The sequence below is a fragment of the Panthera leo genome, chromosome B3, assembly GCF_018350215.1.
Source record: "Panthera leo isolate Ple1 chromosome B3, P.leo_Ple1_pat1.1, whole genome shotgun sequence".
In the NCBI taxonomy this organism is placed as follows: domain Eukaryota; kingdom Metazoa; phylum Chordata; class Mammalia; order Carnivora; family Felidae; genus Panthera; species Panthera leo.
In genome coordinates, this window is record NC_056684.1 from 62,558,036 (window position 1) to 62,630,124 (window position 72,089).

At 40.1% G+C, this 72,089-nt stretch overlaps 1 protein-coding gene across 1 annotated transcript; it reads right to left on the reverse strand.

Moving 5' to 3' along the window:
* Positions 1-1,669: 1,669 nt before the first annotated feature.
* BUB1B (BUB1 mitotic checkpoint serine/threonine kinase B) lies at positions 1,670-52,418 on the reverse strand. Its single transcript, XM_042942437.1, has 23 exons — positions 52,182-52,418; positions 49,470-49,616; positions 42,204-42,263; positions 41,633-41,777; positions 36,257-36,453; positions 27,994-28,163; positions 26,680-26,894; positions 26,416-26,507; positions 22,700-22,929; positions 21,038-21,150; positions 20,396-20,511; positions 19,796-19,845; positions 17,888-17,948; positions 17,655-17,760; positions 12,742-13,016; positions 11,411-11,544; positions 10,962-11,102; positions 10,376-10,476; positions 8,117-8,266; positions 6,415-6,557; positions 4,522-4,693; positions 3,624-3,730; positions 1,670-2,226 (listed from the first exon to the last, which is right to left on the reverse strand). Exons 1-23 carry the CDS (start codon positions 52,214-52,216, stop codon positions 1,995-1,997), a joined length of 3,192 nt encoding a protein of 1,063 aa, XP_042798371.1. The 5' UTR covers positions 52,217-52,418; the 3' UTR covers positions 1,670-1,994.
* Positions 52,419-72,089: the final 19,671 nt, after the last annotated feature.

Below are 72,089 nucleotides of genomic sequence, written 5' to 3' on the forward strand. Positions count from 1 at the left end.
ATAAAACACAAGGGAAATGGAAATATGCCCACTTGGTGGTTGTATGCTCAGGCAAAGAAAAAACTAAGACATCACAGGTCCTAGGGCGCCTGGGTGGCTCTGTCAGTTAACCGTCCGACTTCAGCTCAGGTCATGATCTCACAGTCCGTGAGTTCAAGCCCCAAGTCAGGCTCTGCGCTAATAGCTCAGAGCCTGGAGCCTGCTTCAGATTCTTTGTCTCCCTCTCTCCCTGCCCCTGCTCCACTCATGCTCTGTCTCTCTCTTTCTCAAAAATAAATAAGCATTTAAAAAAAAAAAAAAAAGGGACATCACAGGTCCTAACTGTCTTCTTCCTTCTACAACGAAGGGTTGGGGTTGGAGGGGCTGGGGAAAGGAGGGAGAGCTGGCAAAACAGTTGCAGGTTCTCTAACAATGGAACTTCCTCAGATTCTCCTCTTTCTTCTCAGAGTGGAATTTGAAAGACAAAGCTTTATCTATAGACCAGTGGTTTTTCAGGCTTTCTGTTAAAGTTCTTAAAGAATTCACTAGATGGTAGTTATGCCTATGTTAAGAAAGAATCTAAATTTACTGTCCAGCCTCAGACTAATGATTTTAATGTGTCAAAGGTGTGGATTGAGAAATGAGGAGAGCAGAGGCGTAGAAGGGTCCAATTACACAAAAGATAAAGATACATAATTTTACATCATCAGTTGTACAAAAAGCGACCATAAAAATGTTTGAAAAGTTGTATTTTGGTTAAAAGCAAAAATTTCTAAGTTGATTATCTTTCAGATTCAAGTCATATTTCAGCGCTTTAACTATATACGCTTAAATATTTTTAGTTGAGATATACTTAGAATTTTCTGCTTTCCAGCAATCTTAGAGAAGTAACAGTGACAACTAGAGTCAAAACACACACACACACACACACACACACACACACACACACACACACACACACAGAAATAATCAGGCACCATCATGGAGGGAGGCACATATGAGAATTTTGATATTCAGAAATGAAGCAGATCATTTTCATTGCCCCATTCTTCCAATTTTCCTCCCTATGCCTAAGGCCAGGTATAATTCGTGCTTCTGTTTGGGGGTCCAATACTTCATCTAGAGCTACTCTCTCCCCAATTAGTGCATGCTTCAAAGTTATCTTTTCATTCTGCCCTTCTATCTCTTCAAATCTTCCAAACGACAAAACTTGCTTCCATTCTTTCATTGAGCCCCAAGTCATTCTGCATGTCACAGAATGATTATTCCATTTCTAAAAGGCTGCTACACCCTGTTCAAAACCTTCTCTCTTCCTTTCTAACAGCCATAATCCTAATCAAGAGACCCAAGAGCTGCAGCACCACTGGATTATATAAAACACACAAAAGGGTCTTGTGGATAAAAAATGAAAACATTAAAATAGAATCAAAACGAACAATTTTGCTGCTTGAAATTTAAGAAATTTGGCCTTACAGAAATAATTTTATCTACTTTTAAATCTAGGCCACTTAGTGGAAGGTGAGGAGCACCCGAAGGAATGGTTGGCTATTCTGTTTTATTATGATTCTATCATAGCAGTTCCATGTCTAGGATATATATAAATTCCCACGGTAAAACAGCTCCTGTCTGCAAAATCAAGCCATTTGTTATCTTAGTTGGCAAAAAGTAGATGAGATGTTAGAAGCACAAATTCAACAAATACTATTTTATTACTTAAAAATACATAGCGACCATTAGGGTACATGTCACAAATTACACAAGAAAAATGTACAGGGAAAAGTAGAGACAGATGTGTTAAATGACAATAAGGTACCCATTCCTATGGAGCCCATTAAGAATAAAACAGTTCTTTGTTAGTTAGACAAGGCCAAGAATAGTGGCCTTGTAAAAAATGCGAGTTACCTAGAAATATACCTCTACTAAAAAGTAGAAATGTGTTGGTAGTGTACCTAAATGTGTTCTAAATTAAATTATAGCATACCCAGGCCCAGTGTTCCATAATACAACCATTGGTTTTAGGCAGGAATCTGTGAGAGACTTGACTGCCTATCTTGCTGAAAGAGCAAAGCCCCAGGACTGATTAACTTCCCTACCTTCCATAAAGCTTTGTTCAGGTGATTTTGGAATGCGGTGTCAAACACCCCATTCATTGCTGCTGCAAGTTCCCTCAGAACAGACACTGTGGACTCATCACTGGCATTCAGAATCCGCACAAAGAATTTATTCCACAATTCACCATCTTTTAGCCTAAAAATATATAAAACCATTTCCATCAAGATTAGGCACATAAAAGAACTCTGGATTTAAATCAGTGGTACATTTATGCACTAAATAATTTAAGGTAGTAGCTACAACTCTAGGATTAGAGCGCATTCAAGTAGTCCTGTCAAAGCACAAGGTGGAAAAAAAAAAAAAAAGACTACTCTGGTGGGGAAAGCCAATAACACAATGCATGTAAAGAGAAAGTCTCTGATCTGAATGTATAAATTTCCTCTGTGCACTAAGATGCAGCACTGTTCTTCAATAGAAGAAATATGAGTTTTGCTTCTCTTCTCTAACTTTCCTAAAGTCTAGGTAGGTCTTACAGAGACAGCAGTTCTCCCTCTCCTCCAGCCCAGTGTTTTATTATCTTCACAATCTTCTGAGAATACTAAGCTTGACTGAAGTAACTATTGCTTAAGTCTGTGATGTTTGTAACTTTTTTAAATCAGAGAAGCTTCTATTATTGTGTAAGGCAGGGTTATTAGGAAACCCCAACTGATGCCACCTGTTTGTATTAGACCCACCTAGGACCATAACCAACTAGAGATACCTGAATTTATCCTACAGGTCTTACATTATATTTAAAGCCTGTTTTTAAAGCATGTTTAAGACACAAGTAAGACTGGCCAAATTCTGAATTAAATAAGAAAAAAATACATAATTCAATTTGTTGGGAGCAGGGAGAATGGAGAAGGGGTGTTAAATTCTCAACATTGTCTTTTTTTTTTTTTTTTTTTTTAAGCCAAAGAACATACCAATAAGTGATAGATTGGGAAGCTTATTCTGGGAAGTTATTAGCTATGATAAGCTAAAGTGGAACATGGGATATTTAATAAGTTTTATGAGTAGGCTTAAGGGAATACTAAGGTTCTAAGACCAAGCAGCTCTTATTAAGGGAGCATTTACTTCTCTAAGGAGATTCAGTTCTCTGCTTTGGTTCTGACCATTCATTAAATAAATAGCCTAAAATTAGTATATAATTTAGAAATTTAATTCTCTTCAAGAAATGCTTATTAACTTTGATAACAATAGCTACTGAAAAGGAGTATAAGACTAACATCAATTGGTTAGAAAATTATTCTCATGAAATGTTTCTATTAACACTTTTAGATTGAGAGGCTTCCTTATCATAGTCACAGTCTCTATGATACATCTAGGTACAGAATGATGTCCTGAAGTCTGAATAGTTTGATTCTTATTTTTAATTAGCAATTCCTTTGTCCTGCACTAGATCCTCCACTGATATTCTAATGGAAACCGGTTGAAATTAATGGAATTATGGCATTTGGAATAAGAAAACTAAGGCTGCCCAAGCAGAGGGCATCCAAGAGCAAGAGAAAATTATGTGGACAGGCAAAGACCCTGAAATCACCAATACTTACTCAGAAATATTTTGGCTAAGTTTCCAGAGGGACCCATCCCAGAAGACCTGTAGGTGTTCCTTGAACAATAGTAAATGTGCTAAATCTGCTATACCAAACAGATCTACCTGAAATCACAAAAAGCACCATCAGCTAAAATAATTCTCTGCTACGATCATGGCAACTTATTTATGTAGAAAGTTGAAAGTTATTATAATGCTTATCTTATGACATACATTTTAGTAGACTGTTCCCTACCCTTACCATAAAGGGAGAAGCTCCCCCAAAGAAGTGATCAACAGAGCTAACTCTAGGATTTAGCCTTAAGAATAAAAGATGAGAACAAAATTGTCCTGAAGAACAAAAATATCTGACTGTCCAATTCAAATTTGTAGACCTACTGAATTTGCATGGCCTCTGTGATCTAAACGTGGTTCGAATGATAGTTCAAGTTCATGCTACATATTCAATCAGCGAATGCCAAATGTTCAGAGACAAGTCAGAGGAATTTTTGTATACAATGCTAGCATATAAAACACTTTACACTTTAATACTCTTTTTATACACACTATTCCATTTAATCCTCACAACAATTTTGACATACACAGAGCAGACTGTTCTCCTTATTTCACAAAGATTACAGAAAATGTCTAATAAAAGACCACACAACAGATAAGCTATAGAAATGGCCCTGCCATTTAGGTTACTGAGTTAGTCATGTGTCTGCACGTGTATGTGTACAGTCTTCAATGTTATGATAGAAAAATGGTACATTTTGCTTGACTTGGTGCTATTTGAAAACTAGGTCATCTATTCCAGGCGAGACAATATCAGTAAACACTAGCTTTCATGGCTTATGTAGATAAGAAAGAGATTAAGAAACCCTTTCCATATTTGCTCAGGCTTCTTTTACACTTACCTGGTAGGGAGAAGAGCAGTTAGCCAGGATCTTTTGTCCTTCCAGGATTTGTACAGTCCGAAAGCCGCTGAGGACAAAAACATCTAGCTGCGCCCTAAGGTCGACACTGTAGGAAAAGTCCACTATCTTCAAAGCTTGATTGTTCTTATTACAATCATAAGGATCGTGGATTCTAAGCCCAGATTTAAGAGAAAGAGATAATAAAAATAGGCCATGAAAGAAGCTGCAGAGCCGGTCTTAAAAAAAAAAAAAAAAAAAGGAAAAGAAAAAAAATAGGTACTGCAGGTGACTCTTAGCTATGCCAACAGCTCCCTCCAGTGGTTAGCTATGAAAATGCACCTGTAAGAGCAGCAGATGTGTCCACCTTAAGTGGGGAATGTTGAGATTAGTCCAGTGACAAAAGTACATCTAAACCATAATGTATACCCACCACAGAACATTTATCATACTATGTTTATTACATAACATAAATACTGAAAGTAGAGTGCAATCCTCTGTCTTACTAGACACAGTAATACATACAAGAGCAATGTTTTACACACTGATAAGAATTATGATGGAAGAAATAAGCTTTTATAGATGTCATAGGCCTTCTTGTTCATTATATAGATTAGGTTTTCCAAGTGTTATTCAGATTCCTCTTTCTCAGAATTTAACTGAAACAACAATATAAGGCAGTTTTTTTTTGTAAAATGCCACCTCTACTGTAAACTATCCTGTTTTTATTAAACGAACACCATATTCTCTCTTACTCTTATCTGTAATTCCAACTGTTATTTACTTTTTAAAAAAAACAAAAAAGAAATAAAAAAAGACAATTTTAAACACTAAGTTCACTATTAATTATGTTTTCTTTGTTAGCCATTCCATGCAATAAAGCTACTCTCCAAATAAACAGAAGAACTACACATGTGACAGAGAAGAATGAATTATTTTCATGTGTTCCTTTGGTCTCTGCTTTTCTCAGTTCCTTCAAATCCCTGATTACTATCAGTGATAGGTGCTATATTCTTAAATATAGGCTTTGACTAATCCCATCACAGAATGATAGATTTTACTTTAAAATTTACATTCGCTCCCAATTTTCCTTGGTTCAAGATACAACATTTTTTGGCCATCATAAAACTATACATTTCTTGCTCTGTGCTCACTCCTTGAACGTGATGTCTAAACTTGGTTTTAATTTGAACACCAAGCCCTTTTTCTTGGCATAGTTTGCATTTGCACTCTGGTTTTACCCACTTCTCTTGACAATTACCTCAGTCTGGCTTGACTTAATTAAGCTTTGGTTTTGAAACCAAGAAGTGCCTCAGTTTTGCTAAAATCTTCACTAGATCTGCACTGGCCCCACTCAAAGAAAGACTATACAATCTACTTCACGTTCCTCCAAATATTCATATTTTATATCTCTTCTAGACAGTAATCATCACAATACTGAGAGGTTAATTCTTTTTTATGAATTAATATGTTTCCTCAATGTATTTTTTCTTTGAATTCTTTTAAAGTATTCCAAATGATTATTGACTTTTAGATAGCAAATAACTCTCTTAACATACTGTGTTCCTCCGTATGGCATTTATCAAAAGGCAAAAGGAATTGGAAACTAGTCATATATTTTTTTTAAACATTTATTTATGAGAGAGAGACAGAGAAAATGCGCGGATGTACATGGGGATGGGGCTAGGGAGGGGCAGAGAGGGGGGGGGACGGAGGATTTGAAGTGGGCTCTGCACTGACAGCAGAGAGCCTGATGCTGGGCTGGAACTCACAAATCATGAGATCATGACTCTAGCCAAAGCTGGCCGCTTAATCAACTGAGCCACCCAGGCGCCCCAGAAACTATCATATTTAAGAGAAAGTTGACAGAATTATAAGGGAATGAAAAGGACCAACCTGTTTCTAAGAATCAGACTCCTTGGACTCAAGTCACCATGGACTATTTCTGCTCTGTGTAGTTTCTCCACTATTGTCAAAAGGTTATAAATAACCAACACTATTATTTCATGGGTAATAAGTTCACTGTGTTGAAGAAGATCCTGGAAACAAAAGGACAGAAAATTCACATACTTCTTAGGTTGGGATGACTGTACTTAAACTTAATACCTTGCTACCTGCTGCTTTGTACTCTTCCTTGTCGTTCTCTACTAGAATTTGGACTCCTTTGTAGTTGGGTCTTTGTCCCAGTGTTAACAACATTGCTCTCCTGTGAGGCTGTAAGGGTTTGATGAAATAATGGATGAAGAACATCAAGGATTAGCCGGGCCCATAATAGGTGCTCTATAAATGGTAGTTTCATTCCAACCATTTTAGAAAATTCATATTACCATCAAAATATGCAACAAAACCTTCTTAAGAACATTCCAAAGAATAGAATGATATATTGTATTTGGGTTCTAAATATAATCTAGTGGGGGGTAGCATAGACAAAACAAGAGTAGCAAAAATAGACCATTCCTTATGTAAGGAGTTTGGAAGTTGCCACTCTGTCCTAACAAGTAAAAAGCTTAACAGACTGAAAAACCAACTCTTCTAGGATCTATAAGCATGGGAGGGGGTGGGGAAGGTCCCTCACACTTCTGTGAGTTTTATGTCTAGGAACTAGATCCGGTTCTCACACTAAACATTGGAGAAAAATTCTCTGTGCTTCTAGAGGGGGAGTGGAAAAGGAACCATTTTGAAACAGGCCAGAGCACTCTGTTCTTAAAAAGCACTGTCTCAGGAGAAACTAGTTGACCAGAGCCTAACCTGCTAGAGTATTCTCAGAGCCTACTTGACCTGTGGAAGGGAAATACCCAACTGCAGCCCACTCTAGCCATCCTGTCCCACCTAAGGGAGGAGAAATACTTGTGAAGTACACAGTCCAGAGGGAAAGGCTCACTATAAAAGAACATAAATCATAGAACTATACAATGCTTTCCTTCCCCTCACACCTTATCACCACATTATTAAAGGCCTATTTATAGCAGTTCTTTTTACCCAGTACATCATGTCTGGCTATCAAGAAAAATTATAAGACATACTAAAAGGCAAAAAAACACAATTTAAAGAGACAAAGCAAGCATCAAAACCAGACATGGAAAGAATATTGAATTATCACACCAGGAATTTAAAATAAGAGTGGTCATGAGCTGATGATGATCATAGTTAGATGACTAGGTCGTTGCACAATGCTATTTTTGTCTATGTTTGAAAATTGACATAATAAAAAGTTAAAAAAATACCAAAGAAGTTCTTGGTCAAGAGAACTTGGGAAAGGAAAATGATCAATGCTTTTAATTTATAATTTTGTTGTTGTTGTTGTTGTTCTGAGAGAGAGTCAGAGCACACACAAGCAGGGGTGGGGCAGAGAGAGAGGGGGGCAGAGAGAATCCTAAGCAGGCTTCACAGCCAGCATGAGCCTGACACAGGGCTCAATCTCAGGACTGTGGGCCCTTGACCTGAGCTGAAATTAAAGAGTCCAAAGCTTAACCAACCGAGTCACCCAGGCACTCTTTAATTTATAATTTAACTGATCTATTTCTAGAAGATTAACAGGAATCTTGCACTAAATTCATTTGCTAAATGGAACACAAATATGTTTATATATTACTCAAACCTGAAGAGTGAAGCAGTTTATATATTGGTGCCAAACAATACAACCATCTTGGTATTGGTAACAGCTGCACAAATGATCATACTCCTCATTCAAACGTTCCTTTAACTTGAGGTTGATATAAAAGTCCCATGGGACAGGTTGAGAGGACACCTGTAAGAAATTTTAAAAATAAGAGCTATCAGAATCTATGGTTATGGTTGGCAGATTGAAAACATTCCCTCCAGCCCTTATGATACTACAACAGAAATAACAATAAAAGAATGTTTTAAAAGTCATAAATCTATAATAAAAAAACACAGCAGCAACAAATTCTGGAAGCTGGAAGGAAAACAGTATGAGGCAATCCACTTAGCAGACCCAAGGAGAGCTGATTCTAGCAGTGGAGAAAGCTGAGAGCAACCAAATTTATGCTACAAGACCATCTCCCCACAGTGTAAAACTGATGGCACCAATCACCTACAGAAGTAAGGGTGGAGGTGGAGCCAATACAGGAGTGGATGAACTCCAGTAACGTGGAAGTTAGGAGTAACTTCACGTGGAGGTTAGAAGTACAGGAGTAACTCCTGTAGCCCAGACTAACTGCCTCTCCTCCATTCTAGAAGACCAAAAGTTAACCCCTAAAGAGTATAAAACAGAAGGGCTCTGGACTAGAGGACACCAGGCATTGTTAAGAGTTGGGGGGAAGAGGAAAAAGTTTATATATCAAATGTTAAGATGCACCTTTCCACCCCTCCACTCTCCAGACTAATTTTCCCACTTAGTTTTCAGGAAGCCAGCAGCCAGGATTATATGATCAAGGCAGGATATTAGAAGTTTTCTCTGAAGGGTCTGATCAGCTTAAAAGAAAAGACCTCCAGGATTGAGGCATTTATTGAATGGCCATGTGAACTCTTCTTACAGTGAGGCCCAACAGTGTCAAGGTTCTATATCAAAGAGCTTTAAATGAGCTTTTAGAGTCCCATGCTTATATATGAATAGAAAGTCAAAGACTTGAAGAAAGCCTCTAATATGAAAGACTGAATTCAAAACAGACAAAAGGAAACAGATGATGCAGGGAGAAAAAAAATTTAAAGCATCATAAATATACTCAGAGAGAAAAGGAATGTTCCACCTTTGAAATGAAGAATGTTACAAAGAAGAAAAACTCGAGAATAAAAAAGAGCTCTTACAAATCAAATGCATGACAAAAGAAAAATCCAATAAAAGTTCTGAAAATAAAGTTGACAAAACATTCCAGAAAGAAAAAAAAAAAGAGAAAAAGAGAAAAAAGATAAGATTTTTAAAGGATCTCTAAGAGACTCCATGTCCTAATAAAAAGAATTCTAGAATGAGAGAACAGAGAAGACTTAAAAGAAGAAATAATTTATTCTTTGAAGAAAAATTTCTCAAAACTGAAGGAGTTTCGGGATTAAAATGGCCATCCAGTGTCTAGTGTACGGGAGATAATAGGTTTTTAACAAAACATAATATACTTGTGGAATTTCAGGACACTGGGGACAAACATAAGATCCTACAAGGATTCCCAGAGAGGGAAAAACAGTCTCACACAAAGAATGGCAAAAGACTTTAGAAAGCAAGGCCCCAAGCCAAAAGATAATAAAGCTTATCTTCAAAATTCTAAGGAAAAAAAGTTTTGAACCTAGAATTGTAATATCCAGTCAAACTACCAATCAAGTAAAGATGTGGATTAAAGAATTTTCTGACATGAAAGATTTCAAAAAAATGTATATCACATGCATCCTTTCTCAGGAAGCTACTAAAATATGAGGCCTTAAACCAAGAAAGAAAGAAAAATGGGAGCCAGTATTACTGGGCATCCAATGTAAGAAAGAGGTAACATGAATCCCTAGGATAATAGTGAATGGAAATGTCAAGGTAATACTGTGTGAGTGTGAGCGAGTGAGTGAGTGTGTGTGTGTGTGTGTGTGTGTGTGTGCGTGTCAAACACAGAATGTAACTTATCCAGATTGGAGCAGGCCAGAAAATTTCAGGATATTTCCTAAAAAAGATAACATTGATAGAATACTTAGTATGTTTAGACATATTAAGAGATTTACACAATAGCCTCTCATTTTTGATATCTCATCCTGACATATAATGGTGAGTGATTTCTTGGTGTCTCACTGACTTTTCTATCAGGAAGCTGATAGACTATTCAAAGGATTTGATGGTACCATGGGGCCACAATCACTGCCTCAACCCACATTGTTTTGTTTTTTTTTTTACAAGATAATTGAAATGACAAAGAACCAGTCCCACCTTTATTATGGTTAACTCTGCAGAGTTTCTTGGTGTCACCCAGAATAATTTATAATCTTCACATATTAGGTATTCTTGTTTAATGCAATAATCCTCATGACCTGTTGAGAAGGTATGATTCCATTTAAAAATCATTGTGAATGTATATAGCTCCTTAACTTTTACTTCCTGGTTTAAGGGCTAAAGGCACTTTGTATTTGCCAGTTAGCAGCATCGAGAATACTTTTCAAAATCATTTGTTAAAAGTTGAAAGAGGGGAAAACAGAATCTCTATTGTTACTGGGACATGAACTTATCAGTGTGTCAACTCTATAATGCTGTTTCATTTTGCTACAATGCTGTTTGTTTTTTTAAAGGATGAGTAATTTTTTTTAATTAAGTAAACTCTACCCCCAGTGTGGGGCTTGAACTCATTACCTGAGATCAAGAGTCACACGCTCTACTGACTGAGCAGGCCAGGAGCCCCTATAATGCTGTTTCTTATAATCCAAAAATATTTATTGTGCTCAAACATCAAGCTCAAGTACAAATAATCACTTACTTGTATACTGTCATACAAAAAAACCCACTTACCAATGATACTTACCTAATTCAATTTCCTTTCCTATTTCCAACCTGGGCATTGGTCTATCTTCTACAAAAAATTCTGCTGAGGCCCTCAGCTCTGATAGAGATTTTAGTAGTTGTCTGCGATACCGTGGACACCAGGGTGACTGAGTAGGGTTGTCTGGGAGAAAAAAAAGTTGACAAAGGGATCACCCCAAAACCTCAATGTGTATTATAAACAGAGGTGGAAGGGGGGGGGCGGGGAGGACCCAAAACCAAGATTGCACAGTCAACACTGCTAACCTAACAGCACTCATATTTCAGTTCTTTATGCTGTTCAGGTGGTACTGATTCATTCTAGAAGTTTCATAATTTATGGTAACTTTTCTAGAGAACAAAACATAAAGATCAGTTTGCTGAGATAAATAAGTATTCACTAGACATGAATGCAGATGTATGTTTGTTTACAAGTGGTACATATGAAGCTACCTGCAGTCTCATTAGTAAGCTCCAGTTTCTCAGGAATTTGAAGACATTTGATGGAGGAGGAACTTGTAACTGAGGCAGAAGACCCAGAGTACCCAGAGGAGTGTGTTGCTTCTCGGCTGTCTTCGATAATTGGGCTGAAAGAACCACAAATGAGTCAGTCCTCACAGGGATAATATATATTAACTCATCTTTGTTATTTTATTTAATATTCATTTTAATTCAATTTAATTTTCAAAGTCCATTATTTTCCTGAAACAGATATAGATTCATAATCAGAATCTAGGTGACTTTATCTACCTTGGCTGACAAGCAACACTCAGCATTAGATTTTCTAAATTTATGCTTTATTCACCTAATCCATACTAAATGCCTACTCTACATCTATTCTAAACTACTGGGAAACATTGACTAAGATACCAACTTTCTTCTTGGTTATCCTATCTGTGGACTTTTTACTCTTCAATAAGAAAAGGTCAAGAAAGAGAAAGTGAAACCCAAATCACTCAAGATAATGCTAGCAAATGTGATAAAAAGTTTGTTAGGAAAAAAAATCTGAAAATGCAGTTTTAAAAGCATAAATTGGCAAATTAAAGAATATTCCTAAAACTAAAATTTGTTTACATTTGCCAACTTTTAAATATAGTTAGCCCACGGCTCTTTATGCCATTCCCTCAATACCATTCTTTATTCATTGCCACCTCTCCATTAAAAGATACTTTAAAAAAGTACATTTCTACTTGCTTATCTGAAGTCAGTGTATCCAGCTATTCCACTACTATTTTTTTTAAATTTTTAAATGTTTATTAATTTTTTTGAGAGAGAGACAGAGCATGAGTGGGGGAGGGGCAGAGAGAGAGGGAGACACAGAATCTGAAGCAGGCTCCAGGCTCTGAGCTGTCAGCACAGAGCCTGGCATGGGGCTTGAACTCGTGAAACAGGAGAGATCATGACCTGAGCCAAAGACGGCTGCTTAACCGACTGAGCCACCCAGGTGTACCATATTCTACCATTATTTAAAACTCGATTTTAAAGGCAAAACAAAATCTCTCCCCAACAGGTACACTTTGCCAAGTTCCCCCAAAGACACCCTAATCCTCCTGGGCCTCTCAGTCGCATAACCATCACAATTTACTTCTTCTGACCCTCATATTCAAATCAGTTATTAAATCCCATGGACACTTTCTCATGGGGAGTCCTACTGTTGTGTAAAGCAAGCACTCAGCACAGTACCTGGCAGGTAGTAAGAGCTTGATAAATGATCACTATCACTGACAAACACACACAGAATAAAAGATCACTCAAACAATCTGGTTTGTGCAACCTACAATCACCTGAGCTTCTTGATGCTGAGACTTGGATTATAGGTGATGCCGCAAGCGGTCTGCTGGTCCTCAGAGATCTTCACATCTAGATCCTCCTCCTGCAGCAGTCTCTCAGGATCAGAAGGGAGATCTTTCAAGGACATTATCTCATGAAAAGGAGTAGACACAAATCGAGCTGCTCTGGCAAAGTCGCAAGTGTCTTCTGGGTTAGGGCATATAGTTACATTCCTGAAACCCGTGATAATAGCATCCTCACTCAAGGGCTCAATTCCTGTAAATTCATCCTGAAATAAAAACCACATAAAGTTTAGCTGAAATATTTCAATCAGCATATGGAGCACTCATCGTTTTTACTTAGCGAGACACACGTTAGATAAGTGATTTTCAACATAGGGTACAGAAGTAGCATATCACAATCTCTAGGAAAGACGATTTTAAAAACCACATCATAACATCCGAGGAAAAAGGTTTTGTATCATGAAAACAGCAAACTATGTATTACCAAAAAAATACACTGAGGATTCTCCACACAAAGCAAAAATATTGGACAATGTTTTTTCCCCAACCAATTTCACCTAAGAACTAGAGGAATAATACTTTTCTCCTGACTTTGGCCTAGAAAATGTTCTGATAATCCACTATCCTCCTACCTTTTAAGTCTTCTATGCCAAATGTTGAATTTTAATTTATTTCCTCAGGATAGTTCACAGTCATAGTAGAAAATATGGAAAACAAAGCATAAGGTATAAAAAATGGAAAATATTTAAAATATTCCTTTGCCTTTAAAAGTAATACATGTAGGGGCGCCTGGGTGGCTCAGTCGGTTAAGCGGCCGACTTCGGCTCAGGTCATGATCTCGCGGTCCGTGAGTTTGAGCCCCGCGTCGGGCTCTGTGCTGACAGCTCAGAGCCTGGAGCCTGTTTCGGATTCTGTGTCTCCCTCTCTCTGACCCTCCCCCGTTCATGCTTTGTCTCTCTGTGTCTCAAAAATAAAAATGTTTAAAAAAAAAAAAAAAGTAATACATGTAGTGGCACCTGGATGACTCAGTCAGTTAAGCCTCCGACTCTTGATTTGGGTTCAGGTCATGATCTCACAGTTCGTGAGGTTCGTGGGGTCAAGCCCCGAGTCAGGCTTTGCGCTGTTAGTGCAGAGCCTACTTGGGATTCTCTCTCTCTCTCCCTCTGCCCCTCCCGCACTTGCTAGCTCTCAAAATAAATAAACTTTATGAATAAAAGTAATACATGTATATGGTTTAAAAAATCAACTAGTTTAAAAGGATGTATAGTGAAAAGGTCACCCTCCCTCACTTGACCCCCACACCTCCACTCCAATTACTACTCCCCAGATGCAACTGTTGTTACCATATACATCTGGTAGGTTACGTACATAAGCATATTCTATACATTTAAAAAAGGAGTTTTACATAAGAGACTCTCAAATACAGAGAACAAACTGAGGGCTGATGGGGACAGGGGTGTGGGGGGGGCAGGGAAAATGGGTGATGGGGATCGAGGAGGGCACTTGTTGGGATGAGCACCGGGTGTTGTATGTAAGTGATGTTTAACGGGACTCTATTCCCAAAGCCAAAAGCACACTGTATACACTGTATGTTAGCTAACTTGACAATAAATTACATAAAACAAACAAACAAACAAACAAACAAACATAAATAAATAAATAAATAAATAAATAAGGGGTTTTAGGGGCACCTGGCTGGCTCAGTTCATGGAGCATGAAACTCCTGGTCTCAGGGTCATGAGTTTGAACCCCACATTGGGCATGGAGCCTACTTAAATAAATTAAAAAGGGGTTCCATAGCAAGTGAAATTACAGCATCTATGCTAGTATATACTATTATTTCTCATTATACTTTTAGCCTATTTTCTTGCTATTAAAAAGTCTTTAAGGGGTGCCTGGGTGGCTCAGTCGGTTGAGCGTCCGACTTCGGCTCAGGTCATGATCTCGCGGTCCGTGAGTTCGAGCCCCGCGTAGGGCTCTGTGCTGACAGCTCAGAGCCTGGAGCCTGCTTCGGATTCTGTGTCTCCCTCTCTCTCTGACCCTCCCCTGTTCATGCTCTGTCTCTGTCTCAAAAATAAATAAACATTAAAAAAAAAAGTCTTTAAAAACATGAGAGTCACACTGTGGGTCTATCAGAAGTTAACTAACTTTTTTAGATTATTCCCATTTTTTACTATTATAAAAAAACTACTTTAAATATCCCTATACATTTAAATCTTTAGGAACATCTTAGTTTTCTGAGGAGTAATTCCTAAAAGTAGAATTATCAGGTCAAAAAGGCTGTAAGTAGTAAGATTCTTCACACATATTGCCAAGCTGCCTTCAGGGACACTGTATCACTTTATATAACATTTACCTGCAGTATATAAGAGTGCCTATTTCATTTAACTATGAATACTAGATATTAATTTTCTAGATCGTTATGAATTTGACATATACTTTGAATTTCTGACTCAATGTTAGTAAACAGAGGTGAGAGGTACATCTAGACGAAACAATAAATGTAGCTAAAAAATCTTAAGATCAAAGCAAGATGGAGGTCTATGGTCTAGGAATGTATTTTATGCAAATACTACTTATATGCCCTATTAGTTTAGATATTTTAAATAGAAGTGTTTTCTTAGGGGAGAAATTCTGGTAGGCATCTATTTTTTTTCTTTAATTTAAATTTAAGTTAGTGAACATACAGTGTAGTCTAGTCTTGTTTTCAGCAGTAGAACCCAATGATTCATCTCTTACACACGACACCCAGTGCTCATCCCCAAAAGCGCCCTCCTTAACGCCCATTTCCCCTTTAGCCCATCCCCCCCCCACCTCCCGTTGGTAGGCACCTATTAACAAAATTCTTAGGAAAAGGCTTAAGACAAAAAAATATTAAAATTGACTCCTTTAATAATTCAGTCCATCCCTGAGCACCTGAACCTAGAACCACCGTCTCCAAATCCAGCCGACCTATTCACTGTGTTGTCTGGTGTGTTTCCAGGACACAGTACGTGATGCATCGATCTCCTACATCATTTTCTTTTCATAGCAGTCAGTGGACTAACAGAACTGTTCGGGAAAGTATTTAAAATAAACAAAAATCCCTGCTTGGGCTTTATCCCCGGAAACTCCAATTCAGTACAGATGGAAAGGGGTCTCACCACCTTTAGCCATAAGCAACTGCCTAGGCTTTTCTGGGTTGCTGGACATGTTCTGTATCTTAATCCGGGTAGAGACTGCATGGATATTCACACATGTAAAAATTCATCTAGCTGTATAATTAATATTTGTGCAGTTTATTGGATATAAAATGTACCTCAATAAGTAAGTAAATAAAAAGAAAAACATGTTTAAAAAAGAAAAACATGTTTACCCTGAGGGATTCATTCTTTAGGATATAGAGAACAATTGCTTTAAATCAGAGCTACTGAACACATCTCCCCTTAAAAGTCTTCAGAGAAAACAATCAGTTCTCTTCAACCTCAAGTTTCCAGTTGCTGATTTGAAGAGAGGGATGATTTGCTTCCCTAGAACTTTAATGAAAATGTCAATGACAAAGGTTCTTTGACTTGAATTCTAAGCAGGGTCTTTGTACCCTAAGGATTATCATGTCACTAGTCCATAGTACTTAAAATAAAACATTACTAAAGAAAAATGGTCCACATAACTTCAAATGTCACAAAAAGCATCTTATATAAAAAGAACAAAGATCCTTTGCTATGTTGGTTTAAAAAAATGCTAAAGGCTTTTCAAAGACAGTGATTTTTCTCCCCACTTGAAAAAACTGAGATATAATTTACATACCCAAAAATTCATACCCTTTCAAGTATGTATTCCATGGTATTTAATGTGTTCGCAAGGTTGTGCAACCATCACCACTATCTAACTCCAGAACATTTTCAGCACCCCAAAGAGAAGCCCCATACCCACTGGCAGTCACTCTCCAGCCCCCTCTTTCTAACTCTCTGGAAATTCCTAACCTATTTTCTGTCTTTATGGATTTGCCCATTCTGGACATTTCATACAAATGGAATCATACAATATGTGGTCTCTGTGTTTGACTTCATTCACTGAGCAAAGTGCTTTCTTTCCTTTTTTTTTTTTTTTTTTTTTTAAGTTTATTTATTTTGAGAGAGAGTGTGTGTGTGCAGGCACAGATGTGAGCAGGGAAGGGGCAGAGAGGGAAGGAGAGACAGAGAATCCCAAGCAGATTGCACACTGTCAGCCCAACTTGGGGCTTATTCCTATGAACTGTGAGATCATGACCCACAAACCATGAAGTCAAGAGTCAGACGCTTAACCAACTGAGCCATCCAGGTGACCCACAAAGTGTTTTCAAGGTTCATCTATATCATAAGATTTATCCGTATGGCATTTCTTTTTATGGTTGAATAGTACTCCATTGTATGGATGTACATTTTGTTTATGCATTAGTTGATGGACACTGCACTGTTTGTACTTTTTGGCTACTATAAATAATGTTGCTATGAACATTCATGTACAAGTTTTTTTAATGTAAATATGTTTTTAATTCTCTTAGATATATACCTAGGAGAGAATTGCTGGGTCATACATATGGTAACTGTTTAACATTTTGAGGAACTGCCAAGCTGTTTTCCAAAGTGGCTGTACCATTTTATACTCCTACCAGCATTGTATGAGGGTTCTCGTTCCTCCGCGTCCTCACCAACACTTATTATTTTCTGTCTTTGATTATAGCCTGCATTGCTACAGATCACAGCATGTGATATAGTATCTCACTGTGGTTTTGATTTGCATTCTCCAATGACTAATGATGTTAAGTGTCTGTTCATATGCTTACATTTTAAGCCAGTGATTTTAATTTTAACCCTAGCTTTGTGAGAATTGAATGAAACAATTCACTAGTTGGTTTATATTAACTTAGGAATATTGCTCCTTACACAAACATCTGGAGGCACATCTTCATTCGAGTTGATGCTTTCTGAAGTTTTGAGAATTGCAAGGGGCCTTCGTTGGGCTAAAACCCGTGGGGGATCTGCAGGAGGACTAGAAAAAGACATTTAACAATTTAATTTACCCCATTTAACAATTAATTTTTCTGTTAAAATAGGTAAGAATAACCCTCATTTGTAATAACAGAAGACTTTTAAGTGTCAAACAAAAAGCTTCAAACCTGTTATTTTTTTTTTCTGAAAGAAGAAACTCATCAAAAATGGAGAAAGGTAGACTGGGACCTAAAGAGAAAGAGAATAGATTTATACTCTTAAGAGTAAACACCTATTCTTCAAGACAACTAGGTCAATTAATATTTCGTGCTATTTGGAAGCAGAAAGGTAATCTTTTATAATGAACAATTTCAAACATATAAAAGTTGAGATCATTTAAAAACAATTATCTAAACATGGCTGATTGTGTTTCATCTTTATTCACTACCACTACCTCCTACTACTACCTCCTAAACCCAACCTCACTCTGGATTATTTTATTTTATTTAAAAAAAAAATTTTTTTTTAAATTTTTGTTCATTTTTGAGAGAGAGAGAGAGAGAACAAGCATAAGCAGGGGAGGGGCAGAGAGAGAGAGGGAGACAAAGAGAATCTGAAGCAGCTCCAGGCTCCAAGATGTCAGCACAGAGCCCAACGTGGAGCTTGAACCCATGGACCGTGAGATCATGACCTGAGTCGAAGCCGGCCGCTCAACCGACTGAGTCACCCAGGTGCCCCTGCTCTGGATTATTTTATTTTATTATTTATTATTATTTTTTTAAACACTAGGGCTAATTAATTTATTTTTTAAAATTTTCTTAATGTTTATTTTTGAGAGAGAGTATGAGTGTCGGGGTGGGGGGGCAGAGAGCAAGGGAGACAGAGGATCCGAAGTGGGATTTGCGCTGACAGCAGAAAGCCCGATGTGGGGCTTGAACCCACGAACTGTGAGATCATGACCTGAGCTGAAGTCGGACACTTAACCGACTGAGCCACCAAGGCGCCCCTGCTCTGTATTATTTTAAAGCAAATCCAAGATATCACATCATTTCATCTGTAAATATTTCAATATATATTTCTAAAAGAGAGAGGATCTTTCAAAAGGGAATAATCTCAAAACATACCTATAGGATTAAATATTTCTGAGTGTCATATATCCAGTCAGAAGATTCACATTTTACCAAAATTGTTTAGAAAGTTGGGACTGGGAATGCAAAGTGAGATTTATATACTATGGATGAAATGCCTGTTTTAAAATTTTTTATTTTATTTTAGAGAGAGAGGGAGAGTACTCATGAGTGGGGAGAGGGGCAAAGGGGGAGAGAGAGAATCCCAAGCAAGCAGGCTCTGCACTGTCAGTGTGGAACCCAAGGCGGGGCTCGAACTCATCAACTTTGAGATCATGACCTGAGCTGAAATCGAGTTGGATGCTCAATGAACCGAGCCACCCAGGTGCCCCTTAAATGCCTCTTAAAACACTTTGATTCTATAGGGTTTGTTGGTTGTTTTAGTAATTTTTTGTTCAACTACAATGTTTGCTCTATAATGCTCTATATATTTCGTCAATTACATCCCCTTAAGTTGTTTAACATGTTCCTCCAGGTTTTGTATTTCCTACAAACTGGTGGTTAAAATTAGGGGTTCAATCTGATTCTTTTTTTTTTTAAACTACTTATAGGTGGATATTTATCTTTTACAACTTTTAAACTATTTTTAAGTGAAAAGAGAACAAATGTGAATATAAAATAGCTTTAGTTTTAAACTTTTTTTTCCTTTCTTCCAAAAAACTACTTTCTTGGCTGCTGGATCCTACTGATAGCTCAGTATACACTAGCTAAGGTGGAATATTATTTGGTAGTTAATACAAATTTAAATTTACATTTAAGCATTTCAAAGCATTGAGGAATCTTACCAAAACAAAAAACACTCTCTTAAATGTCTATCCTATCCTAAATCATATGCTTATAACTGAATTCCATGGTTCCCTCTGTTTTATTACAATTCCCTTTACCATAATTAAGAAAAATATATACTACATATTACATAATGTGTTTGTTATCACCAAGTTTTTCATGAGATTATCAAATACAACTCACCTTTAGAATGAGGTTGCTCTTGCCAAATGTTTTCTGCAAGTGAAGTCTCCCTGGAAAGAAACTTGTCTTAAAACATGTGCTAAGTACCCACAGAAAGAATTATCTTAAAAGTCCAAGAGGGGTTTTCATCAAATATAATCCTCACTCTACGATAGAGAAAATATTCTGATACTGTCTATCCAAATTCTTTAAGAAGATAGAACCTTCAGTCATTAAAAATGTTATACAAGTATATTTGATAATGGATATCATAACATTAACAGTGTAAATCGATTACAAAATAGTAAACTCTCATTTTCATCAAACAAAACAAAAACAGAACACAGAAGGATATACTTATGTTAATAGTAATCTCTTGGTGGTAGAAATGGGTGGTTTTATCTTTTAAAAATTATATTTGATTGTTTAAGAAACATACTATTTTTTTAATGGAAAAAAGTCTGTACCCTGTCTTCCTTCATCAGCATCAGAGCTTATGTTGTGACAAAGACTTGCAAAAGTTACGTCTTGATAGTATGAAAGACTTCAAGTCACTAGAGTCAAAGATTGGTTCTAAATGGCCTCCTATAAGCATTATCCCATCCGCCAATGCGGTCCTACCTGGCACAAGAGTTTACTGGACAAACAGAATTGGATAGAGTCATTCCTGGTATTTCCTGAGACTCTGATGCAATTTGCAGTTCAGCTGTTTCCTTCGTAGGCATCTTCTCTTCTTGCTATTTGCATTAAACACACAAAATCAATGTGTCTCTCCTACCTACAAAATTCTACCTATTTTCAAGCGTTAGCTCCGAAATTAGGTTTACCATACTCTTCCCCTAGATATCCACTAACCATTTACAATATCTATACTATAAAACTTCTTTCCAATAATTTACGTTCCTAGTATAAACTGGTTCTGTTTTACTCAACTGGGCAGCGCCAAGATTTACTAAATTTCTTTGGGTAACCCCATTCAGGGGAACATGACTAGAACAAAAAGCTAAAGGTCAGAAACTACAAAATAATAGTTTAGAGTGTAACTAAGAAGTCAATAAATTGTCACTTCTAGTGACACAATTTCCATTTGCAGTCTTCATCTGTTATATTACTTTCCTGATGGACTTAATTGCTACTAATAGCTATGAAACTACCAGAAACTGAATGGATTTGGGAGGACTTTTACCTTCTGTGCTTTTATATTGTTTAAATTTGTTTCAATAAGCATAGTTTTCTATATTAAAAAAAAAAGAGAGAAATGACCTGATCACCCGTTCTTTCTTGCTGAGTAGTTTGAATTTCTTTTAGCTTCTTTTCCATCTCTTCAATCTGTTTCTGCATTTCTGCTCTCTTCTCTGCACTGGTCAGTAGCTCAGCTAGAAAGGGTAAGGTTGGCTGATGCATTATTCCTCATAGCAATTTATTGTCAAAAACTGTCTTCGGAGCTCATGGCCTCAACAAACATACTAATATTACAGATAATAATATAGATGGAACAAAGTCCTCTAATTGAGGTCTAGGTCTCTGTTCATTCATTTACTTAGTCAATAAAAACCAGAATATTTGTGATGTGCCAAGCACAACTCTGAGCATTTATATTTCAGTGGTGCATAATACAAAGTCCTTGGTCATGTGACACTAACATCCAACCTAAGGGGACACACACACACACACACACACACACAAATTAACAAGAAAATCAGTGTTAAAAATAAAATGAAATAGGTGATGTGAGAATGTGTGACTGAGTAGGGGGATGGAGGTCAGGAGCTACTTAAGACCGGTAAGCAGGGAAGGGACAGCTGGGTGGCTCAGTCGGTTAAGCATCAGACTTTGGCTCAGGTCCTGATCTCGCAGTTCACGAGTTCAAGCTCCATGTAGGGCTCTGTGCGGACAGCTCAGAGCCTAGAGCCTGCTTCGGATTTTGTGTCTCCCCCTCTCTCTGCTCCTTCCCGGCTTGTGCTCTCTTTCTCTCTCTCAAAAATAAATAAACATTAGAAAAAAAAAAAAAACAGTAAGCAGGGAAGATCATTTTAATATTATAAAATGCTCATCTGCTGTGAGCAAAATGGACTATGGTAAGGCCAGAATAAGCGCAGAAAGTCTAGTTGCAGTAGTCTACCCAAAAGATGGTGGTTTGGATTAATAATGAGAATGGTAAAAAAAAATAAAAAAAAAAAAAATGAGAATGGTGATAAAGATGTGGGAATATTTTGGTGGTAAAGTTGATAGGCTTACCCATTAGATGTCGGGGAATGGTACGGAAAGAGGGATCAGAGATGACTTCTGGTTTTTTTTGGCTTCAACCATCTGGGTGCATGGTGTTGCCTTTTACTGAAATGGGGATGCCTATGGTATGTGTACACACATACTGTGTGTACACATGCTGGGGTGTAGTTTGTGGCAGAAATCAATAATTCTGTTCTGGCTATGTTGAGATTAAAATGTCTATTAGAATAGCCAATAGATACAAGCAACTAAATAGGAGTCTGGAGTTCAGGTGAAATGTCAGGGATGGAGATATAAATTTGAGAGTCCATGGCTTGTAAATAGTATTTAATACATTACTTACTGATACCTGTAGAAAGAAAGGATAACTGGAATATTCCAAGACTCTATCCTGGGCCTCAAGAAGAGGTCTCTGATGAGAAGAATAGCAGTAAAGGAAACTGAGAGGGAATACACACCAAGGAAAAAGCCAAGAGAAGCATTTCATAAAGAAGTAGTTCATCAACTGTGTCAAATGAAGGCAAAAGGTCAATAAATAAAGATCAAGACTGAGAAATGGCCACTGGACTTAGCAAAAAAAAAAAAAGGTTTCTGGTTACCATGATCAGAGCTGCTTCACTCGAATAGAGGGAATGCTTGAGAAAATAATGGGCAGTTAAGAAGAAATTCTTCTGTGAACTAGATTAATACACATACCTTCCCTTCGCTCTTTTAATTTCTTCCGGAAAACTTCAGCCCGGATCTCTTCAAAGGAGAACTCCCCTACTCCTGCATAGATCTTCTCCTTACAATACATCATCTTCTCTTTCTTCTCCTGAGACTCTTGCTGATGGCTCTGAACTCTTTGCAGAAGATCTCCTTCTTCCTTTCCAGGTTTTCTTGTGCTTAGAATGTGGTTTATACTGGGTTCAATTTTACATGGTGTCCTAAGGAAGCAAAATAATTATTATTCACCATACAGATCAAATGAATTATTTCTTTTATGTCTTGACAGAACACAGAAACGATGTCAGTGGCACGACTATGTATAATTGATTTCAAAAAATAAAAACAAAGAAGATTGAGGAAAAAGGCTAAAAAATAATTCACACAGGTCATCAACAATTATGTTCTGAGTACTACAATGTTATGATGAGGCAGGAAATTAACCATAAGGGTAATCAAATAGGTTATATACCTTATAGGTGAAAATAAATGTGAATATCATATCTTAATCAAACCCAATGAATGAGGGATATCTGGGTAACTCAGTCAGTTGAGCGTCTAACTCTTGATTTCAGTTCAGGTCATGATCTCATGGTTCATGGGGCTGAGCCCCGCATCTGGCTCTGTGCACTGTGAGTGCAGAGTCTGCTTGGGATTCTCTCTCCCCCTCTCTCTCTGCCCCTTTGCTGCTAGCAGGCATGCACTCTCTCTCTCACAAAATAACTTAAAAAAAAAAACACAAAACTTAAAATAAAATAAACTTAAAAAAAAACCCAAATGAAAGAAAGTTAACCTCTACATTACAGCCCATTTTCTACTGTTTCACACCAAAAACAGTTAGTTAGGAATACAGCATTTAGGGAATTAATAATGTGAAGTTCAAGGTTCTCAGCTGAGGGGGAGAAAATGAGAGTACTAATATAGGTTTGAAAAGAATGAAGCATAAAGTACTTCACACAAAATGGGGCAGACGTTCTCAATTCTGGCTATGGATCAGAATCACTTATATACCTTTTATTTCCTTATATGCCTTTTTACAACTAAAGATATCTGATCCCTACACCAGATCCACTAAATCAGAACCTTTAATGCTAGGGTCCAAGCATCTACATACTTAAAAGGCTTCCTCAACTTGTTCAATCTGATAAAGGACATCTACAAAAACCCCACACAAACATCATACTTAATAATGAAAGACTGAATGCTTCTCCCCTAAGATCAGGAACAAGATAAGAAGGTCCATTCTTGCCACTTCTATTCAAAACTGTACTGGAAGTTCTAGCCAGGACAATTAGGTTAAAAAAAAAAAAAAAAAGAAAGAAAGAAAGCAGAGAGAAAGAAAGAGAGAAAGAGAGAAAGAAAGAAAAAAGAAAGAAAGAAGGCATCCAAATGGGATAAGAAGTAAAATGGTCTCTACTTGCAGATAACATGATCTTACATATAGAAAATCCTAAGAATCTATCATAAAAATTATTAGAGCTAATAATGAGTTCACCAAAGAAGCAGAATATAAAATTAATATATAAAAATCAATTGTATTTTATACAATGAACAATCTGAAAATGAAACTAAGAGAACATTTGTATTTACAATAGCACCAAAAGAATGAAGTATTTCAGAATAATTTTTAAAAAAGAAATGTGACTAGACACCAAAAAAATATACAGATGGCAAGCAAGCACATAAAAGATGCTCAATCATATATTATCAGGGAATTACAAATTAAAACAATAACGAGATACCACAACATATCTATTAGAATGGTTAAAATCTAAAATACTGACAACACCAAATGCTGACAAGGATGTGGAGGATTAGGAACTATCATACCACTGCTGGTATGAATGAATGCAAAATGGTACAGCCACTTTGGAAGATAGTTTGGCACTTTCTTACAAAGATAAACTTAGTCTTAAAATCGAATCCAGCTATATGAGTTGAAAATTTATGTCTATATAAAACTCTGCACTCAAGTATTTATAGTAACTTTATTCATAATTGCCAAAATTGGAAGCAAGCAAGATGTCTTCCCACAAATGGATAAATATCCATACAATGGAATATCATTCAGCACTAAAAATAAATGAGCTATTATGCCACAAAAAGACATGAAGAAACCTTAAATTCTTATTACTGAGAAAAGCCAGTCTGGAAAGCTTACATACTGTTTTTTTTTTCCAACTATAGGACTTCTGGGAAAAGGCGGAACTATAAAGACAATTTATTTTTTTAATTTTTTTTTTAATTTTATTTTTTTAACGTTTATTTATTTTTGAGACAGAGAGAGACAGAGCATGAACGGGGGAGGGGCAGAGAGAGAGGGAGACACAGAATCTGAAGCAGGCTCCAGGCTCTGAGCCGTCAGCCCAGAGCCTGACTCGGAGCTCGAACTCAACGGACCGTGAGATCGTGACCTGAGTTGAAGTCGGATGCTTAACCTACTGAGCCACCCAGGCGCCCCTATAAAGACAATTTAAAGATCAGTGGTTGCCAGGGAGTTGAGGGAGGGATAAATGAACTACTGGAATGCAGGGAAGTTTTAGGGCAGTGAAACTACTCATGTGACACTGTAATGATGGACACATGAAAAACCCATAGAACTGTAGAACACACTGGAGTGAGTACTAATAAACTATAAACTTTAGTTAATAATGTATCAATATTGGTGCGTCAATTACAACAAATGAATCACACTGATGCAAGATGTTAATAGGTAGAATTGTGTGCAGGGTTGAGGAGGAAGTACATGGGAATGCTGTACAATTTTTCTATAAATCTAAGACAGCTCAAAAAATAACACCTACTTATTTTTTTAAAAAGTGTAAAACTTTGGGGCACGTGGGTGGCTCAGTCAGTTTAGAGTCCAATTTCAGCTCAGGTCATGATCTCGCAGTTTGTGAGTTCAAGCCCCACAATTGGGCTTGCTGCTGTCAGCACAGAGCCTACTTTGGATCCTCTGTCCCTTCTCTCTGCCCCTCTCCCACGTGTGCTGTCTCAAAAATAAATAAACATTTAAAAAATAAAAAAAAATAATAAATAAAAAGTGTAAAATTTTATTCTGAAAACTATGAAACACTGTTGAAAGAAATGAAAGAAGATATAAATAAGAGATATACCATGTCCATGGGTCTGAAGATTTAATATTATTAAGATGGCAATATTCATTAAATTGATCTACAGATTCAGAGCACAATCTGTATCACAATCCCAGCTGGCTATTTTGCAGAAATTACCAAGATGATCCTAAAATTCAAATGGAATTGCAAGGGGACCAGAATGGTCAAAACAATCTTTAAAAAAAAAAAAAGAATAAGGGGGAGCCTGGGTGGCTCACTCAGTCGGTTAAGTGCTGGACTTCGGCTCAGGTCATGATCTCACAGTTCGTGGGTTTTGAGCCCCACGTCGGGCTCTGGGATGCCAGCTCAGAGCCTGGAGCCTGTTTTGGATTCTGTATCTCCCTCTCTCTCTGTCCCTCCCCCACTTGCTCTCTTATCTCCTCTCTCTCTCTCTCTCTCTCTCTCTCTCTCTCTCTCTCTCTCAAAAATAAATAAATAAACATTAAAAAAAAAAAAAAAAGAAGAAAGAAAACAAAATGTGTCTGGTTACTTTCATCTCCACAAAGAAGGAAATGCTCTTGGGAACCAAGATAGGTGTCCCTGCTCACTGTTAATAATTTCCACCTCAAAATGTCTGGAAATCAAACTCACATAACTGGCTGTTGTGCAGTTTCTTCAACATATGGAGTAAAACTGGGAAGCAGAGAAGGTACTGCTGTCACAGAAGCCGTACTGCCACGAGTCTGGCGATGCAGAAGAAAATGAAAATTACCATAGTGTTCCATTCTAACACAATATATACAGACCATGCCTAATTATTCAAGAGGAATTAAAAGAGATGCTGAAACTACTTCTCTACTCAAAATGTGAAGTCTGTGTTATGTGTGCAAATACACTGGATCCAAAAGTCCTTACCCTGTATTCCAAAGGCCTGCCTGTGTTCCATGGGCCTGCTTGCAGCTCGTTCTCCTTGGCCCTGGACACAGGGCGTGCTATCCACGGCTGAGCTGTAGGCTTAGACAACTCTGCTCTAGAGGCTTCATCAGCATTTTCATCAAAAATAGTAACTCTGGAATTACTTTGCATCTGTTGAGGAACTGGATTTTGGAGTCCTCTGTTCTGGTTTGCAGCTAGGAGAAAAACATTAAAACTTTAAGTAAAATCTTTAATTATCAATCTAGATGCCAGATAAAGTATACCCAATCATTCCTCAAATCAAGGCGATTACTTCTACTACCATAGAAACAAAGAGATTTTTTAAAATAATATTTTAAAACCTTAAATGAATCGAATTACTGACTTTTGAATCCATTCTGTTTGTTACTTATACTGTCCCTCCTTTCCCTCACTTCCAATCTTTTATTTATAGATATTTTAAAAAGTTCTACCTCTTCCTTCAGTCACCATCCTAACATTGTCTAGTTTTCTCAGAGATTAACCTAACCTAAATTGTCATTTTTCAATTTAAAATTTTTCTCTCAATGCAAATAAGCTGCAATGTGCTGAATCTAGAGAAGATAAATTAGCCCATTTATTAGTGGTGCTGTCTGTTATGGGGTTCTTTATTACAACCAAGCTTCAGTATGATCTGGATGAAATATTCTTTAGGTCTATATACTCCCTATACACTAATTCTAGGATACATTTTGAATAATGGTAAGTTAATACCAGGAAAGGAGTTAGAGATTTTTCAAAATTCTGGTCTATAGGTCTAACTGCTATAAATGTAGTAAAAGCTTATTGCTCTCTATACTTTCTGCCCAATTTTGCTGTAAATCTAAAACTTCCCTAAACGTAGTGAATTTAAAAAAAAAAAAAAAAGCCCATGGTTAATCATCTTTACGTGCACAAAGGAGAGTCTAATTTCTGGCCCCCAAAAAGCTTGAAGACCATATTAACACATTCTCTGAGGCTTTGGTTTTATGTAAGTTTAATTTGACAATACTAGCTATATTATTGAATATCTTCTTTCAACTAACAACTCAAGTTCAGAAACTCTTGATGCTTCCTATATATTAGGTTTTTCTTAATTAAGACACAAAATTGCTGACATGTTTTGGTTTTACTGCATACTGTAATCTCAGCTCTCTGAAGACTTCCTTCTTTTTGCTACCTAGTATTCAGAAAACTAGGACAGTATCCACATATATATTTATACGTTATCTCTTTACATAATTTGCCCACCACCCAAGACTAAGAGCTTCCCATAATAACACTTAACAAACTTACCCTTGAGAGCACCTCCTACACGGCTGATTGGAGCTCTAGCTGTCTTTTTCCCTTTGCTTTTTAGTTCAGCCAGTGTGCTTCGTTGTGGTACAGAAGATCCAAATACTTCCTCTTCCTCTTCTTTCTCAAGTGCCAACACAGTTTGCCGAGACACTCGAGCTTGAAATTGTCTAAAGTAAGAGAATGGACAATTAACCCTTGGGGAGATGAACACTACTCACAGAATCAAATATCTAACTTGTTAAAACAAGGGAGAAGAAATATAGAGGAATAGCCCACAGAAAATGTTTATTATGTCAGAAATAAAGAAAGCTACCTTGAAATCAGAGAGAAGGTTTGGAATAGAATGGTTTAGCCTCCCCTTTAAATGTCCAAGTTTGACCAATTAGCATACTCTGAAGCGCACCATTAGGTTGATCTGAGGATCAGAGCAGGGTGACTAAGATTAAAGAATTTATTAAAATCAGAGTTCCCCATCAACATTTTATTACAAAGCTTACACTTACAAATTATTGCAAGTGTAAATGAACACCCATATACTCCTCACCTAGATTCACCAACTGTTAACATCTTGCCACATCTATTTTGTCACTGTCTATGTCTCTTTCTCTCTCTATGCACACTCTCCCCTCTATACCATTTTTTCCTAAACCATATCAAATGAAGATGTATCCCACATGACATTTTACTTTAGCAAAGCTGGCAGAAGTTTGAAGATTAAACTTCCTGTCCTGCTGCCAAAGCCTTAAGTATTATCAAAAGAGTTTAAAAAGAAAAAATAAAAAAACAAAAAATATAGAATAAACTGAGAGTACTGGCCAAAATGGAGTAAGGCCATGGTAGCCTCTCTCTCACTGGGTAGAATTTAAAACTCTAAACAAACTACAAAAAAAGCAACTGAGGCTTCTGCAAAGTAAACAAAAGCAAGTGGACTGTAGAGAGGAGTCAAACTTGAAGAAACAACCCACACAGGGTTGTTTCCTGTTTTTTTTTTTTTCTTCTTCTTTTTTCTCTTGTGGTTTAAAATTGTTGCCATGATGGTGTGGGAAGCTAAAACCTCATCTTTCTGGCCAGAATACTTGGAAAAGGGGACTCTGCGGGCCAATGAATGTGGGAGAGATATCAGAGAGGATGAACTTAAGAAGGGGATCTCCTAATTCTCTACATGAATTGGCACAAGCCCTGGACTCAGTTCTGAGCTATGTATGCACAGGGCAGGCCCCAAGCAGCACAGAAAAGGCTTTGAGGACTGAACTCTGATATAAACCATGACCCAAGACCTAGACTAACTCCTGAGCAGCCTACATATGGGATAGACCCAAAGGTCTTGAAAACTGAACTAACAATGGAACCACTATCTACATAAGAAAGAACTTAGGATATCTGAAGGTTGGTTGCCTTCTAAGACAAAAGTATCAACGTTCTCCAGAGAATATCAATCAACAGAACTCAGAGTCTAATAACATAGTATCGGGATCAATGTCCAGGATATAATCCAAAATTACCTGACAGACCAAGAACCAGTAAAATGTGATCAATTCTCAAAGGAAAAGGCAAGCAACACATATCAATATCAAGATAACCTAGGTGCTGGGAATTTTCACATAGAGATTTAAAAGCAGTTATTATAACAATGCTCCATGAGATAAAGGTAAAAATATTTGAAAGGAATAAAAAAACAGAAGTTCTCAGCAGAGACACAGAAACTATAAAAAAGAATCAAAAGGAGAATTTAGACCTGAAAAACACATTATGTGAAATAAAAAAATTACTGGATGGACTCAATATCAGACTGGAGATGGCTGAGGAAAGAGTAAATGAACCTGAAGACAAATCAATAAAAACTAGCCACTCTGAAGAACAGAAAGAAAAAAGGTTAAAAAATTAAAAACTAAAACAACAAAAAAGACAGCTTCAGGGACCTATGGAACAATATCAAAAGGTCTAATATATGTGTAATTGAAGTCCCAGAAAAAGAGATATAGTAAGTACAGAAAAAACATTTTTAAAGAAGGGCTAAAAATTTTTTAAATTTTGTAAAAGGCATACATTTATAAATTCAAAAAGCTCAGTAAACCCCAAATGGATTAAATGCAAGGGTAATCACACCTAGACACACCATAATCAAATTTCTGAATAATAATGTTAAAAGCAAAAATCTTAAATGCACCCAGAGAAAATCAACACAATACATATAGAGAAGGAACCAATCAAATGACCACAGATTTCTCATCAGAAATCATGCAGTCCAGAAGACAGTGCAACAACATCTTTAAAATACCAAAAGAAAAGAACTGTTGACCCAGAATTCTACATCCATTGAAAATATCCTTTAAGGGGCGCCTGGGTGGCTTGGTCGGTTAAGCGTCCGACTTCGGTTCAGGTCATGATCTCACAGCCTGTGAGTTTGAGCCCCGCGTCGGGCTCTGTGCTGACAGCTCAGAGCCTGCAGCCTGTTTCGGATTCCGTGTCTCCCTCTCTCTCCGCCCCTCTCCTGTTCATGCTCTGTCTCCTCTGTCTCAAAAATAAATAAACGTTGAAAAAAAATTTAAAAAAAAAAAAAAAAAAAAGGAAAATATCCTTTAGGAATTAAAACGAAATGAAGACATTCTTAGATGAAGAAAAACTAAGGGAATTTATTGGCCATAGGCTCACTCTAAATGAATGGCCAAACATCTTTAGGCTAAAGAGAAATTATACTAGAGGAGAACTTGGGACTTCAGGAATGAAGAAAGAGAAATGATACATACAAAAGACCATTTTCCTCCAAAGTTCTTTAAAATATGTAAGGCTATTGAAAGCAAAAATTATAACATTGTCTAGTGGGGTTTTCAGTGTATTTAGATGTAATAATACACATGACGAGTGTATCAAAAAAGTAGGGAAGATAAAGGGACCTATATGGTTATAAAGCTTCTATATTTTACTTGAAGTGGTAATATATTACCTCTGAGTAGACTATTAGAGGTTACGCATATTTATAATATACCCTGGAGCAACCACTAAAAAAATAGTAACAGACAAAAAAGCCAATAAAATAAATTAAAATGAAATATTAAAAAATATTCAGACAGGGGCGCCTGGGTGGCTCAGTCGGTTGAGTGTCCGACTTCGGCTCAGGTCACGATCTAGTGGTCCATGAGTTCGAGCCCCGCGTCAGGCTCTGGGCTGATGGCTCGGAGCCTGGAGCCTGCTTCCGATTCTGTGTCTCCCTCTCTCTCTGCCCCTCCCCCGTTCATGCTCTGTCTCTCTCTGTCCCAAAAATAAATAAACGTTAAAAAAAAAAAAATTAAAAAAAAAAATATTCAGACAATCCAAAAGAAGGCAGGAAATGGGCAATAGAGGAAGGAATAAAAGAGAACAAATTGGAAACAAATAATAAAATAATAGATCTAAATCCAAAAAAATTAATAATTAAAGTAAATGTTCTAAACACACCATTTAAAAACAGACACTGTGAGAGCTGAGAAGCAAGACTCAACTATTTGCTGTGTGTAAGAAACCCACTTTAAATAAAAAGACATAGATAAGATAAAAATTAAAGAAAATCCATACAAAAGCCTGTATCATGAATGTTTGCAGGAGTATTTCACAAAAGCCAAAAAATGGAAACTATCTAAATGCTCATTAATGAATGAATGGATAAACAAAATCTGGTCTATCCACAGAATGACATATTACTGAGCAATAAAAAGGAATAAAATATTAATATATAATACAACTATGTTCATCAATGATGAATATACTGGGATGAACCTTCAAAAGATTAGGCTAAGTGAAAGAAGCCAGTCACAAAAGACTACATAATGCAGGATTCCATTTATGTGCAATGCCTACAATAGGCAAACCTAGAGACAGAAAGCAGGTAAGTGGTTGCCTGGAAGTGGGTGAGAGGGAATAGGGAGTGACTACAAATGAGTATGGGGTTCATGCTGGGGTGTTAAAAATGTTCTAAAATTAGATTGTGGTGATGGTCACACAACTCTAAAACTGTTAAAAAAAAAAAAAAGAAAAGAAAGAGAAATGATATATCATATAAACAAAAGAAAGCCAGAGTAGCTATATTAATATCAGACCAAGAAGACTTCAAAGTGTATATAACCAAGGATAAAGATACTGTAGTTATTATATCATGATAAAGGGATCAATTCTAAATATGTATCCTTCAGAACTTCGAAATATATAAAGCAAAAAAATGGGACTTAAAGAAGAGACAAATTCACAATAAAAGGGAATTCAAAATTCTTCTCTGAGTAACAGATAGAATAAGTAGAAAATCAGCAAGGACACAGAAGACCACAACAGACCTAAATAACATTTAAAAAACATTACATTGCCAAACAGCACAAAACACATATTTTTCAAGTGTCCATGGAATATTCACCAATGACAGACCATATTCTGGGCCATACGACAAAACTTAATAAATTTTAAAAAACTGAAAACATACAAATTATGTTCTCTAACCATAATGGAATTAAACTAGAAATCAATAACAGAGAGACATCTGAAAAATCTCTGAATATTTCTTAATTAAATTTATATACTTTTAAATAACCCACAGGTCAAAGGGACAACATAAGGGAAATCAGAAATTTTTGAGCTGAGTGAAAATAAAAATATAGTATTGTATCAAAATTTGTAGGGGATAGCTAAAGCAGTGCTTGAAAAGAAATTTTTTATATTAGAAAAGAAAGATCTATATCAGTTGATCTAACTTGTCACCTTATACTAGAAAAAGAGCAAGTTAAACTCAAAGAAAGCACAAAGAAGGAAATAATAAAGAGGAGAAATTAATAAAAATAAGAAGAGAAAGCTAATTGAGAAAAAGCAATAAAACCAAAGCTGGTTCTCTAAAAAGATCAATAAAATCGATAAACTTCTAGCCAGACTAGGAGAAAAAGGAGAAGACACAATTACCAATATCAGGAATGAAAGAGGGGAGGTCACTACATAACCTACAGGCATTAAAAGGAAAATAAAGGAATACTATAAACAACTCTATGCTCATAAACTCATAGATGAAACGAATCAATTCCTCAAACACAAATACTACCATGGGGTGCCTGGGTGGCTCAGTCGGTTAAGCATGCCACTTCGGCTCAGGTCACAATCTCACCATTTGAGAGTTTGAGCCCCCCACATCAGGCTCTGCACTGCTCTCTGCCCCTCCCCCCCCCCAAAACACTTTCAAAGCTTACTCAAAGAAATCAAAGATCTAAATAAAAGGAGAACTATACCAAATTCATGCTCAATACTAATCAAAATCCCAGAAAGCGGATTCTAAAATTTGTACAGAAAGTCAAAGGAACTCTAGTTATTTATTTATTTAAAAAAAAATTTTTTTTAATGTTTGTTTATTTTTGAGAGAGAGAGAGACAGAGCATAAGCAGGGGAGGGGCAGAGAGAGAGGGAGACACAGAATCCAAAGCAGGCTCCAGGCCCTGAGCTGTCTGCACAGAGCCCGACACAGGGCTCGAATTCACAAACCATGAGATCATGACCTGAGCCAAAGTCCTATGCTCAACCGACTGCGCCACCCAGGCGCCCCTAGGAACTCCAGCTAAAAAGAAGCTAAAAGAAGAACAAAGTTGGAGGTCTCCTGTTTTTTGATTTCTAGACTTACAAATAAAGCTACAGCAATCTAGATACTGTGATATACACTAATGAATACATAGATCAAAAGAACAAAATAGAGAAACGGAAATAACTGCACAAACATAATTTTTTAATGTCAAATATAAGTTTTTTAAATGTTTACTTATTTGAGAGAGAGCGTGCACATGCATGCACACTGGAGCACAAGCAGGGAAGGGGCAGAGGGAAAGAGAGAATCGCAAGCAGGCTCTGCACTGCCAGCGCAGAGTGCTATGTAGGGCTCCATCCCACAAACAGTGAAATCATGACCCTACCCAAAGTGGAACATTTAACCGGCTGAGCCACCCTGGCACCCCTCAAATATGATTACGACACAGGTGCAAAGTCAATTCAATGGAGAAAGTCTTTTCAACAAGGGGCACAAGAACAAATGGAGGTTCATATGCAAAAAAAGAATCTTGATCAATACCTTATACAAAAATTAACTCAAAATGGATCAGAGATCTGTATGTAAAAAGTAAAACTATAAGAATTTCAAGATGAAAATAAACTATGGGACTACATCAAAATAAAAAGCTTTTGCACAGCAAAGGAAACCATCAAAAAACAAAAAGGCAACCTATTGAATGGGAGAAGATATTTGCAAATGACATCTCCAATAAAGGGTTAATATCCAAAATATATACAAAAATTTATAGAACTCAATACCAAAAAAACAAACATTCTGATTTTAAAATGGGCATAGGACCTGAATAGACATTTTTCCAAAGATATATAGATGGCCAACAGACACATGGAAAGACGGTCAACATCACTCAGCATCAGAAAAAATGCAAATCAGGGGCGCCTGGGTGGTTCAGTTGGTTAAGCGTCTGACTTCGGCTGAGGGCATGATCTCACGGTTCGTGAGTTCGAGCCACGAGCCTGCTCTGTGCTGACAGCTCAGAGCCTGAAGCCTGCTTCAGACTCTGTCTATGTCTCTGTCTCTCTCTCTGCCCTTCCTCCGCTCACGCTGTCTCTCAAAAATAAATAGACAAAAAAAAAAAAAAAAAGAAAAATGCAAATCAAAACCACAATGAGATATCACCTGACACTTGTCAGAATGGCTAAATTCAAAAAGACAAGAAATAAAAGTGTTGATGACAATGTGGAGAAAAAGGAACCCTCCCACACTGTTGGTGGGAATGTAAATAAGTATAGCCACTGTGGAAAACAGTATGGAAGTTCCTCAAAAAATTAACCACAAAAATGCCATACAGTCCAATAATTTCACTTCTGGGTGTTTATTTACCCAAAGGAAATGAAAATATTAATTCGAAAGGATATATGCACACCTATGTTTATTGCAGCATTATTTACAATAGCCAAGATATAGAAGGCAACCTAAATGTCTATTGATAGACAAATAGATAAGGAAGATAAGGTGTATATATATATATATATATATATATATATATATATGCATAATGGATTGCACAGCCATAAAAAAGCATGATGGTGCCACTGATACAACATGGATGGACCTACAGCCTATTATGCTAAGTGATCTAAGTCAGACTGAGAAAGAGAAATACTGTATGATTCCACTCATGTGGAATCTAAAAGAAAAAAAAAAGAACAATTAAACAAATAGAATCAGGCCTATAAATACAGAGAACAAACTGAGGACTGCCAGAGGAGGGAGTTGGGGGAAAGGGGGAAATGGGCAAATGGGTGAGAGGGAGACACAGGCTTCCAGTTATGTAATGAATAAGTCATGGGAATAAAAGGTACAGCATAAGAAATACAGTCAATACTATTATAATGGCTTTGTATGGAGAGCTACGGTAACTACTTGCAGTGAGCACAGCATAAGGTATAAATCTGTCCTATGTTATACACCTGAAACTAATGTAACATTGTGTATCAACTATATTCAAATAAAAAAAAATTTTTTTTAAACTTCAAGATGAAAACTTAGGAGAAAATCTTTGCAACTTTTTGCTAAACAGAGCTCTCAGACATACCAAGAGCATGATCCATACAAAAAAAAATTTTATTTTATTTTATTTTATTTTAAATAATTGATTTTAGAATTCTCCGAAATTAAAAACTTTTGTTCTATAAAACACCGTTAAGAAAAAACATAGTCAACAGTTAATCTGGGAGAAAAGATTTACAAGTCACATATCTAACAAAAGACTGGTATTCAGACTATACATATAAAATCCATCTTTAAAGTAGAACCAATTTAATAACTGAAATGCATTATATGCTAAATGAAAGCAGACACACTCAAAAGGCCACACATACTATATGATGCAATGTATATGATATCATGGAAAAGGCAAAACTACTGGGCTGGAAAACACATCAGTGGTTACCAGGGATTGGGAGTGAGCCTAAGTGTTGAACTACAAAGGGAGAGCATAAAGAAATTCTATGGAGCAATGGAACTATCGGATATTTTGGTCACAGTAATGGTTACATGTCCCTATTCGATTGTGAAAACTATACACCAAACAAATTTTACTATATGTTAAATAAAAAATATTTAAATAGATCTTTTAAAAAATTAAATAGTAACTAAGTAAACTTGCCATGGGGAGCATTTTATTCAGATGCAAAAACAACTATTTATATTTATTAGTTTTAAAGAGTAAAGACAAGCTCCAGAGAAGTTTACCGGTGCTGTGACTGCAGTCGTTCCAGTGGCTCAGCCTTCTGTTGAATCCCTTCCTGAAATATCTTATCTGCTTTCTTAAAGTTTTCTCTAGCTTCATATTCTTCAGCCCATGAGATATAGAACTGAGCAAGTGAAACACCAATCCCTTGGTTGTGTAAGTAACTGTACATATCCAGAGGCTCATTGCATAAATGCCCCTGTAACAAATTAAAAGCATTAAGAGTTAACCAATTTCTATTCATTTACTGTCTATTATGTGCTAAAAAAATCACTGGCATTACTATATGTAGTTTCTGCATTGAAAAAATATGTATTTATTATAATATAACGTTATAAGGGCCATACTGGTAAGACCTAAAAAGTAGACAGAAGAGGGGCGCCTGGGTGGCGCAGTCGGTTAAGCGTCCGACTTCAGCCAGGTCACGATCTCACGGTCCGTGAGTTCGAGCCCCGCGTCGGGCTCTGGGCTCGGAGCCTGGAGCCTGTTTCCGATTCTGTGTCTCCCTCTCTCTCTGTCCCTCCCCCGTTCATGCTCTGTCTCTCTCTGTCCCAAAAATAAAATAAAAAAACGTTGAAAAAAAAAAAAAAAGTAGACAGAAGAGATTAAGTTGTAAGAAAAAGGGATGAGAAGACTTCAAGAAGGTATGAAAAAACGTTGAAAAAAAAAAGTAGACAGAAGAGATTAAGTTGTAAGAAAAAGGGATGAGAAGACTTCAAGAAGGTATGACATTTGAGTGTGGCCCTCAAGGATCTGGTAGAAAATGGCAATGGAAAGGCATTCCAGACAGAGAAAATAGTATAAGCAAAGACAGAGAAGACTAAAAGTTTGTGGGGATCAGACAAGACAGGAGTTTGGGAAAAAAAGGTGTGACAGGTCTTAAATGTCAAGCTAATCGATTTTAAATTTACCTGATACCCAATGCATGTGTGTTCCCGTGGGAGAACTCTAAGCAAAGGAATGATATGGTCAAATCTGCATTTTACAAGCGATCTTTTAAGACCAGCTATAATGCAGACAATTCTAGTAGTAAGAAGGTGGGGGAACATGTCAATAAAAATCCTGTACCATTAACAGTTTGACATATTTTCTTCAGTCTTTTTTTCCCTTAAGGAAAAAAAAGGAACATATATCATTTTAAATAGCATAAAAGGATTTTTATCATTTATAAAATTTTAATCATAAGGAAATTTTAATTCCACTTAGCAGTTCAGGGTTCATTTTTCCATGCTTCTGCTTACTCTTTATCACTTTCAGATGGATGAATAATGTTCTATCTAGTAATCTTCCATCATTTAACCATTCCCCTATTTTTTGGATATACAGCTTCTACTTTACCCAGATAGAAAATAATTCTATGACAAATATCTTTTTTTTAAATATTTTCTTTTAAGTCTATTTGAGAGACAGAGAGAGTGAGAGAGAGAGTGAGAGAGAGAGTGAGAGAGAGAGAGAGAGAGAGAGAGCATATGCAATTGGGAGACGGGCAGAGAGAGAGAGGGAGAGAGAGAATCCCAAGCAGGCTCTGCACTGCCAGCACAGAGCCTGATGTGGGGCCTGAACCAACAAACCATGAGACCATGACCTGAGCTGAAATTAAGAGTCAGAGGCTTAACTGACTGAGCCCCCATACCCACTGGGTACCCCTGTAACAAATATGTTCATGCACACCACCTTTCATGTTTTATATTATTCCCTTAAGATAAATATCTAGAAGTAGAACTATGTTAAAAAGTAACAAATTGCTTTCTAAAAGGGTTATACAAATTCAAAATGCTAGTAATTATTCCCAAATACTAATTTCACAGAAAATACCTATTTTAAGTTTCTAATTTCATATAAAAATGGCATTTCAGTGTTCTAATTAGGAGTTCTTACACTACTAAGGAGGCTAACATTTTCTCCTGTTTATTTACTAAATATAGTTTCTCTCATTTCTCCTGATTGTCTGGCCTAGGTTAAGTCCTCATTCTATGTATTCCCTTCTACACAACTCGATACTTCTCTCTTTCTCTTTTGTGACAATTAAATGCTTAACATCTGTCTTTCCCAATAAAGTAGGCTCCACAAAGGCACAAAACATTGCTATCCACTATATCTCCAGTTCCTAACCAGGGTCTGGTAGAAAAAGGTTGAATAAATGAAATGCTCCACTTATATCTTTGACAAAAACAATTAATATTTCATAGTTTAATTTTGTAGTAAGTCAGTAAATGGAGTTCTCTGCTTATCCCAATTAGTGATGTTTTCCCATATGTGATGGTGATTCAAAGTTATAATTCTGAATATGTTATCAGTATCAGATCTGGTCTTTGATATCTGTTACTACATAAATAAAGGTTAACATTGACTGCACTTGTTAATGGCTTTCTGAATAGCTCTGGTTCAGCATAAAACAGCCAATAAAGATCAGGTTATTCCAGAGTGCTGAATGAGATCACTTAAGAAATAACATAAATAAAAGGACCACATGGTTAGATTAATATATCCAAAAGTTAAATAAATCTTTTTGGTAACCCCTAACAAGCCAACTAAAACAATTTTATACTTTTAACTCAAAATCCTGGATATTTTCTAAGAACAAATTTTTCCTTAGCTAGATTGTAGTCATTCCTTATAAAAATAACTCTTGGAGTGGAGAAAGTTTTCTGCAAAGCAAAAGAAAGGAGTAGAGTGAAGAACCCAAATGTTACTCCTCTTGACCATAAGGGAAAAAATAAAAACAGCAAAATAGATTAATATGCTTGCTAACTATCTACTATGTTCCAATTATTGCTGATCATTTGAATATGAGGGGTGTCTAGACCAGTACTTCTCAAACTAGACTGCCTGTGGTAAAGGGGCCAGTTTCGGTGTGTGTGTGTTTAAAGTTTCCATTCCATTGTTGACTGGTATTTTTAAAAATTACAATAGAAATAGAAGTCACTAGAAAAATGATGATGTGTTTGGATGTTGTGGTAATGTCAAATTTGTTAACCAAACCTCTAAATGCTTATTCGGAACTTTTATCTTGAACACTCCACGGACCATTCTTTCAGTAGCACTAGTCTAGACTATGCTGTTTATGTTATGACAATGTCATTACTCTTTAGTGCCAGCACCAGGTTAGCATTTATGAACATAAAAATTATTCCAATTGTTACTTTTAATAGTTCCAAGTAAATATAATCATAGAATCCTAGGATTAAGAGTTACTTTAGAGGTTTATCTAGTCCAAACCTTTAATAAATCACACATAAGAACATTATATAAGTTAAGAGTATTATATAGGATAGAATGAAAAACAAAATCCATCAGCATGCTACCAGGGACCATAGTCCCCATGCTAACAAATCTGTTTAGCATTCTTTGGATATCATCCTTTGTCATAAATTCCTATCACTGATATTTCTAAGATAATTTCTCCAACTTGTCAATAATGATGCCAAAATATGTCAAATGTCCTACGGAAACCAAGATAGGTATGCCTTCAGGATTTACCTAATTTCCTTTATTAGTAATATTTGAAGGTTTTTTTAAAATTTCTTTTTAGTGTTTATTTTTGAGAGGAAGAGAGAGCGCGCAAGTGGGGAGTGGCAGAGAGGGAGAGAGGAAGACACAGAATCTGAAACAGGCTTCAGGCTCTGAGCTGTCAGCACAGAGCCCAATGCAGGGCTTGAACTTGGGAAGAGCAGGTCATGACCTGAGCTGAAGTCGGATGCTTAACCAACTGAGACACCCAGGTGCCCCTGAACGTTTTTTTTTTTTTTTTTTTAATGTTTATTTATTTTTTAGAGAGAGAGGGAGAGAGATAGAGCACAAGTAGAGGATGCTTAACCTACTGAGCCACCTAGGAGTCCCTATTTGAAGTTTAAGATAAGCTCTCAAGAGATATGTTTTAGCCAGAAATTTTATCAATTTTAAATGTCAGTATTTTATATTATAACGCTTGTTGTAAATATTCTATTATTTTGAATTATTTAGTGTTATAGAATTATCTATTTTTATAGATTTTTATTATTATTATTTTTTGTAGAGAGAATGCACAAGTGGGAGAGGGGAACAGTGAGAGAGAAAGAGAGAGAGAGGGGGAGAGAGAGAGAGAGAGAGAGAGGGGGGAGAGAGAGAGAGAGAGAGAGAGAATCTTAAGAAGACTTCATGCTCAGCATGAAGCCTGACGTGAGGCTCGTTCCCATGACCCTAGGATCATGACCTGAGCTGAAATCAAGAGTCAGATGCTCAACTGACTGAGCCACGCCTATTTTTTATTTTTATTTATTTAAGTTTATTTATTTATTTTGAGAGAGTCCATGCACAAGAAGAGGAGGGGCAGAGAGACAGGGAGAGAGAGAATCCCAAGCAGGCCCCATGCTATCAATGCAGAGCCCCATGTGGGGCTCGAACTCACAAACCACAAGATCATGACTGAGCCAAAATCAAGAGCCAGATGCTCAACTGACTGAGCCACCCAGGTGGCCCCCTATTTTTTTATTTTTATTTTTATTTATTTATTTATTTTAATTTTTCCCTATTTTTAATTTTTAATAATTTATTTTTATAAGTATCTAATTATCCATTATCTAGTTATCTATTATCTAACATTCTAGACTAAATATTTATCACTTATTCTAATCTATTTTAGGATAAAATCAATGAAGTAAATACCTAGGAAACCCACATCATTATTTTATTTGAAGATGTTTTCATAAAAAAATTTTCTAGATAAAAGAACTACATGTCAAATGAGACAGTACAAAGTGGTCAGGCAGATATTTTTGGATGTAGCAATATACTACATAAAAAACATTTACCTTTTTATGGTAATGATTCTCAAAAAGGAGACAAAGGAATACCAGAATCACCTACCAAAACTTGTTCCCAAACAATCATGCTACTGCCATGTGTTGGCTCCTACACACCCTCCCCGCCAGCACAGTTGCATGGCCCTATGATCACTTTTAAAGGGGTAAAAAACCCTTACATTAAAATCTATCTTTAAATAGAGCCAATTTAACAAACATTGAGTATTTACTAAATGTTTAGTATCTATTAAATGGCTTGAGTGTTGCCATTTTCTGGTGTGTACCAGACAGCTCTAGAAAAAAATCTCTTCGTTTAATATTTTATTTTTTAAAATTTCTTTTAATATTTATTCATTTTTGAGAGACAGAGAGAGACAGAGTGTGAATGGGGGCGGGGCAGAGAGAGAGAGGGAGGCACAGAATCTGAAGCAGGCTCCAGGCTCCAAGCTGTCAGCACAGAGCCTGACGCGGGGCTCGAACCCACAAACTGCGGGATCATGACCTGAGCTGAAGTAGGCTGCTTAACCGACTAAGCCACCCAGGAGCCCCTCTTGGTTTAATATTTTAAACTCAGATGGCACTTGAGGAACGACTTACCAATTTGAGCCAGAGACTAAGAAATCGAGGATCATTATAGTATCGTTTTTCTCCTTGCAGCGCTTCAACAGCTCTTTCTAATAATGTTGACATATTACTCTCTTTCCCCCCCTGAGGATAGTTCTGCTCTGTCCAATTAATATACCTGAATGGAAAGGAAAAAAATAATTTTAAAGTTTAATGTGTACTTTTGTTCTTGCACCAAGACCCATTCTTGACTTTCTTAGGCAGAAATATCTAATATATTGGAAGTATGTTTATTTAGAGGTCCTCAATGTCATGTCCTAAGTCTATATCCCTCGAGCTTTACCAAATATTGCTAACATATACCTCTGGGAAATAAAGAGGATGGGGATAAAAAGGGTGTAGCTCTCAGCTGCCTGCCACAAAGTTGAAATTTCTTCAGTCCTGAACACCTCAAGAAGAAACACTATGGTTATTCTGTCTCTCCATGTCCCCAAGACACCACTTTGTACTCTGACATACTTCTGGATACCCTAATTTGAGAAGTATGGTCATAAGGACTCATTTGTTAAGTTTCTATTGCCCTTGTTAAATAAAAAAGACCCACCTATCCCAAACATCCAGAGGATCATTTCCAGTGTAAAATCGAATTTCAGATTCAAATGCCCTGAAATTTAAACAGAAAATGTTAGCATAAGCAATAGCGATGACAGCCAAATAAATATGTCACACCTCCATTTTTATTAATTTTTTTAAGTATTTAACATCAATTCAAATAACTGCACTGGAGTTTGAGGCTTTGTTAAATAGAAAGAAAAATAGAAATCATCAAGATTCTTCCAGATAACAAAACAGGAGGGACAAAACATGTAGAAATTAAATAAACAAATTCTAAGACAACATATCAAAAAACAGAATTACACAGCAGTTTAAAGCTCGGGAACAAGACTCCCCAGGTTCAAATGCAGCTCCACTCATCGCTAGCAGAGTGACATTAAACAAGCTGTTTAAATTCTATTTTCAGTCTCTTCATCTGTAAAATGGGGATAATAATACAGAAACCCCCCCTTTCTGTGTAGGGGGATACTTTCCAAGACACCCAATGGATGCCTGAAATCCAGGATACTTTCAAAACCTATATATATTTTGTTTCATTCCTGTACATACATACCTATGAACAAGTTCAGTTTATAAATTAGGCATCGTAAGGGATTAACAACAACAATAACAAAATAGAACAATTACAACAATATACTATAATAAGAGTTATGTGAATGTGGTTTCTCTCTCAAAATACCTTATTGTTACTATGCTCATCTTTCATCTTCTTCTTGTGAGGATGTGAGATGATAAAATGCCAACATCATGAGATGAAGTGAGGGTAATGATGTAGGCACCGTAATGTAGCATTAGACTACTACTGACTTCTGACAATATGTCAGAAGGAGGGTCATCGGATTCTGGACTGCAGTTGATAGTGAGTAAGTGAAACTGAGGAAAGTGCAACCACAGAAAAGGCAGGACTACTGTAGCAACTATCTATCTTATTAAGTTGATTACTCTTAGTATAAAGTGCTTAAACAGAATGTACTCAATAAATGAGAGCTATTATTTTATATGTATATAGTAGTATTGAACTAAACATACACAAACACACAAACACAGAAGTAAGAATTTTAAAGTAAAATTCCATGGGTAACATCAGTCAGAGAAGAATAATACCAATATGTACTTTGGGGAGTGCTTCAAAGAAAGCGTAAAATTTTACTTTGTAAAGAGCTGGGAAAGGCAGGGCTACGATTAAGTTAAGACTGACCAGTTAGAACAGAGGGAAGTACTAGGTAATAAACCACACTTTAGATAAATGTTTCATCAATAATAGCTGTATAAAGGGTTATGTCAGAATTACAAAATAGTTCCTGACACAAAGGAATTTATACTCCAATAAGAAAGACAAAGTATAGGGGCGACTGGGTGGCTCGGTTGGTTGAGCATCCGACTCTGGCTCAGGTCATGATCTCAAGGTTCGTGGGTCCACGTTGGGCTTTGCACTAGCGGCGTGGAGCCTGCTTCGGATTCTCTGTCTCCCTCTCTCTCTCTGCCCTTCCCCTACTCGCTCTCTCTCTCTCTCAAAAATAAACAAACATTGGGGCGCCTGGGTGGCTCAGCTGGTTAAGCCTCTGACTTCAGCTCAGGTCATGATCTCACGGTTTGTGAGTTCGAGCCCCGTGTCGGGCTCTGTGCTGACAGCGTGGAGCCTGGAGCCTGCTTCGGATTCTGTGCCTACCTCTATCCCTGACCCTCCCCAGCTTGCGCTCTGTCTCTCAAAAATAAATAAACATTAAAAAAATAAATAAATAAAAATAAACAAACATCAAAAATAAAAGACAAAGTATACAAATGAAAAATTAACCCACAATACAAAGTGGTATAGTATATTACAGTTGCCAAGAATGGAAAGTAAAGCCTTTGAGAAGCAAAAGGAGGTATCACAGAAGCAGCATCAGAAGGTGGGACTCTGAAGGAACCAGAAAATTTCAAAGAAAAGTGGAGTTTTCCAAGAAATCAGCATTGAATAAAGTTGTAAAAGTGGGAGAGTTTATCAAGAGGAAATTGAGCTATAAGACAGTTAGTATTGGGAATAGGTGGAGATATCTGGAGAAGTAAGAAGGGCATGCTTTAAATGTAAATTTAAAGACTTTGGGTGCCTGGCTGGCTCAGTTGAAAGAGCATGCAACACTTTATCTCAAGGTTGTGAGTTCAAGCCCCTTGTTAGGCATACAGATTACCTTAAAAAAAAAAAAAAAATTAAAAATAAAGACTTTGGGTTCCATCTGCTCAAGCTACTACTGACTCTTTAATTGGAGAATATCTTGGGGTGCCTGGGTGGCTCAGTCAGTTAAGTATCTAACCTCAGTTCAGGTCATGATCTTGTGGTTTGTGGGTTCAAGCTCCATGTCCAGCTCTGTGCTGACAGCTCGAAGCCTGGAACCTCCTTCGGATTCTGTGTCTCCCTCTCTCCCTGCCTCTCCCACACTCGCACTCTCTCTTTCTCAAAAATAAAAATAAACATTAAAAAAAAAATTGGAGAATATCTTAAATATGATAAGTAAAGACTTCAAAAAGATCAATTAAGTAACATTTTAGGAATAAAAGAATTTATATAAGGAACTACAATTATGAAACTAATATGGTGATTTAAGTATGACATGATGATGGGATTACCTGCCAAAATGGTGAAAAAATAAAATCTAAGACACTACTGATAAATATCACCAACCCTCCAAATTTCTCTGTAGATGCAATGCAATCCAACCAAAACCTCACAAGGCTCTGTTCTTAAAACTGACAAGATTTTAAAATTTGTTTGGAAAAGCAAAGGACCTAAAATAGCCAAAACAAATTTAAAAAAGAACAACAAAAGGTGGAGAACTCACTCTACCCTAAGTCAAGATTTACTATATAAAGCTAATCAAGACAATATGTAATATGTAATTGGTGAAAGGATAAGCAATTGGATCAATGGAAGAGAATACAGTCCAGAAATATCCACACACATAGTCAAATGATTTCTTTTTCACAAGGGCCCCAAACCAGTTCAGTGGGGAAAAAGAAAAAAAATCTCTTCAACAAATGGAGGCAGAACAACTAGAAATCCATATTGGGGGGTGGGGGGTGGGCAGAAAGAACTTTTCCAGTCTTACAGTGTACACAAGGATAAATTTAAGATGAATCATAGACTGAAACATAAAAAGTGAAACAATAAAGCTACTAGAAGAAAACACAGGAGAGTATCTTTGCAACTTTGGATCTTTGCAAAGATCTAAAGACACAAAAAAAGCACTAACCATAAAAGAAAAACAGTAATTCATTAAGCTTAATCAAAATGAAAAATGTCTGCTCATCAAAAAACACCACTGAGAAAACAGGCAACCATGAACTGGAAGAAAATGTTTGCAACACATTATTTGATAGAAGTCTTGTACACAGACTAGGTAAAGGTCTCCTGCAATCCAATTTTAAAACTGGGCAGAATGTCTAAACAAATACACCACAAAAGAGATTTAAAAGGCCAATAACTGGGTGCCTGGGTGGCTCAGTTGGTTGAGCATCAGACTCTTAATTTTGATTCAGGTCAGGATCCCAGTGTTGTGGGACAGAGCCCCTGTGTCAGGCTCCATGCTCAGTGTAGAGCTTAAGCATCTCTCTCTCTTTCCCTCTGCCCCTCTCCCCCAGTCATGCATGCATTCTCTAGAAAGAAAGAAAAAAAGAGTAAAATCTATGATCTATTAATTAAAAAAAAAAAAAAAGGCCAGTAACCATGAGAAAAAGTGCTCACCATCATTAATCACCAGGGAAATCACAAGTAAAACCATAATATTATTACATACCCACCAAAATGGCTAAAATGAAAGACTGGCACCACCAAAATACTGAAGTAGATTTGGAGAAGGCAAACTCTCATACATAGCTGACAGAAGTGTAAGATGTTATAATCTCTTTGGAAAACTGCCAGTTTCTTAAAAAGTTATACATTCATTTTATTTTTTTAAGCTTATTTTTGAGAGTGAGAGTGCAGGCATATGGGGGAGGGACAGAGAGAGAGAGACTCCCAAGCAGGCTCCATGCTGTCAGCGCAGAGCCTGATGTGGGGCTCAAACCTAATGAACCTCCAGATCATGACCTGAGCCGAAGTCCAATGCTTAACCAGCTGAGGAACCCAGGTGCCCCAAAAAGTTAAACATATTTATATGACCCATCAGTTTCAGTTCTATTCTTTTTTTTTTAATGTCTATTTATTTATTATTTTTTTAATTTTTTTTAAAATTTTATTTATTTTTGAGAGAGAGAGAGAGAGAGAGAGACAGAGCACAAGTGGGGGAGGGGCAGAGAGAAAGGGAGACAGAATCTGAAGCAGGCTCCAGGCTCTGAGCTGTCAGCACAGAGCCCGATGTGGGGCTCGAACCTACGAACCGTGAGATCATGACCTGAGCTGAAGTCAGTTGCTTAACTGACTGAGCCACCCAGGCGCCCCTTTAATGTTTATTTTTGAGAGAGAGCTGCATGCAGAGAAGGGGCAGGGGGGCAGGGGGGAGAGGGACAGAGGATCCGAAGCAGGCTCTGTGCTGACAGTAGCAAGCCTGATGAGGGGCTCGAACTCACAAACTGCGAGATCATGACCTGAGCCAAAGTCAGACTCTTAAACAACTGAGCCACCCAAGCATCCCCCAACAGTTCTAAGAGAAATGAAAATCTATGTCCACAAAAATCCTTGTACAAGAATGTCCCCAATAGCTTTATTCATGAAGCACAAAACAGTAAAGAATCGAATGTCCATCAATTAATAAATGGATAAACAAATGAAATACTGCTCAGTAATAAAAAGGAACAATCTGATACATGCAACATGGAAAAGCCTAATAAAACATGCTGAGTGAAAGAAATGCATGACCTCATTTACATAAGCTTCTAGAATAAGCATCAAATGATGCTTATTCTATCATCTATGATGACAGAAATCTGATCATTGGTTTCTTCATGGGGGAGAGGAAGAACACTGATTGGGAATGGGCATGAGAGAACTTTCAGAGGTAATAATGTTCTGTGGGTTGAAGTGCATGTCAAAACTGATTAAATGGTACACTTAAAAATCTGAGCATTCACAGCATGTAAGTTATACTTTAAGAAAAAAAAAATCCCAGACCTGAGAAACTGACTAAATATAATTTGGATGAGAGGGCAATGAGTAAGATCATTCAAGTGAGTTTTGGTACCATTAACCAAAATGGAGTAGAAGAAGGAAGATCATTTATAAGAGAAGTGATTCAGTATTTAATACATTAGTGATTATATGTTACGAGTAGATAAAAAGACATTTAGAAGGCAAATAAGAGATGTAAATAGCTGTTAAACAATCCCGGAAAATGTGAATATGTAAGGACACACAGGGCAATGAACAAAAGACTTAGATAAAATGCAATAAGAAGCCAATAAGAAAAAAGGAAGGTTCGAGAAGTGGAAACACTAGTACAGTATCACAGAAACCAGGAAGAAGAGTTAACAATACAACACCACAATCTTTTGATACTTTTAAAGATCCAAAGAGATGAACGAGGACGTTCATTACATTATAACCCCAAATTTATGATAACTTGACTATGATGGCGAAATTTTTTTGTCAGAGATTCAAGGTAGGAAAGGATATTTTAGTTCACTTTTTTGAAAAAAGCTTATTTAGGAAAGTAAGTTCTATAGGTCCATTTGAATAATGCAGTACAGTTGACCCTTGAACCACATGGGTTTGAACTGTGTGGGTTTATTTATATGGAGATGTTTTCCAAGTAAATAGTATATAGTTCTATAAATATATTTTCTCTTCTTTCTGATTTTCTTAACAACATATTCTTTTCTGTAGTTTACTTTATTGTAGTATAGTATATAATACATATACAAAATAAGTGTTAACTGTTTATGTTATGTATCAGTAAAGCTTCCAGTCAACAGGAGGCTTTTATTTATTTATTTTTAAGTTTACTTATTTATTTTGGGGGTGGGGAGGGGGAAGGGCAGAGAGTGAGAGAGAGAGAGAATCCCAAGCAGGCTCTGCACTGATAGTGAAGAGCCTGATGTGGGGCTCAATTCCACCAACAGTGAGATCATGACCTGAGCCAAAATCAAGAGTCAGAGGCTTAACCGACTGAACCACCCAGATACCCCAACAGTAGGCTTTTAATAAATTTTGGGGGAGTTGAAAGTTATAAATGGATTTTCTACCGCTTGGGGAGTCGGTGCCCCTAGCCCCTGTGCTGTCCAACTGTAGTATTTTTTGGCTTTTCTTTTTTCAGAGTTTATTAAATCATCAATGAGACACTTTCTAGTATAAATTTAATTTCTCTCAGGTTTATATTTTTCTTTGGAGGTCACTATTTCTTTTTTGGCACATTCTCAAAAATACTTTCCTAGAAAGTTAAAAATTGAGTATACATACAAGATAGCAGATCCCCTCTCTCTGAGTACTCAAAATCCAAGGAAGCGATTTCTCTAACTGGTTATTATTAAAGAGTTAATTTTATTTAGGGATCCAGAATGACATGATACTTTTGGTAAATACTGTAATATGATACTTGCTTTACTTTGCTTCTCATTGTCCCCTGTATAAGATGTATCATTTTATTTTATTTAAAAAAAAATCTTTTTTAATTTATTTTTTGAGAGAGACAGAGACAGCAAGCAGGGGAGAGGCAGAGAGAGAGAGAGGGAGATAGAGAATCCCAAGCAGGCTCCACACTATCAGCATGAAGCCCGATGCGGGACTCAAACTCACGAACTGTGAGATCATGACCTGAGCCGCAACCAAGAGTTGACACTTAACCGACTGAGCCACCCAGGTGCCTCAAGATGTATTTTTTTTTTAAGTTAATTTGTTTATTTTGAGAGAGAGAGAGAGAACAGGGGAGAGACAGAGACAGGGAGGGAGAGAGAGAATCCCAAGCAGGCTCCACACTGTCAGCACAGAGCCCAAAGTGAGTGGGGCACAATCTCATGAACCTCGAGATCATGACCTTAGCTAAAACCAAGAGTCAGAAGCTTAACCAACTGAGCCACCCAGACGCCCCAAGATGTACTTCTATTGATACAAAAGTTTGGCTGCTCCATGACATAATGAAATGAAATCCTATACTCTTGTTCGTAATCGCACTCAGGGAGATCTTTAGATAGCTGTTGTGTGATGAAAAAGCAGGTGGAGAACAGATTCTCACACTATCAACTTTGAAAAGTACTCCTTATGCCAACCTGCATGGATCCACACCTACATTACTAACCACAGTTAGGGATGAATGATGACAGGTTCACCCCAAACCGTTCTACACACCGTTTCTGTTGCTGAAGAGTAGTGTTACAGGCAGATTCTTGCTGTGCCAATGCTCCCTGAAGCGTAGACATGATCCGCCCCTGCCTTAAGGGTTGGACATTTTCTTTACTCAGCTCCCACTCATCTCCCTCCAAAGACATGGCTTCACTGTGAAGACAGAAACAAAAACAATACTAATAACGCATTATTTTATCACTAGATTATTATAAATGCTTTCAGATAAGTGATTATTCATGATCTTTGAGCTGAATATGGTGGGCTGGCACATTAGTAGTGTTCTTATACTCCTAAGCTTCTGAGCCTTTCTATGACCTGGTTTCCAAGTTTATGGCTGTAATATTGCCTAACGGAAAAGAGAATGTGACTAGGATACTGTGGACAGTTCTAAGAGTAAAGTTTAAGCCAGGAAGAAAAGAAGGGGAAAAAATTATAAATTTGGCAAGGTAGATAAAAAGCAGTTCTATGCTTACCACTAATGCATCATCCCATTTAAAGTTAGCAAATAGTTTGTTGGACTAACACCCCATGTTTCAACTGATGGCTTAAAACTGAAACTGGAATGAATACGTATTTCCCAGAGAGGGGACAAAGATACAATTTAGTGATCACAACTGGTCCCCACCACTCCAATTCTGTTAAGCCTGTTGATGGGGAAATTCCCACAAGTTTTTTGAAGGCAATCACCATAGGGGGTATGTGCTCTGAACTTCAGAGTTATGCAATTGTCAGATAGAAGCCCACTTCTGGCTCTGGGACATCATCTCTGAGTTTAAAACTGAGAAACAGGAACTAATCCTCAAAATAAAGTGAAAGTTATGTGTGACCTCAATCTAGATGAGAACTAAAGAAAGTAAACTCTGAGTGATTAATAATTTAGGTTGTAACTACTCACAACTTTTTAACTATATTGTGTGACTCCTATAAATGTAAGGGCTGTGCCATTTTGATTTGTTGTTGTTTGTTTGTTTGTTTATTTTGAGACAGAGAGAAAGAGTGCAAGCAGGGGAGGGAGAGGGGGACAGAGGATCTGAAGCAGGCTCTGTGCTGAGAGCAGAAAGCTGGATGTGGGGCTCAAACTCACGAACCTGAGATTGTGACCTGAACTGAGGTTGGACCCTTAATTGACTGAGCCATCCAAGCACCCCAGCACGTCATTTAGTTTTCTATCCCCATGGTCTAATATAGGATCTGACGCTAGTAAGCACTGAATAAATGTTTGCTGAGTTCATCTGAAATTCTTCTCTTGATTGTGAAATAGCAATTAAACTATCTCAACTAATGTCCCAAACTGAGCTGGGACTGCATCCATCCCTTCCTGCTCTTGTCTCTTCCCAGACCTGCTCCTCCCACAGTCTTCCTTCATCTCAAATAAATGGCACTTTCATTTTTCCAGTTACACAAGCCAAAAATCTCAGTGCCACCCTTAACACCCCTCTCACTACCACCCTACCTCCAGTCAGGGAGCAAATCCTGTTGGCTCTACCTTCAAAACAGATCCAGGAACCAACCTCTCGTCTCCACTGTCTCTAGTCTGGCTCAAGTTACCATCTTCTCTTGCCTGGATTATTTCAATAACCTCTTAACTGGTCTCCCTGCTTTCATCCTTTTCTGCCTTAAGTCTTTTCAACACTGTAGCCCACAATCCTATTTAAATCCATAACAGATCATGACTTTCCTCTGCTCAAAACCTTCCAGTGACTTTCAAACCTGAGTAAAAGCCAAGTCCTTAGAATGCCTGCATCGTCACCTTCACCTTTTACTCTCCTGGCTCACTTGGCTCCAGCTACACTTGCCAGGTGCTGCTCCCTCCCCCAACCCTCACCCTCCAAATCTCTGTACTTCCCCCCAGATACACGCATGACTAGCTCTTGAGTTCCCTTCAAGTCTTGACCCAAATGAGACTTTCTTAGTGAGACTCCTGTTCAAAACTATCTACAACTGCACCAACCCCCCTACTCCCCACCATTTTAGTTCTTCTAGGACTGACCACCAATCTTTTTAGTTTATTGATCTTGGTTATTGTCTGTTGCTCCCACCTCAGAACTTAAATTTCACAAGGGCAGGGGTTTTTGTGTTTTTTGCTTATTTGCCATACTAGCGCTTAGTAGGTGGTCAATAAGTATTTGTTGCATGAGTTAAAGAACCCTCCATATGGCATTTATCTAAGTATTGTGGACCCCATAACGAAAACGCATACAGAATTCCAACCTGGAAGAACTGATATATATTTAAATAAGGAAAAGCAGCAAGCATGCAAAGAAGGGCTTTTTAGATTTCTGACCATGCCATTGACATGGAAGCACCTACCACTTGTTGGGCACTTATTTGGAGGCAGTTAATTTCACAGATACTTTGAATTCACCAGCATTTTCCATATTAAGACAAGTCCAAGGTCAAAGAGCTAGCAAACGTCTGAGCTGAGAGACACAGACCACACTACAAATTCCAAGTTCCTTGTACCACTGGGGTCGCACAGCCACCTTAGCTTTGAAGCTGGGTGCAGCGGGGTTCTCACGTGCCCTCACCCCACTGAGGTTTTACCGGGGCTTCACATCCACCCCTCGCGACTCCAGCAGGAGGGAGGCTCCAGTCGGGCCCGCTCTTCTCCCGACCGTGTTCCCCTTGACTGCTCTTGATCCGAGCCTCTGACACCGACTAGGCACCCTCGGGTCTCGCAGGCCCAGCTCCCGGCAGCCCTTCTCGCGTACCTACCTCAGAGCACCCCCTTCCTTCTTCATCGCCGCCATCCTGCATTCCGGGTTCAGGCCCTCGTCCTGCCGCAAGCCTTTCCTCGGGGCCGCAGAACGCCTGGGCTTCCTTCTGCAACCTGCGCTTAGAGATAATGAAGAGACAAGAAGGACAAAAGCGTGCCCTTGACTCCTTCGCAAAGCAGCCACCTCAAACCCTCCAAGTTTCAAATTTAACGGTCCCGCGCGGACGACGTGAATACGCCCCTCCGTCCCTTCGTACTCGCGTCTTTCTCCCAAGGAATTCTGGGGCTTGTAGTTTAGCCCGGGTTTAGTCCACGCAGTCGCCATGCACAATGGGAGTTGTAGTTTCCGGGGAGTCTGTGGCTGCTCAGTCCGCGCAGGTAGTGGCGGTATAAATCGTCTGCGAGCGCTCTAAAGCCAGTTTCTGAACCGAGCGAGGGACACTTTAAGCACCAGAATTTCTTTGATGTTTTGAGCAGAGAGATATCTTTGAGTGCTTGCACTTGGCTGGACTCTTCTTAGGTGGCTGGCCAGGCTGTGATCACCCTTGCTGTCCGACTCAAGTTGCTCATATGTCCACAGCTTAGGGAGCTCTGACCCAGCTGTTTCGTGCCTAACCTTTGAATTCAGAAAAGCTGAACTCTAGTTCTGTAAAAATTGTACCAAGTGTGCAGCCTTAGACAAAGTCACATACTCTCTCTGACCTTCAAATTTCCTCATCTGTAATGTGATGCATTGCCTTTATTGCATAGTCCGCACACAGAAAATACAGCTATGCCTTGGCTGCCAAGGTTTGGCCTCTTTTCCTCTTCAAGACACCAGCCTCCACTGGCATTGGACTCTTAGGGCCAGTTCCAGTTTCCTGAGGAAGAAAATATGGTGGGCTCAGTTGTGGCCAGGGGAGCGACCTTTTGAACAAACCCAGTACAGAGGAGTCCTCTTCCTGTGAACTTAGGGGTGGTGAGAGGTGGCCCTTCCTAGAGTGGGGAACTGGGAGTAGGTGTTCACTACTCCTTGCTTCTTGGTTCTCAGGTTTCTCCAACATTTTTTTTAAGATTTTATTTTTAAGTAATCTCTACACCTAACATGGGGCTTGAACTTAGAACCCTGACATCAAGAGTCACAGCCTTTACCCACTGAGCCAGCCTGTCGCCTCTCCACCTTTTTTTCACACTATGTAAGTTCTTCTTTCTTCTGCATCATCAGGACTCTTGATTGCATTGGAATGGAAATCTGACTCAAACTGACTTACTCAGAAAAAGAAGTTTATTGGCTCATATATAAAAGACTTCAGATGACACTTAATCCAGGACTCATGTCCTGTGGCGTCATCAGGCCTGGGACCTTCTCCATTTCTCACCTCTATATATATTAGTTTATTGTCATTCTCCATTGAGTAACAGCTATAGGACTTTGTCCTTCCAGGTTCAAGTTCAGACTTAGAAGTCACTCTCTTTAGCCACTTCCCCGCAGTCACTGGAACTAGTAGATTCAGGATTCTGATTGTTCAGGCCCAAATCATGTGTTTCATCTTGGGAGATGAGAGGCGAAGGGGTGATTCCCCACAGGAAATTTTGGTTTCTCTTTATTTCTAAGTCCTCTAAATCCAAGAAGACTTTCTGGATTATGGGAGAGGTGATATATGGGATTCCTTCTCTGTGTCATTTTATCTCTCATCTCACACCAGTACTAACCTAGTCTCTCATTTCCTTTCCCCAGGGTGTCCTGTTCGCATCTACAACTCCTTATTTTCTGTTGCTTCCTATAAACCATCTTGGAAGTGTAGCATTTGTTCTTTTGATCTCAGTCTTGCTTGTAGCCCCACAAACTGTGGTACAACATGGAACACATTCAAGCTAAACTCTGTTTGTTTCACCAGAGAAGAAGGGAGATAGATTTTTTTAAAAAAGTATGACAGGGGCGCCTGGGTGGCTCTGTCGGTTAAGCGTCCGATTCTTGGTTTCAACTCAGGTCATGATCTCATGGTTTGTGGGTTCTGTTATGGCCAGAATTCATGATCCCCAAATACCGCCAGGGAGCCGAGTCCGATGTAAAAGCAAAAGAGCCTTTATTTGAGCTAGCTCGAGCTCAATCCCCTACCAGCACCGACCCAGTGGTGAGATACCGGGGAGAGAGAGCGAGTTTCAAAAGGACAAAGGTTTTATTGGGGCCTAGGGGCAGTTGGTGAGGTAATGGCTGTGGCCTCAGCCGATTGGTTGGGGAAGGGTCCGAGTCCTGTTAGGCAGGTGAGCGGGAGGTTACTCAAGGGGAGGAGGCGTGGTCAAGGTGAAGGACACAGAACAAGATGGAGTTGGCCGGGGTAGGCCCACCCTTTCAGGTTCGAGCCCCAAATTGGGCTCTGTGCTGACAGCTTGGAGCGTGGAGCCTGCTTCAGATCCTGTGTCTCCCTCTCTCTTTGCCCTTCCCCCAGTTGCACTCTGCCCCTGTCTCTCTCTCTCTCTCCTCTCTCTCAAAAATGAACATTAAAAAAAATAATAAATAAAATGAGATCTATCAGTCTGGCTCACAATCTACCATTAAAAAAATAATAAAAAGGTATGACAGAGGTACTGTATGGATTTATTGGGAACATGAGTTTTTGTTGGACTGGACTGTGGCTGAGTGGTGATTTGGGTCTCAACAGCACCCACCAGTCAGGAAGGAAGTCAGGATTAAGCTCATATACATTTCTGGTCCAAAGAGGGTAAGACAGAGGCTCACATATTTCAGTGTGCTGAGCATGAGTGGGATACAAACAATCTGAACAATGAACCAGACACAGCTCTTGTCTTCTGGCAACTTCAGGTTAGCTGGAGAGACAAATAAACGGGCAATTTCAGTACATTGCTGCCATAACCAGAGGTAAATAAACACAGGGGGGCATGGAGACACATACGAAGACCTTCCAGCCCGGGGCTGAGGGAAAGGAGGAAGTCAAGGCAAATTTTGTAGAGAAGATGGTAAACGTGATAGGCAAGATTTGACACAAACTATTGAGAATAACAACACAAGCTGTGTAGCAGCTGAAGTTTTTCTTCAGTATGTGTCCACTTCCTCTCCATTCCCCTGCTCTTTCCACTGACTTCCTGTACCCAGGTCTCACTTCTTTAGACCTCCGTGCTGGCCCATCAAAAACTGCTTATCCTGTGTCCTGTTCTCTCTCACGTAGCTATCACATTGAAAACTTACGAACCGGGGTGCCTGGGTGACTCAGTTGGTTAAGCCTTCGACTCTTGATTTCGGCTCAGGTCATGATCTCACTGTGCTGAGATCCAGCCCTGTGCGGGGCTCTAGACTGGGCCTGGAGCCTGCTTAAGATTCTCTCCCTCCCTCTCCCGCAGCCCCTCCTGAGCATGTGCCCTGTGCATGTGCACACACTCTCTCTCAAAAAAAAAAAAAAAAAAAAAAGAAAGAAAGAAAAAGAAAACACGAACTAAGTCACACTAAGATGTTAATAATAGTTCAGGCTTGAATGCGGTATTTTGTACCTAATATTCTTTTTTTAATTTTTTTTAATGTTTTATTTATTTTTGAGAGAGAGAGACAGAGTACTAGTGGGGGAGGGAGAGGCAGAGAGAGGAGACACAGAATCCAAAGCAGGCTCCAGGTTCTGAGCTGTCAGCACAAGGCCTGACGCAGGGCTCAAACTCATGAACCGTGAGATCATGACCTGAGCTGAAGTCGGACACTTAACTGGCTGAGCCACCAGGCACCCCTTTCACATCCTGTTCTAAGATGCTAGTAGATTTTATAGGGGAATAAAGGTTGGATTTTCAAATAAACTTCTGAAATGCTTACTTAAATGGGTATCTTTACTGAACGGCTCCCTAGAGCCCTTAATAGGCCAAAGTGCACTATGAATCTCTAAGGGAAAGGGTGTTTTTGTTTTCAATTGCTGCTGTAACAAAATACCATAAACTTGGTAGCTTAAAACAATACAGATTTATCATCTTACAGTTTGGTTGGTCAGAAGTTTGACTCAAGCCTCACTGGGTTAAACAAGGTGTTGGCAGGACTGTGTTTCTGGAAGCCCTTTGGGAGAATTTGTTTCCTCTTTTCCAGTTTTTAGAGGCATTCACTTGTATTCCTTCACTTCCTTCACTTGTGGGCCCCTTCCTACAGCTTCAAAGCCAGCAACACAACATCTGTCTGATCTGGCTTCTGTCACCACATCTCTAACCACAAACTCTCATTGCTTTTAAGGGCTCATGTAATTATATTGGACCCATCCAGATGATCCAGGATAACCTGTCTATCTCAAGGTTCTGAATGTTAATCACATCTGCCAAGTCCCTTTTGCCACAGGTTCCATGGATTAGGACACAGACATCTTTGGCTGTGATGATTCTGCCTATCACAGGGCATGTAAAATATGTTGGTGTCTCTGAACACATTTGACCATGAAGAAACCTTTCCACACATCTTTCAGAACAGATTTTGGGCTCTTTGTATTTTAACAGTCGGTCTCAGGAGAAGAAAATTCATAAAGGAATAAATCTTAATGGTGGAATTTCAGGCCCAGTGGTGACTGATAACAGTTGGGGACTAGCAACCCGCTCATTTTTATACATTTGCTTTATATGCAAAGCCATACATATCAGCATCAGTGGCTTTTAGAGGATTTAGCTGTTAGAAAATTTATGATCTCTTTCTGGGTCTTGTGGAGATGTGTGTGTTCTTGATTATCAAAGGCTGATTTCCCCCAACTTTGCCTTCATGGATTATATGAAAGCCTACTTTAGCAGGCTAAGCACTGCAAAGATGAAAACCTCTGGGTCTCCAGGGAACCCTTGGATGGACTGATTGTTTACTGTGCAACCACAAGAGGAAGGAGGGACTATCTGGGGGTGGGAGGAAGGTCAAGAGACACTGAATGGGGGGTGTGTAGCTTCGGGGCCTGAAGGAGACCACATCTGGGAAAGCAGTATCACCATGCTGGCTTTCACCCCAGCAACAGATCAGCCAATCAGGGCAGCAGCTGCATCTTGGATTTACCAGTGATGAGGTGCCTTGAGGTAGAAGAACCAATGAGAAGGAGGCATAATAATCCAAACCGTCTTGTGTTTGCAGGAGGAAGGGAGGTGAAGGGTGAAAAGATGCCAGAGCCTAGGGCTGGGGACTACTGGCTGCTACCCAGTTGCATCTCACAGTAGCTGTTGCTAACAGGGTATTAGAGAACTCTCCAAGGAGCTGGGTTTCTCTCTCTTCAATTCCACAGAACACCTCTTCTGGACTAGGTTTCTGCTTTTCTGCAGAACTACCTTACTCTTCACGGGTCTTCTCAAGCCACTGGAAATTGACCCAGAAATTCCACACTGATATACGCAAAAAATATATGCGCTGAATGAGGCAATCAATACCAGTTATCAACTTTTCTGCATCTGGCAGAAAAAAAAAAAAAGGTTGGAGTGGACCACAAGCTGAGAACAGAAGCGATCATATGGCAGGGCTGTTACGAAACAAGGTAAGATATGGAGCTAAATACACTATAAAGTAATAAGAAGTACAAATTTGGGCTCTTTTGCCCTGGCATTATCCCGACCAGAGTTTTGTGCTCCAGGAAGGTCTTAGAAAATCTAGAGAGTGCCCAAATATTCATCATTGTGCTCAGTTTACACATTAGGTGATCTAAACTCAAGGAAGTAAAGTGATAATGAGCATCATCCATGAAAGTAGATCTGAATTTCACCAGCTTCTCACTTCAAGTCCACGGCTCTGGGTGCCGCAAACCTCAGCTCTACATTAAGCAATTTAACTAATTCTAATGTTTAATAAACTTCAGCTTCAGGGTGGCACATTCTGGGGGAGGAGCAAATTCAGGGTCACCCAGCATCATATGGGAGCCTCCACTCACTCCAATGTGTTAGGTATTTCCCCAAAACTGTTGGATGGGGCCCCTGGCAGGCATTTGTTTGTCCTCAAATAAGAGGAATGGTGGAAGCAGGAGGGTTTCCCCATGGGCTCAGAGGGAAATGGAATGGGGAGGACCACTTGCTATTTACCCTGAATAGTGACCCTTGCTTGGCCTGGCCCCAGGGACTCTTGGCCTTATAGAGAGAGGGCCTGTAGGCAGCGGATTCTGTGTGATGCTAGCCTCCAGCAACACTGCCTTCATTCCCGGGTGCTGAGGACACAGCCAAGCTCCAGCCTCTCAAAGACTGGCAGTTCTGAGGGCCCTGGGGCCTGCGGGGGGGGGGGGGGGGTGCAGGGAGTACTCCCGGTCTAGACATCAGCACCCTCCCAGCAGTCTCCAGCACCTTCCAGCACCCTGTCCAGTGGCCTCAGAGGTAGAGCCATCAAACAGGCAACTGAAGCAGGAAAGGAAGACCATGGCAGAAGACTGGTTGGTGAGCACAAGGGCTCTGGAAAATCCCCAGACCACCTAGGGGAGGCTTTGAAAGGGGGGCTGACTCAGGATCACATATGTGATTGTACAAATTACGCCCTGCCCAAGAGTGACAGTCCGGAGGCACAAATGGGAACACTTTTTCCTGCTTTGCTCATTCAGAGGAGACACTTCTGAAAGTTCTTCTGCCCGGAGGGGCCTCTTTTTTGTAATTCACAGAAAGCACTGTGTGTGCTCGCTGTGGCCCTGGGCCTAGAGATTTTATGCAAGAACCGGTGGAGTCTTTGGCACTTGCGTTCGAGTGACTCCACAGCAGGGAGGCCTGTCTCTCCTTATTTGAGGAGGCAGTGATCCCCTGATAGGTGAACAACAGTTGGGTTGGTTCTCGGCAGAGATGTGCAATGTGGGAAAGCTGCCGGGAGGATCGAGTGGCTGGGGGTGGGTATGTGGGTGCTCTCCTCATTTCTTTGCCAGGCGGGCTTCCTTGCTCTGTCTCCCAGATGTTGCCTCCTGGGGCCTGGTGCAGCCTGTAGAAAGTTTGCTTCTGTCGTTCTGAGGGGCCCAGCCATGGGAGGCATTCCTGCAGATCTGGCCTCTGAGGTGTACTTCCAAGGAAAGGCCGGAGGACAGGGGCCCCCAGGCTGGGAGAGAATGAGATGTTTGGAAACAACTTAGTTTGGCTGAATGTGGGAGCCAACAGAGAGATGTTTGGATCATGCTGTGGAGAGGCTGACCATGGCTAGAGGCGAGATGATTCAGAGAAGAATACTAAGTGAGGTGACAAGCTATTGGGCCTCTGTTCCCACCTCTACCCTCCTCCCTGCCAGCTTTTCTTTTTTGACCTTGTCTGGAAGTGTGGGTCCTCCCCAGGATTGGCCCACACTCTTCCTTTCTTAAAACGATTCTGAGACTGAGGGCCAGTGGGAAACCTGAATTTGGGACCCTTCTAGAGCAACATTAGAGGAATTCTTCACATTTCACAATCCGAGGCTCACCCCTGGGCTTGAACTTGCCAGTGATGAGAACCCCAGTCCCTTGAGCCAGGACAGAACCACACAAGCTTCCCTTCTCCACAGCGGTCTTCAAGACACATGAAGTTTCGATGCCTTGCTTCCACCACAGGCTCCCAAACTGGAGCAGGGAGAAGAGAATCCAGAGGACAGGCAAAGTTAGAAAAAACATCATCCCCTAAGAGCCAAAGACAGAAGTGGATCAATCTGATCCTGTTTCTGATTTTCCATCCAGGCCCTCCTGTGAGGACTTAGGAAAGGTGGTGGGCATTCTGAGAGCACGGGCTGGGGCATTTGCCAGATGGGGTCCCTGTGTTTTCACCAGGGGAGCTTTGGTATTTGAGAGGTTGGCGTCTGTCCCCGGGAAGATGTCTGCCAGGAACAGACAAATAGTGGACAGCACTCACCATTGGGCTGTCACCAGGAAGACCCTGCCGCACAGGCAGGTCTGGGAGGTGTATTCCTCCCAACTATGGGCTGCAGTTTCCACAAGTGCAAACAAAGAGATTAGATCTGCAGGCTGCTCACAGCAGCCATGGGCTGTGCTGGCCACAGCTCCACCGAGTCCCTCCCGGGATTATAAGAACCAGGAGGCAGGACGTGTTAGTTCTTGCTTCTCATCAGCTTCTCAGGACCTGGCCCAAGGCTGGGACTCCATAAACACTGGTTAACTGCCTGGCAGAAATGAACCAAAGAGAATGGCTATAGTGCATGACCTTGTCAGATCAGGCACTCTAGGATGTCCTACATTCATTCGACAAACACTTACTGACTATTTCGTGTCAGGTGCCGTGCCAGGGGCCAGGGATACAAATACGAAAAAGAGCACAAGTCCTATGCCCAACAAAAACAGTCTGTAACATGGCAGTTTTTGAGTTATAACTCAGTGTGTGCCTGGAGTCAGGGGAGCTGAAAAGAGATTTCAGCCCCTCCTCCAGCCGAGCCTGGGCGCTGAGAGAAGCAGAGGTCAGAACGTGCTTCCAAGAGGGGTCTTGGAAAACGACTAGGAGTTATTAGAAGGAAAAGAAAGGCTTTCCAGTCAGAAGGAACGGGATGTCCAGCGCAGGTTGGCAAGAGGGTGAATGTTCTGGGTATCTGTGGGGCGGTGGGGAGTCAGAATGGTAGGCGCTCGGAGGAGGTGTGGGGATCTGGCTGGGGAGGCCCCTGACTCGCTGTGCCTGGCAAACAGCAAGGTGGGAGGGCAAGCCCAGCTCCTTCTGCTCCCAGGGTAAGGCAGTGTCCGGCTGCAGCCTGGAAGCTGGGTCTTAAGTTTCCCAGCTAGGCATGGAGCCTCCTATCACCCCGGCTCTGGGAAAGCCTGAAGATTCTTCTCCCACAAGACCCAGGTGAGAAGGGGGCAGGGCAGGGCAGGGCACAGAATGGGTACCTCTCCGACCTGGGTGCATTCCCTTCGGCATCTCAGACTCACTCAGGTGCCAAGCTGTTTTCACTCATTTGCTTGATCCCGAAGAGGCCAGGGGGATCCAGGACCAGGGGGAACTGCCACAGCTGGTCTAACTGGTTGGGCTGTAGGCTGTGGCTCCTGTCTCTCCCGGAGGGTTCCTGGGTCTCCCTTCTCCCCTCTTTGCTGTGCCCAGCTCTGACATGTTCCCGTCGGCCGTGGTGGCCAGTGCTCATCCCTTGACACCATAGCCCTCGCACCTTGAGGATGTGATGGAGAGCCCTGTGCTGTTTTCACTTCTGCATCGTTCTGTGCCTTCCGGACACCTCTGCAGAAGTAGCCCTACTGTCAGACAAAGTGCTCCTCTCCAGAGGTTTGCACGCCCAAGGTGGTTCTGCTCCCCAGAGAGTGTCTGGAGGGTGAAGGTATTTTTGATTGTCTTGGGGACTGGGGATCCCTGTGGGCATTCAATGGGGATGAGGCAGGATGCCCTGCAAATCCCCAACAGTGGATTGTCCCACCCAAAACGACAGTAACTTCCGCCACTGAGAGACACAGCATCGGGGTCCACTTTATTCAGAGAAGCAAAGTCTGTGTAACCTCTGAAGCAGATCTTCTCAAACTTCACGAAGCACCTGGGGAGCTTGTTAAAACGCAGACCCCGATTCAGCAGGACTGGGGCCCGAGATGCCGCACGTCTAAGGGGCTCCCAGGTGTTCAGGCTGCTGCTTCCTCAGGACCACATGTTGTGTAGTGAGGCTCATAGCACAAACGCGCATGTATTTTTCTTTTAGGGCTTTCGATCCACTGAATGTGTTGAATCAGATATTGCCAAGTATTTGCTTAGGTTGATCGTTTTCAACCAGGAGTGATTTTGTCTCCTCTCCCAGGAGACATTTTTGGCTGTCACAACTAGGGTGGCAGGGGCAGAGGTGCTCCTGGCATCCAGTGGGTAGAGGTACACTGCTAAACATCCCACGACAGACAGGACAGCCCCTCACAACAAAAAATGATGCAGCCCAAAATGTCAGTAGTGACGACATTGAGAAACCCAGGCTTAGATAAAACTTTTGAACGATGTGAAATCTATTTGTGTGCGATGTGACTCCATGGCAAGCTGGTGACTCCAGCAATAGTGCTGCTAACACATATCACTGACTGAGGCTCAGGCCTCTCTGAGCATGAGCACATGCAGCCAGTTAGAAATCAGAAGCGGGGCACCTGGGACACTTGGTGGGTTAAGCGTCGAACTTCGGCTCAGGTCATGGTCTCATGGACTCTGATGGTTCCTGAGTTTGAGCCCCATGTCAAGCTCTGTGCTGACAGGGCAGAGCCTGCTTGGGATTCTCTCTCTCTCTCTCTCTCTCTCTCTCCCTCTCTCTCTGCCCCTCCTCTACTCGCACTCTCTCTCTCAAATAAACAAATAAACTTAAAAAAAAAAAATCAGAACTGGGTGTGCTCCCAAGGCCCTGGTAGTAGTTGTGATACTTCATAAGCCTTGGCAATCAAATTTAAAAAAAATCAGTGGTGGCGGGGGGTGGTGGTGGGTGGCAGGGAAACCGATACGATGAAGGAGGAGCTCATAGGTAGATGTGGGTATGTCCATGTTTTAGTTCTGGTCCTGGGTGTTCATGGGTGCTCCTTATGTTATTTTGAAATAAAGAATTAACTAAACACAAATAACCACAAAGGTGAGCCAGGCCTGGATCAAAGAAGACAAAGGGCTATAGACCGGGGTCGTGACTAATCCAATGTACTTGGAGTTTAAAAAAAAAAAAAAAAGTGAATTACTTAAGGTGAGTGACTAATAATAAAGTAATACCATTATACTCAAGGCAAAAATATCTGTGAGGGGGAGAGAACATGACAGGTTATGCAAAAAGACAAAAGTAGGCACCCTGGGAAGAATGCCACTTGCCTCAGATCTGACTCTTTGTGCACGCATAGCGGAGGGGAGATCTGGAAGTCAAGGAAGACAGTTTCTTACCTCTTCTGTTCAGCTTCAGCCCTGCAAGGACCCTGAGGACTGTCCCAGTGGACAGTCCCTGAGGGTGTCACAGTGGAAGGCCAATGGCTCCAGGCAGCATCCTGCCGTCCTGCTGCCCAATGGGGCCGCCCATCAGGCTGCTAGCCAGGGTACCCGCCCCATCCCTGCCCACTCTCCCTCTGTGATCCACAGCCTGGCTCCTCGTGTTCAGTTATGCTGCTAGACAGACAGGGGCAATTGATGTTTTCTCTGGCGACTTTCTGTGTCCCCACAATTCCCCATTGTTCTTATGTCCCATATGTTCCAGTCATCCAGGCTCCTTGTCCCCTCCGTATTTCTTGCAGCATTTCAACTAGTCCCAGAATACCTGGACAGTACAACTTGTTTCAGACTCTTTCTTTCCTATCCAGATCAACACTTACCTCTCCTATGCCCCCGCTCTCTCCAGACGCTTTTCTCTGAGAGTGGCCAATTGTAAACACCACAGAATTTTCCTCAGTAATGCCAGTGGTCTTTTTTATTATCCTAACCCTCCCCGACATGGTGAATGTGTATTTAACAGGAGATATCTGGATACCTAATGTGTCAGTCTAAAGAAATCAGTACTGGGACGCCTGAGTGGCTCAGTGGGTTAAACAACCTAGTCTTGATTTCGGCTCAGGTTATGATCTCAATGTTTGAGCCCCATGACCGGCTCTGAGCTGGCAATGCAGAGCCTGCTTGGGATTCTCTCTCTCTCTGCCCCTTCTGCCCTACCCCCCACCCCACCCCCCCACACACGCTGGCACGCTCTCTCTGTAAATAAACATGAATACATTTTTTAAAAAACAACAACAAAGAAATAAGTCTGGAGGTGTTCCTTCATCTATGGTGGGAAGTAAAAATCCTCAAATGTCTGAAGGAGAAGACGTCTTGGAGATCTTCCAGGGCCGCTCTCTCAGTTGATAGGCAAGGAACCAAGGTGCTGAGAGGCTATTTGCCCAAGGTCACACAGGGAACCGCAGGCAAGACTAAGAGAGCACAACCCAACTCCGGAGCCTCTACTTAGTCACTTAGTCACTCAGCCAGCAAATCTTTATTGAGTGTTTGCCATTACATGACAGGCATTAACTGGGCAGCGGGGTCACAAATAAGATGAGATTCTTGTCGGGAGCCACCTGCCCCCCCATCCCCCCCCCCCCCCCCCCCGTTGAGTGGGTGAAGACAGCCTAGTGGGAAAGAAAACTGCAATACAGCGGGGGTCAGTGATTGGGCGGAAGTCCCCTGTGCAGCTTTACCCCACAGAGGAGGGAGGAGCTCTGAGGCGGCTGTGGAGGACTTTCCTGAGCAGTTGTCTGATTGGGTCCTCCAGGGTTTCTCTCCATGACCTTCACCAAAATGGGAGACGGGGCATCAGACTGCTTTAGGGACAGGATTTAACTACTTTCCACCCCCATCCTCACCTTTTCAATTTTTTTTAACGTTTTATTTATTTTTGAGAGACAGACCATGAGCGGGGGAGGGGCAGAGAGAGAGGGAGACACAGAATCCGAAGCAGGCTCCAGGCTCTGAGCTGTCAGCACAGAGCGTGGACACAGGGCTTGAACTCACAAACCGTGAGATCATGACCCAAGCTGAAGTTGGATGCTTAACCCACAGCCATGCAGGTGCCCTGTCACATGTTTTTTTTTTTAATGTTTATTTGTTTTCTACAGAGAGGGAGAGAGAGCAGGGAGGGGCAGAAAGAGGGAGACAGAGGATCCGAAGCAGAGCTCGATCTGGGGCTCAAATTCACAAAACGTGAGATCATGACATGAACCAAAGTCGGACGCTTAACCAACTGAGCCACCCAGGCGCCGCCCAATCCTCACCTTTAACTGCAGACCAGCTTGTTTCAGTTACCTGTTCACCATCACCTTGGGCCCAGGAGCTCCCCACAGCCGAGTTAACTTCACTGCAGCCATCAGTAGTCATTGGCCAACCTAACACCAGTTCCCCCTGCTCTCCTTTGCTAGTAAGGTGATTTCCTGCGATGATGATGGGCTCTGCCCCAAGCAGCAGCTCATGATTTTCCCAACCCAGTCATGACAGTTCTTTTCCCCAGTCTCTCAGCTTCCCTCGCGTCCGAGAATGGCCATATGATCTAGTTGTGACCCATATAGGAGTATGGAGAGGACGGAGATAGTGGAGACACAGTTGGCATGGCCCTATTGCCCACCTTCCTAACTTGGAGTATGTGATGTCTGGATCTGGGCAGCCTCTTATAACCATGAAGTGAAATTAGGAAGATAAGAGCCAATATGCTAAAAAAAAAAAAGCAGAATAGAAAACCATGAAGAGCCTGGCTTTATGACAGCCTCATACACAGTTTGTCCTGGGAGGGAGAACAGTTCCAAGGAAAAGCAGCCATCATGGGGAAGCTGATGAATATGCCATTCCAAAATTCCACGGTATTATCACATTTCACGATCACCAACCAGCTCCCAACAATTCTAACCTTACTATGGTTGCCAGGAAGCTGAAGGTGAGTGAAGAGCTGATCTTTGAGTTTCACCAGTTATTTGTTCTCAAGAATGGGAATCACAAATGGATTTGCTCTAATGATACTTTTAGAGTGGCTTCATATACTTTGATTGAATACTTTGTATATTGACTCTTCGCCCTGTTAACAGCTTGGTTTGACTTAAGAAAAATGTAAAGATGGGCATCTGGGTGGCTCAGTCAGTTGGGCGTCCAACTCTTGGCTTTGGCTCAGGTCATGATCTCGGGGTTGTGTCGAGCCCCACATCCAACTCTTCACTGAACATGGAGCCTGCTTAGGATTCTCTCTCTCTCTCTCTCTCTCTCTCTCTCTCTCTTTCTCTCTCTCTCTCTCCCTCTGACCCTCTCCACTGCTTATACTCTCTCTCTCTCTCTCAAAATAAATAAAATTTAAAAAGAAAAATGTAAAGAGCACAGTGTTTTGTTTTATTTTTGTTTGGGAGAGTTTAAATAAAGGAAAATGCATGGTTTCATTAAAAAAAAAAAAAAAAGCTATCTCACCAATCTGGAACTGCTACCCCCAGACTTTTCATTATGTGGGGAAAAATACCCTATATTATTTAAGTCACTGTTTGTCAGACTTTCTGTTACTTGAAGCAAAATTCGTTCTTAGTGGAGATATTATTTGTTAATCAGCTGAGCTCCTAGCAGGAAACCAGTGTCATACTGTAAGTGAGACTGAATAGAGGGATAATTTACAATGGCAGAGACAGGGTTAAAGGGACCAATAAAGAATGAAGTAATCAAGGACTAGCAGTAGTGGGAAGCTGTTACCCCTACTTCCGATGGGATAATGGTTGGACTGGTTCCTGGAACCCATCGAGAATTATAGCAGTGAGAAAGCCTGACAGGAGATGTGGTTGAAGATAGAAGATCACAACCACCGACAGGCGTGACACCACTGAAGAACAAATATCCCAGCGTCTCTCTCTTCCCATCTTTTGATCCCCTGACTAGAGCCTCCCCAAAGCCAAACCACCTGAAAGCTGGAGGGCAAGAGCACTAGTTGATACAGTCCATCTAGGGCACTAATGGGAAAAGAGTAGAGAGTCAATTAAAAAATTTAAAAAAAGAAAGGAAGAAAGAAAGAAAGAAAAAGAAAGAAAAGAAAGAAAGAAAGAAAGAAAGAAAGAAAGAAAGAAAGAAAGAAAAAAGAAAGAAAGAAAGAAAGAAAAAGAAAGAAAGGGCGCCTGAGTGGCTCAGTCGGTTAAGCGTCTCACTTCCTCTCAGGTCATGATCTCTCGTTTTGAAAGTCCAAGCCCCACGTCGGGGTCTATGCTGAGGGCTCAGAGCCTGGAGCCTGCTTCAGATTCTGTGTCTCCCTCTCTGTGTCTCTCTCAAAAATAAATAAACATTAAAAACTTAAAACAAAAAAAAGAGAGAGAGAGAGTGAATGAGTTGGGGCAAGTGGGTAATACATAGCACGCCATCCAATGCAGATTTTGAGGGTTTGTTTTTTTTTTTTAAGATTTTATTTTGAAGCAATCTCTACACCCAACGTGGGGCTCAAACTCACAACCCACAAATTCACAACTCGTGCTCTACTGATGGAGCCAGCCAGGCGCCCCTCCCATGCAGGTTTTTAATTCTCTTCCTCACTGTGGGATAAATCCATTGAAAACAAAGAGCTTGCTTTGTTACATGCCAGCCGTCGCCCTGGCAGAGCCTTATTCTCCCGACCACCCACACTGATAATGGGAGGTACATTAAGTCACCAGGTATCCCTTACTTGACTTGGCTGCCAGGAAGTTAGATGTGAAATGTTGCACGCAGTCACAGTAATTTCCTTCAATGCACCTTTTCTGGAAAAGCTGTCACCCCATTTTTATTACATGCCTCTTATTTCTTTATCCTTGCCTACATGCTTCTATCATTTATTTGTCATTTACTGTGAGTTGTCTCAAATTATTTTTGGAAATAAGTGGAGTGTGAACAAGAAGTCGTCACATACTTAGATCAGTCAGGATTAGGTTTGGTTGTGGGTGAGGGATATTTAAAATAAGCATGGCTTGAAGGAGATAGAGGCTATTGCTCTCTTAAGTGACTGCCTGGGGGTAGGCAGGCCTTAGCCGGCTTGGTGGCCCTGCTCCACAAGGCTTGTGGGAGTACAGGCCTCTGGGTGCTTGGCTGCCAGCTGCAACTCAGCCCCCTGGAGCCCTCCTGTTAATTATTTGCCAGGAGCTAAATGAAGGGCCCTTCAGCTGAGCGGAGGCACCAGGCCCAGGCCTCAGCTCCTTAGCTGACTCTAACTGCTTTAGCTCATGCTCCCTCACACCTGCCATAGGGAGGTCCCTCCCTGAGGCCCAGGAACCCTCTGGACACCTGGGCTCCAGGAACATTGGGGGCTTGGGTGGAGTTTGCCTCCTATCTTGGGGAGCAGCATGTCATAGCGGAGAAAGAGAGGAGAGAGTTGAGTCGGGGCCTCAATCAGTTGCTGTGGAAGGAGGCAAATATGGCTTCTTTAGAGGCAAAGGCCCAGACTGGGCCCCATAGGAAGACAAGTCTGGCATATAATTCCTTGGAATGTGACCTCCTCAGAGGCCTGTAGATGAATTCTGTTGGAGCCAGTCCCCACGTATAAGAAGTCAACCTGCAATGATACTAAGTAGTCAATGAATAGTGTGATTATAGTTTTAATTATCATTAATTAATTGCTTTGCCTTGGTGTAGTGTCCTAGCTTCCTGGTTTCTCCACCGTACAGCCCTTGCTGTCTCGCTGGCCTACCTAGGAGAAGAAAGTCTAATATCATGGTGCAGCTATGTAGGAAGAGCGTGCCCCGTCCCAAGCCCTCCTCCTCTAGGCAAAGGGCTTCGAGTCTGTTTTAGGACAGCCCTGGCTGTCCAGCACCCTGGCTTGGTGCTGTCTTTTATCTTGGATCAGCCCCAGAGTGCTTTCTGGACCTTTCTGGAGCTGCCTGGAGGACAGGATGAGCCTCCCAGGCACCCCACAGAGTCCTGAGCCCAAACCTCTCCTCCTTCCAGTGCTAGGTGCTGAAGGTGTGTCCAGAAGGCTCAGGGTAGAGCAGGGACAGAGAAGGAAGGCCCCATGGGGCCAGGGCAGGGTCTTGGGATCCCCACCCCTCAGCCTTTGCCATCAGAGAAGGAGCTATACCAGGTGACCACAAAAATTACTGTCTAAAACAGCAGCAGTGATGGGTAGTGAAAAGGGGCACTTTTAGTAAGTTTGCTTGCATAGTAAATATATGTGATATGCTGGGATTGTCCTAGGCAAATCTGGATGCAGGCCTTTCTAACTGTGGGGGTGGTACCAATCGGACCTCCCCTCCCACTGGCCCTCCGTCCTGCTGTGTTAACAGTCAAGGTTAACCTCCACTGTTCTCAGCAGCCAAATGGTGGGCTTTCCTGCTTGTTCTGCCTCTTGGGGCTGAATCACTAAGCACATAGCTCTGCCAACTGGCCTCTGAGGATGGCCCCAAAGCTGAAAAACCAGCCCTCCTCACCCCGGACCCTCGACCTCAGGCAGAGGATGGGCCTCTCCTGTCTTTGTCCCTCATGCTTTGCTGAGGGGTCCAAGGAGAATTCTACAGGAACTGTAGAGCCTCCTTCATGGCGAGGGGGTGGGGAAGATTGGGGGGCTGGGGAGGGGTGGTGTCTCAGCTCCAGGGAAAGGGAAGCACCATGGGCTATTCCAGAGAGTATCTGGCCTAGTTGTAACTTTGGTGTTTCCTTACCTTAAAGGGACGGTATTGGACCTGAAGAAGGAAGTTCCAGCTCTAAAATCCCATGATTTTATGATGGTTCCTGCTCTGTACAGATACTGAGTGAGGAGCCTGACAGCAGTCTTAGACTTGCATCATCATGGCAGGTGTTAGATTTAAGGTTGTACCAAAATCTGCACCCCTCAAAAGCAGGCCCAATTTGAAAGAAGCAAGCAGGGCTCTGTGCTTTGAAATGACAAGAATTGAAGACTAACCCACAATGACTTATACTCTCACTGGCTGCCTGTCCTCCCTGCTGGCAGTTTCCCATTTACAAGAAGGGTCCACCCTGGGTCCTCATATACCTCCCTCTCATGCACTTCTTGCTCATTTCCTGAAAGTTCTCCACAGCCAATCCTGGGCCTTCCTTACCTACGGGAAGACATCCACACTGGCCAGGCCACAATGGTGGTCTCTTCCCCTCCAGCAATCTCTATCAGAATGGAGAGAAGTGAGGATCCCAATAGCATATTCACCTGGGTCATACAGATGTGGGTTTCATCCATACCCCTCCAAGTTTTGGCATACCCACAGCTCTCTCTCTTGTCAGATGCCCTTAGACATTATACCTGTCTAGTGGCTTGAGGTTTGATACCTCCAAAAATCTTTGCATTTTTTGATTGAAACCAATGGAATCATCTCCCTGCTATCCTCTCTGTTGTAGCTCAATTATGGCACTTCTCACCCTCTCATGCTGTAGTGTCTGGATTTGAAGGAAAGTGAAGGCAGGAACTTTGTCGTTTCCATCTTGGAATATCCTCTACACATGTGCTAACCAGAGTGTGGTTTGCACTGTAATAAGAAGTACAGGTGATACGTGAAGATTTGAGCAGCACTGTCGTAGGTATCCAGCATGGCACTCTTTAAATATCGGCCTGAGCTGGGAAGCAGGCATGTAGATGGATGGATGGTTAGAGGCACTTTTGAAATGACATGTTCTGTGGGTCTGTTTTACTGTCCCAGTTAAACCATAAGCTCTTCAGGGTGGGGACTCTGGGTTTCACCCCTTTCTCCCAGTTCATATTCAGTCGCCATTGCCCAGGGAGGACAGGGTTTGGCAAGTAGCCCTGGGAACCTGTTTAGCTCCAGTTACCTTGTCTTCTGCCTCTAATGAGTAGACGCCAGCAGAGAAGGTGAGAGATACGGGTGACATGGAGAGCAGTCCTCAGAGGTGGGGGACCTCAGTATGGGAAGAGTGCTTATAATAATTTATAGAGATAGTGGCTCCTTCTCCTCTCCTTTCTAGCCCCTGTCCATCATCCACCTTCTCCTCTTCTACTCTCCAGCTCTCCTGGCTGCATACTCAAGTCCTCAGTGACACCTGAACCCTTCATTACACATTCCACACTAGTTGTGGCTTTCTAGTAAATAAAAAGGACCATGAGAAGGCATCTGGCACCTGGTGTTGTTACTGCTCTTGACAAGCTGCAGTGTTTGGGCAACGCCTTTCCAGAGGTCTCAGGCCTCAGGCTCAAGCCAGGGAAGAGTGAGCACACCCCACATCTGGCATACAATGCTAGACAATTGTCTTGAGGCCACAAAAAAGAAAACTAGGAGTTGCTCTGGAGGGGAGGTACAAAATAAAATAAGATAACCAGGTGACATTTGAGTAAAGACATAAAGGTTGTGAGGAAATAAGCTATGTGGATAGCTGAAGGGAAAATTATTCCAGGGATAGGGAACAGCCAGCACAAAAGGTCCTGAGCATGCCCAGATATTAGAGGCCCTGCATACAGATTACCCTGATGAATGTTCCATGTGTACTTGAAAAGAATATACTTTCTAAAGCTCTTAGTATAGTGGTCACTATATGTCAATTAGATGAGGTGGGTTGACAGTATCGCTCAAATATTCTATATCCTTAGTGACTTTTTGTCTATTGGTTCTATTGAGTGTTATACTCTCCAACTGTAATTAACGATTCATTTATTTTTCCTTTTACTTCTGTCAACTTTTGCTTCATGTATTTTGAAGCTCTGTTATTAGGATGGTTATTTAGGATAGTTATTTCTTTTGATGAATTGATCCTTTCATCCTTATGTTCCTCTTTACCTTTGGCAATACTCCTTGTTCTGAAGTCTACTTTGTGTTGTCTTTTTTTTTAAGTTTATTTGTTTTGAGAGAGAGAGAGAGAGAGAGTATTCCAAGCAGGCTCCACACTCAGCACAGAGCCCGACATGGGGCTCTATCCCACAGGCCTAGGATCATGACTTGATTTTTGCCTGAGCCAAAATCAAGAGTCAGACCCTCAACTGACTGAGCCATCCAAACGCCCCTAAAGTACATCTCTTGTAAACAGACTTAGTTAGGTCTTACTTTTTAAACTAGTTTGACAATTTCTGCCTTTTCTTTGGCATGCTTAGTCCATTTTTATTTAATGCAATTATTGGTATGGTTGGGTTCATGTCTCCCATTTTGCTATTAATTTTTACTGGTCCCATATGTTCATTGTGTCTTTGTTCCTCTTTTATGCTTTCTCCTGGATTGATTACTTGGTAGTATCCCATTTTTTTGCCTCTTTTGCTTTTTAGCTATACATCTGTTTTTAATGATTGCTCTAGGGATGACAATGTGCATCTTTAACTTCTAACCATCTACTTTGAATCTACATTCTATCACTCCACACATGTGAGAAACTCAGAACATTATACTCTTCCCACCCTTTACTTCTACTTTAACTTCTGTGTATACATCCCATAATACATGCTTATTACTTATGTTCAAAAAGCCAATTGTCTTCTTAAATTAAGAAAATAGTCTTTTCTATTTACCCATTCATTTACCATTTCCAATGCTCTTCATTCCTTCTGGTTGACCTAAGTTTCCAACTGATATCATTTCCCTTCAGCTCAAAAAACTTCCTCTAGTATTTCTTGAAGTACAGGCTAGAGCAGCAGCAAGGAGGTTGATTTGGCTGGAGCAGAG

Coding starts and splice junctions, on each gene's coding strand:
- BUB1B (XM_042942437.1), bottom strand. CDS start 52,216: ATGGCGGCGATGAAGAAGGAAGGGGGTGCTCTGAG. Junction 28,164..36,256: donor CGACTGCAGTCACAGCACCG/GTAAACTTCTCT, acceptor CTCTTACTTTAG/ACAATTTCAAGCTCGAGTGT. Junction 2,227..3,623: donor CTTAGCCAAAATATTTCTGA/GTAAGTATTGGT, acceptor ATATATTTTTAG/GCTAAAAGATGGTGAATTGT.